The sequence below is a fragment of the Hylobates moloch genome, unplaced genomic scaffold (genome assembly GCF_009828535.3).
Source record: "Hylobates moloch isolate HMO894 unplaced genomic scaffold, HMol_V3 SCAFFOLD_11, whole genome shotgun sequence".
In the NCBI taxonomy this organism is placed as follows: Eukaryota; Metazoa; Chordata; class Mammalia; order Primates; family Hylobatidae; genus Hylobates; species Hylobates moloch.
In genome coordinates, this window is record NW_026652286.1 from 41,911,615 (window position 1) to 41,983,703 (window position 72,089).

At 35.7% G+C, this 72,089-nt stretch overlaps 4 protein-coding genes and 1 pseudogene across 4 annotated transcripts; 2 read left to right on the top strand and 3 right to left on the bottom strand.

The window, feature by feature from the left end:
• Positions 1–3,154: 3,154 nt before the first annotated feature.
• Positions 3,155–4,145, bottom strand: LOC116477331 (olfactory receptor 52E5-like). The gene is given in 2 exon segments (XM_032168048.2): positions 3,155–3,754; positions 3,756–4,145. Coding segments are annotated over 2 exon segments (990 nt in total).
• A 13,715-nt stretch (positions 4,146–17,860) lies between these two features.
• LOC116477332 (olfactory receptor 52E4) lies at positions 17,861–24,314 on the bottom strand. The gene is made up of 2 exons (XM_058446550.1): positions 24,229–24,314; positions 17,861–20,711 (listed from the first exon to the last, which is right to left on the bottom strand). Exon 2 carries the CDS (start codon positions 20,635–20,637, stop codon positions 19,699–19,701), a length of 939 nt encoding a protein of 312 aa, XP_058302533.1. The 5' UTR covers positions 20,638–20,711; positions 24,229–24,314; the 3' UTR covers positions 17,861–19,698.
• Positions 24,315–30,839: 6,525 nt separating this feature from the next.
• Positions 30,840–31,769, bottom strand: LOC116476143 (olfactory receptor 52E8-like; annotated as a pseudogene).
• A 14,707-nt stretch (positions 31,770–46,476) lies between these two features.
• Positions 46,477–47,430, top strand: LOC116477333 (olfactory receptor 52E8). Its single transcript, XM_032168050.2, has one exon. It carries the CDS (start codon positions 46,477–46,479, stop codon positions 47,428–47,430), a length of 954 nt encoding a protein of 317 aa, XP_032023941.1.
• Positions 47,431–63,553: 16,123 nt separating this feature from the next.
• Positions 63,554–64,498, top strand: LOC116477335 (olfactory receptor 52E6-like). Its single transcript, XM_032168051.1, is given in 3 exon segments — positions 63,554–64,212; positions 64,214–64,446; positions 64,449–64,498. Coding segments are annotated over 3 exon segments (936 nt in total). The 5' UTR covers positions 63,554–63,559.
• Positions 64,499–72,089: the final 7,591 nt, after the last annotated feature.

Sequence of the window (72,089 nt, forward strand, 5' to 3'; positions counted from 1 at the left end):
CTATTATTCTAAGTGAAGTAACTCAGGAATGGAAAATCAAACTTCATATACTCTCACTCATATGTGAGAGCTGAGCTATGAGGACACAAAGGCATAAGATTTATACAATGGACTTTGGGGACTTGGATGAAAGGGTGGGAAGAGGGCAAGGGATAAAAGACTACACAATGGGTACAGTGTACACTGCTCGGGTGATGGGTGTAACAAAATCTCAAAAATCACCACTGAAGAACTTATTCATATAACCAAATACCTCCTGTTCCCCCGAAACCTATTGAAATAAAAAAATAAAGAAAAAAACACAAACACAAATATATACATACATATACACATATATAGTCACACACATATATGTGTATATATATTTACATATATATCCCAATACATATATCATCATGACTAGAAGTGGCTGATCATCAAATGTCTTTAGGTATATACCCTAGTCTGGGATCTGTTTTTTCGTGATCCCATAGATAACAGGGTTGAATACAGGTAGAACAACCATATATAGATTGGCCAGAAATATACGAATATAGCAGGGATGCTTTCAGCAAGCAGTGCATCAGAAAAAAAATACTGGGATGTAAAAGATGAGCATGGCAAACATGCGAACCACAGGTATTGAGAGCCTCGAACTGGCCATTCCATGGTGGTAAGTGAAACACTGTGTAGAGTTTCTTTACATAGGAGAAACCAATTGCAATAAGGTCAATAAATCCCACAAAAAGGCAACCATCCCAAACATATTATTGGCTCTGATACTGGCACAGGAAAGATGGGCAATGCCCATGTGCTCACAGTTGGTGTGGGGGATGATATGGACAGCACAGAATGACAACAGCAAGATGAGAAACTCAAAAGGGATGATGAAGATTAAAGATCTAACTATCATGACTTCCTAGGATGGCTACCACATTGTTCTTGAGAATCATGGTATATCTCAGTGGATTGCGAATTACAACATAGTGGTCTATGGCTAGGATTGTCAGTACCCCAGATTCCAGGCCAGTGCATAGATAAATCATAAACATCTCTATATAAACAAGGAAAGCACCAAAAACTATTCCCCTGATGTTGAACTGGAAGATACGATAGAAACAATGGACAGGCTTAGGTTAGTGGAGGTCAACATTTTCATCAGTTGCCCCCGATGAAAATATTCAGCTAGCAAATAAAATGACTGTGTATAAAGACCTATCTTTCAGCAGCCTTGAAATTTTTGAAATAATAAGCAAAGTTGAATCGTTTTAGATTGGTTTGAAGCATGCCAATGTTTCACAGACATGGACTCAGCCAAGATGACCAATATTCAATGCTTACCATAGCATTTGGCATAGCTCAGCCGACCTGCTCCAAGACTTGCAGTATTGATGGCTTTGTACAAATTGAGTTAAAAAAAAAACAAAACTCTAGAGCTTGATAAACTCCCTAGACAACTTTCCTTTCTTGGGAATTCTACGTGCACACTTTCCTTTCTTGGGAATTCAAATATGCTCCCGGCTCCCATGTTACAGCCCCTGGAACATATACTTGGTGATGAATGGGGTTTTCTCTTCTGTATTAGCTTCTATGCTCCTTAGAAATTACAGTTTTCTGTTACCCATTTCCATTCAGATTACTCACTTTCTGGAGCACGTGACATTTAACAAAGTCTCAGAAATGATACAGGAAAACTCTTAAATAGTAGAAGTTCTTAACGTATGATACCAAAATTAAGTGGTCTGGTGGTTTAACATATTTTGGGTAGAGTGAACAAAATTGAACATATTAGAGCCTTTAAATATACAAATGTAAATATTCAGGCTCTAAAATGAGATTTTCATGATTGAAATATTATATAATAATACATTAAATAAACTATAATTGAAAAGTGGTATTTTACTTAGAAGACACTCCACAATGAATTTTTTGTCATCTTTATTCCTTGTTAAATGATCTGTTTAGTTTTTTTTTAAATTCTGTGTCAATTTCAAAATATCTACTTAGAAAATGATTACTTGGTTACTTTTTCTTTATATATTTATACGACATATCACTTCAATTTACTTCCACTTGTCAATTTATACTGTCATTTATATTGTCATTACTTTCGTGCTATTCTCTGTACATTTCTGCTCATTCTACCTTGAGTTTCAATCAGGGCTCCATTTCCAATTAGGAGCCAACTTCACATTTTTGCAGCTCCTAGAATATCCAAAGAAATAAATTGTCCTATTTATCTTCTATACCTTTTTAAGTATGACTTTATATTATTTCAGCAGCCACACTATTACAGTCTGCCCTAAAACCCACTCTAGCAAAGACTGTGGAGGATGAGATTTCCCTGAGTCCTTAAGCCCAAGATAGATCCCTGTTAACTCTTCAGGCTTTATAGTCTCCTGACTGAAAGTCTCTTTCATGAAGGTAAGAGCTGAGAGGTCCATGAAGAGGCCCATGCATTGGGATAATCTGGATCTGGAGAGCTGACCTCAAGCAAGCGATTGTACACTAGAGTGGATTAGTAAATGAAATCTACATACATTAGAAATAACAGTTACACTATAATTACGTTTAGTAAGCACTCATTTTGTTTCCAAATCTTTTAATGTTTTGCAAGCTGCACAGATTTTCACAACATTCACTTTAAGCTTCAATATCCCTGCTCATAAAATGCTATAAATCAGTATGAATTTGGTACTGTGAACTCAAAGAGTCTAAGTGAAATGCTCAGGTCAAAATTTTAGGTAAGGCCATAACCTGTATTTAAATCTAGATCTTATGACTCCTAGTTAATTTCTCTTGCCACTGTATCTTGCCTGGTTTTGATGAAATACCACATCATTTTAATCGTCATGAACTTCAGCTTCGGATATGTAAATACAAAGAATCTTCATGTGGAAAGGCTATTCAAGACAACTACTGGGCAATAACTTTTACAAAACCTTTGTCTCTCTTTAGGCATTTTGTAGTATCATGCGGTTTAAGTGTGAGTACTTTCTGTACTTTTAATGGGTGAAACAGAGAGATTGTTTTGAAATCTTTGAGCTATACCTTCCAACGGACTGTACTGAAATCATGAGACATTGTAGGGGATATAATGCTATTGTCTCATGTGGGGATGCAAGAGGAGTAGTAAAAAAAAAATGTTTCCAGTGTTTATTTTGTTATGATCTCATTATTGTCTAACCGAATTGTTGTGGAAGATCCTCTTGGGGGCAAAATGCCAAAAGCTTTTAGGGTTAAGTATCCTAAGTACCTGCTCTCGTATCTGTTTTGTCTTGACCCCATAGATAACAGGGTTAAGAGCAGGGGGAAAAACCACATACAGATTGGCCAGAAGAATGTGGATGTAATGAGGGATGTTGTGGCCAAAGCGGTGTGTCATGAAGGAAAAGAGGGCTGGCAGGTAGAAAGCCAACATAACACAGACGTGAGAGCCACATGTGCTGAGTGCCTTAAGCCGGGCATCCCAGGATGGAAGATGGAAGACAGCTCGGAGGATTTGGACATAGGAAAATCCAATCATGTAAAGGTCAATGTATCCTACTGAGAAGGCGATAAATCCATATATAACATTAACTCTAATACTGGCACAAGCTAACTTTGTCAAGCCCATGTGTTCACAATAGGTATGAGGGATAATCCCGACACCACAGAAAGGCAATCTCAGGATGAGAAATATGAATGGAGTCACAAACACCAAAGTCCTGACAATGATGACTATGCCCAGAATGGCTATTACCTTGTTGGTAAGGATCATGCTATATCTCAGGGGGGTTGCAGAGGGCAATATAGCGATCTATGGCCATGACTGTCAGTACCACAGACTCCAGGCCAGTGCATATATGAATGGTATGCATCTGTGTGATGCAGGCACCAAATGCAATCTCTCCAAGATTAAACCAGAAAATTCCCAGCATCTTGGGAATGGTTGCTGTAGACAAGCCCAGATCAGTGCAGGCCAACATGGCTAGGAAGTAAAACATGGGATGGTGGAGGCTCTGTTCAGTCTGTATCACAAACAGGATAGTGATGTTCCCTAGAAGGGCTATTAGATACACTGCAAAGAAGGGGAAGCCAATCCATATATGCACATCTTCCAGCCCTGGGACCTCCCCTAGGAGGAAGGTGGAAGGGTGAAACTGTGTATTGTTGGTATGAAGCATATTGGTGGCCATTCCCTACAGACACATTTCTTGCATGAGTGTTCTTGCTTCCAGTGAGAAACCGTAACTTCTTTCATAGCATGGTGTCTATTTCTTGGAGAAACAGAAAATCCATTCTTTAACTCCATAAAACAGCATAAGAGACCTAGAGAGGGAATATGAAATATAGTTAAAAAGACACTCTCACTTTTAAATATTTGCCTCACTTACACAGAAAACCATGCAGAAAGTTTCCAAAATATAGCAATCCTGCACTTCCCGTGTCTTTCGTCCCTTCAGTCTCTAAGAAAAGCTTCCATATGGCATTAAATTAGCATATATTTATTGCTAATTTATTGCTAATTATTGCTAATTTACATCCTGATTATTGTTAATCAGGATGTAAAGAGTAGTCAAGATGAAGTGTGTGTGTGTGTGTGTGTGTGTGTGTGTGTGTGTGTGTGTGTAAAATGTCACTGGACTGAGACCAAGGAGGAAATGATAAGAGGAATGATACATTCTTGCAAAGTAGATCTGAGAAATTAAGAATATTCTATGTGAGAGGAGACTCAGTAAAGGTGGAGGATTGGTTAGTTCGTGTTTGGATTTGAGACAATAAATAAAATTTTAAAATTTAGATACATAGGGTAACTATTGCATAATTCCAGAAAAACAATGCTCCCTCTTAGAACTTCAAAGGCCCTTCACCCACTATGTTATATTATGTTTTCTTTCCTGAATAGAAAACACTGGATGCTCTCAGATACTTTGCACAACCTTTTGTGATTTATGATCTTCTTTTCGGTCTTCTCCATTTTGCATTATATAAATGGACAATCGCTTCATAATACCACCTATATAGTGGCAGTGTAATTGTCTCTATCTTTTTAAAAGATACTGAGGTCAGATACTTGCCTCAGATTGGGGACAGTCTAGTTTGTATTAATGATGTAATAGTTTCCCTGGTATATTGATGGACAGTAATATGTTTAAGTTGACAGCAGGCTAGTTTACTGTCACAATTGAGTGTGTCTGGTGCGCCTTGTAGTTGAGTCTGGGTTGTAACTGGCCCTGTGCAATGGATACAATCTGCAACATAATAGGTCTGTGGGGTGCTTGGGTGTGTGCAAATGAGACTAGAACTTGATTAGAAACTTTGCTGCTACACGGTGCATTCTGTGGTAGGCTCTGGGCCATGGATGGAATACATTCAGTGATTGGGTTAGTCAGATTTGGGCAGTGCCATATCCATATCAGTGCCATGGGTCAAGTTACTTTGATGCTCATTTGAGTGCAATGATTTCTAATATGGTGCTACTAATCTTAAAGAAAAGCTATCCCTGTGACTTGGCTATAATGCAGGCCCAAAGAACTGCTTTGGAAGTATAGTGGTATGTGTATTTGGGTTCGGATATTCCCAGATTCTGTCCAATTTCATGTGTGGAATTGCTTCTCAAGATATGTCATGATTCTGCTGAAGGGAGGGAAGATACTTTATGATATGATCATTTCCTGAGTTGTATTAGTCATCTTTTTCTTCTTATAGGATCTGATTATAGGAAAGTCAGTATCACAAAATCAACATACAAAGATCAGTAGCATTTCTATATACCAGTATTCTTCAAGCTGAGAACCAAATCAAGAACTCAAACCCATTTAATAGCAACACAAAAATAAAATATGTAGAAGTACATTTAACCAAGGAGGTAATAGATCTCTACAAGGAGAACTAAAAAACACCGATGAAAGAAATCACAGATAACACAAACTAACAGAAAGACATTTCACACTCATGGTCTGGAAGAATCCATATCAGTAAAATGACCATACTTCTCAAAGCAATCTACAGATTCAATGAAATTCCTATGAAATTACCAAAGCCATTTTTTCAAACTAGAAAAAAATATTCTAAAATTCATATGGAACCAAAAAAGAGCCAAATAGAGCAATCCTAAGCAAAAAGAACAAAGCCAAAGGCATCACACTACCCTACTTCAAATTACACTCCAAGGCTGCAGTAACCAAAACAGCATGGCATCGCTGTAAAAATGACACAAAAATCAACGGAACAGAATAGAGAACCTAGAAGCAAAGCTACACACCTACAACCAACTGATCTTTGGTAAAGTAAACAAAACCAATCAATTGGGAAAGGATATCTTATTCAGTAAATGTGCTAGGGAAACTGGCTAGCCATACGTAGAAGAATAAAACTGGACCCCTACTTCTTACCATATACAAAAATTAACTCAAGATGGACTAAAGACTTGAATATGAGGCTTTAAGCTATAAAAATCCTACAAGACCTAGGAAAAACTTTTCTGGACATTGGCCCTTGGCAAATAATTTATGATTGAGACTTCAAAAGCAAACGCAATGAAAATGAAAACAAAAATAAACAAATGGGATTTACTTACACTAAAAAATTCTGAACAGCCAAAATAAACGATTCACAGAGTAAACAGACAACCTACAGAATGGGAGAAAATATTTGCAAACTATGCATCTGACAGAAGACTAATATCAAGAACCAATAAGGACTTAAATAATTAAACAAGCAAAAGACAAACAACCCAGTTAAAACGTGGGCAAAAGTTGAGTAGACATTTCTCAAAAAAAGACACACAAGCAGCTAACACGCATATGAAAAAACGTTCATTATCACTAATCATCAGAAAAATGCAAATTAAAACCACAATGAGGACAGATGCTGTGGCTTATGCCTATAATCCTAGCATTTTGGGAGGCCAAGGTGGGAGGATAACTTGAGCCCAGGAGTTCCAGATCAGCCTGGGAAGCATAGGGAGACTTCATCTAAAAAAAAAAAATTAGCTTGGTGTGATGGTGTGCGCCTATGATCACAGCTACTCAGGAGGCTGAGGTGAGAAGATCACTTGAACCTGGGAGGTCAAGACTGCAGTGAGGCGTGATTGCACTACTTCACTCCAGTCTGGGTGACAGAGTGAGACTCTGGCTCAGAAATGAACAAGCAGACAAACAACAACAAAAACAAAAACACAATGAGATACCATCTCACACAAGTCAGAATGGTTATTATTAAAAAGTGAAACAATAACAGATGTTGGTGAGGATATGGAGAAAAGGGAACACTTACACACTATTGGGAATGTAAATTAGCTCAACCTCCATGGAAAACAGTAAGAAAATTTCCCAAGGAACTAAAAATAGCACTATCATTATTTCCAGGAATCCCACTATTGGATATCTACCCAAAGGAAAATGGATTGATCAAAAATACACCTGCACTGATTTGTTTATCACAGCACTATTCACAATAGCAAAGTCATGAAATCAACCTAAGTGTCCATCAGTGGTAGATTGGGTAAATAAAATGTGGGACATATATACCGTAGAATAGTACACAGCCATAACAAAGAATAATGTCCCTTGCAGCAATATGAATGCAGCTGGAAGCCATTATTCTAAGTGTATTCATGCAGAGACAGAGAACCAAATAGCACATGTTCTCACTTATAAGTGGGAGCTAAACAATGGGTACACATGGACATAAAGATGGAAACAATAGACACTAGAGACTACAATAGTGGGGAGGGAGGTCGAGAGGCAAGAGTTGAAAAACTACCTTTTGGGTACAATGTTCACTATTTGGATGATGGGTTAACTAGAAGCCTATGCCCTGGCATTACACAATATGCCCAGGTAACAAACCTGCATGTGTAGCCCCTTGAATGTTTAAAAATAAAAAATTTCTGTTTACAATACAAAAGAGTCAGTATCAATACCTTTCACCCACTAATAACCACAAATTAGCTCTATCTTTCTATTCACCTCTATCCCCTGCCCCAGCATCCCATCTGTCAGAGAGTTCTTTGCATTTTGTCTTTTACTAAAAGGAATAATAACTAAGTTTATGTTAGAGGGAAAAAATGTCTAGCTGACATTATGTGCCAAGTATTTTTTCAGTCCTTTAGAAATGTGATTTTATTCAAAGATTAAAACGAGTCTGGAAATTGGCACTTCTGTCCCCATTTACAGAGGAGGTAAATGAGATTCAGGCCAGGGAATTAAAAACTATATCTTACTCAATAGCTACTGCTATTAGTAACTCTTTATATGTAAGCTGGGGGTAAAACATTAATCACATGATCACCACATCACGTAGGGACTGTTCTGAAAATTAGGAGTTATAGACATGTGCTGTGATTACTTTCCACATGGATTTTAAATAACTGTAATCATCATCATTATTATTACTTTCAATAGGGAGAAGGAGAAATATTTCTCCAGACCCTCTCTTTTTATTGTACTCAGGACTTGCTGCCTTTAAATCCTTATTTCTCATACAATATATTTCATATCTCTATTAATATGTAACATCCTTACAGTTACAAAGATTTGAAAACTTTGAATAATTTTTCATTCAAATTATTTCTTCTTCTCTGATTTTTTTTTTTTTTTTTTTTTTTTTTTGAGGCAGTGTTCCACTCTGTCGCCCAGGTTGCAGTGCAGTGGTGCTATCTCGGCTCACTGCAAGCTCCGCCTCACGGGTTCACGCCATTCTCCTGCCTCAGCCTCCTGAGTAGCTGGGACTACAGGCACCTGCCCCCATGCCCGGCTAATTTTTTTTTTTTTTTTTTTTTTAGTATTCTGATTTTTATACCCTGTTCTTTTTTAAACTCTCCTATTATGTTCTACCTACATTTTAATTTTTCTTTTTTTTTTTTTTGAGACACGCTGGAGTACACTAGCACAATCTCAGCTCACTACAAGCTCCACCACTTGGGTAGAAGCGATTCTCCTGCCTCACCTTCCTGAGTAGCTGGGATTACAGATGCCCACCACCACACTGGGCTAATTTTTGTATTTTTAGTAGAGACAAGGCCAGACTGGTCTTGAACTCCTGACCTCAGGTGATCTGCCCAACTCAGTCTATCGAAGTCCTGGGATTACAGGCGTAAGCTACCATGCCCAGCCTATTTTTATTTTCACTGATACACATATACTAACATTGTTCATCTCAATTATTACCAAACTGACTTACTTGGTTTTTCAGTTATTATGTTTCCTCCAATGTAATGCTTCCACAGGGGTCAACCATGAATGCAAACAAGATGATCATCCCACTAATGGTGGAATACAATGATTAGCTTAAAACATTAAATTTATTCATGGCTATTTACAAAGATTAAAAAATAGAGGTTATGTATCACAATATAATTAATTGTATTAATGAATAAGCTATAGAGAAATAAGCTATAGAGAATTTTGTTTGCAGAAAAATTAAAGTACAGAGCTAAATTATTTAATCTGTCATTGAAATAAGGAAGAATAAGGAATACCTCAATTTGGTAGAATTAAGAGTGCAATGGAGAAAAATCAGCCAAAGGAACAAAATTTATGTTTAATTTTATATTTTCACTGTTTCCTGTGAATATAAATCCAGCTATTCTTTTGCAATATGCAATTTCAAATCCAACGTCTATTATTTTTCACCTTAAGACAGTGCTTGTTACAAGAATTTTATTTTCTAAAATATTAGCTTTGGAGAATTGTATTGTTCACTTAATTTTGGTGTAGGACTTTGAATTTCCTAACATTGTCACGGCCATTTAATTCACCATGGCCTTAGCAATCTTTTCATAATTAAACACAACAATTGAAAAAATGTGTAGTGGTTCAATTGGCAGTGAAGTAAAACATTTCTAGACTCAAAGTCTAAAGCAATCTTTTCTTTACATTGAGTGCACAATTAAAATAATTTTTGAAATCAGATTATCATAAGCATTTTCTGAGAACACAAACTATGGCTCATGGGCCAAATCTGGCCCACCACTTGTTTTTGTAAATTAAATTTTATTGGGACAAAATTATTCTCATTCATTTATGTATTGTCTATGGCTGCTTTTAATCTACAATGGAAGATCTGAGGAGTTGTGACTGAGATCTCATGGTAGGAAAATATTAAAAATATTAACTTTCTCTCTCTTTATAGAAAAAGGGCACCGACCCCTGAGCCATAAGAATAAAATTTCAGTAGTGCTCCATATCCTTATGAAGTCTTTATTTCATAAAATGCAGTGAAGAATCTTAAACATTAATTTTAACCTATCTTTACAGTATTATCATCTCCACACTGCAAACTGCACTTCAAACTTTCTGCATGCTTTCTTCTCTATGTCTTTCTTCATATTTCCTCTTATGAGGAGACTTTCCTGTCTAGCTTTAGTCACCACTATAGTACATAGCCTAGATTTATTAACACACAATCTACATAGCCTGCCTCAATCTGCTTATTTCAAGATTATCCATTCTTTTTTTTTTTTTCTATTTTTCCAAAGGCCAATCTATCTTTCTGTTACGTTAGTTATCACCGGTTATCAGCGGTTTTCAAAATGAGTTCCCTGGACCAATAGCATCAGCATCACCTGCTAACTTGTTATAAATGACATTTCTTGGACACTAACTAAGGCCACCTTAATCAGAAGCTCTTGAGGAGGGGTCCAGTAATCTGTTAAAAAGCCCTCCAGGTGATTCTGATGCTTATTCCAATTTGAGAACCACTGGTGAATATCTACCCCTAGGTTATAATTTCTTTGAAGGCAAAACTAGTGTCATATTTATCTCCATGATAACACAATTTTTTTAATGCCAGGATCCACAAATGGCTACTGAAAGTTGAGTGCAAATAATAATCTTCCCTATTGTTATATATAGTATTTTAGATTGAATTCCTAAAAACATACCTGAGATAGAGAATGGCGGACAGAAAGATTTTTGAGAAAGGCTCTGGGAAAATATGCTTCTAAAGAAGCCAGGAAGGTAGGATTAGATCAAAAGACAAACTTCTTTATCATGTAGTTACATCCGAAGCCTCAGATGATATGATATGAAGCTCTGGAGATGGTACGATCTCTCTAAGTTGTCCCACAAAAAAAAAAAGTAAGCCTTTTTAATTTTTTTTGTATTTCTATATTATCTAGTTGTTGGCAATGGGCCACACTGTGTGATGCGACGTGACCTCAGATGAGGCAGTTCCTTGGATCTGAGGGCAATTCCAGGGAGGGGTGAAAATTTGAGGTCTCAGCATCTGAGATTCCTAATAACTAGTCATAGGTGCATAGGTCTTGAAAAGCAGACCACACAGCTATAACCAGGGAATGATCTGTTAACATCCTTCTCATCTTCATGAAATGTTCTTTTTTTTTATTTTAAAACACTTATCCTTCTCTTTTCCTTTAACTCTCAGAATGCTCTTTGAAGTTTGTTTACTCCTTTTCTTCCTTTATCATTCCTTAAGTAATAGTCTGTTCTTGACTGCAGCTATGAATTTGGGTTTTTCTTACCTACTATCTCTTTCTCTTGCTACTTCCTTAGAAGATGGCCCTATCTACAGAGACTCTGGCCGAGTCACTGGAGCTCCATCATCCCACAGATCACTTTAGTTACTGTCATTGAGGACCCTCTTTCAGCGTAACCAGGAGCTGACTCACCTACCTTTGCCCAGCATCTGAGAAATTGTCTGTGAAGGACCGGATACCCCAGACTGCAACCTGTATGCGACATAGTTCTTACTATTCAGAGCCAAGGAGTTATATGAGAATTCTTGTCCCCTGGCAAGGGCTTCCCTAAAGTGTGGGCTGTGTCACTGGGCCTGGAGAGAAAACAGAAAATTTCCCTATTCCTGAGGATAGGGCTCTAGGTTATCTTGTCAGAGATACCTTCTGCTTGCTGATGATCTGTGCATCCTCCAGTGGGTACACTCCCTGCACAGGTCCCAGGGATCTATTCAGTCAGAGGCATAATGGCCTCAAACCTACATCTTAAATCTGACTGTGGTATCAGGTGATGAGTTACTCTTGACAGAGAGGCAGGAAAAGAGCCCTGTAAGAAGGAACCCAGCATCGCCTTAAAGTCATCTCTGAAATATATGTACATTAATAAATGGCAGAGAGAATTCTAACTTCAGTTTCCAATTCATGAGATATATCTGTTACAAGAATTACATTCCATGATTTTTGTGAGTGTGTAATGCATCTAACACTATACATAATATTAATAGAAATATCAAAATGAATATATATATATATAGAAAGAAAAGCAGTTTAACATACAGATTAAGAACATGATCTTTTGATTCTCTTATTTGTTCTGTGATCTTGTTCAATTACATTTGCCATTCTAAGCCTTGGTTTTCTCAAATGGAAAATGAGAAAAAATTATATCAATGTTGTAACAGTATAATAAGATAATGTATGGAAGGTGCTCAACACTTATTTGTTAGAAATTAATTAATACATTAACACTGGCTATGCATTTTCACAAATCTTTTACAACATTATCTCTGAAGTTAACCCTTTGGAGTTAGGCAACATAAATTTAAATTTTTTTTCTTAGATTCTGTAGCTGGGAAAACATTTCTTAACCTCTATCAGCTTCTTGTTCCTTCTTATAGATTCACAAGGGTGATGAAAATGACAAAACACATTTCACACTTTTTTTTTCAGAGTAAGTGAGATCATGCATTTGACTAGAACAGCAGAGTGTTTGATAATATAACTAAATATTATTAAATGGACATTATTTCTATTCCTTATTTGAAGTAGAATTTTTGGTGTTCAATAACAAATATTCAGTAGAAAAAGTTATGTACCTTTTTAGTTCATTAGATTGTTCATTTAAACGACTGTCATTTATTTGTTCAGGAAATGTATTTATTGGTACACACGGACATAAAGATGGGAACAGTAGACACTGGGGACTACTAAAGGTGGGAGTGAGGCCGAGGACAAGGGTTGAAAAACTACTTATAGGGTAATATGCTTACCACCTGGGTATATTAGTTCATTTTCACATTGCTATAAATAAATATCTGAGACTGGGTCATTTATAAAGAAAAGAGATTTAATTGACTCACAGTTCCACATGGCTGGGAAGGCCTCAGTAGACTTAACAATCATGGTGGAAGGGGAAGAGGCACATCTTACAAGGCAGCAGGTGAGAGAGAAAGAGAATGCACGTACAGGGGGAGCTGTCAAACACTTAAAAAACCATCAGATCTCATGATAACTCACTATCATGAGAACAGCATGGGGGAAACCAACCCTGCAATCCAATCACCTCCCAACAGGTCCCAGCCCTAACATGCCAGGATTATGTGGACAATTCAGGATTAAATTTGGGTGGGAACACAGAGCCTAACCATATCAGTGGGTGATGGGATCATTCATATCTCAAACTTCAGAATCACACAATCTACCCATGTCACAAACCCACACATGTAGCCCCTGAATCTAAGAGTTGAAATTACAAAATAAATAAATAAATAAATAAATAAATAAATAAATAAATAAATAAATAAATAATAAATAAATAAATAAATAAATAAATAAATAAATAAATAAATAAATTTTACAGAAAAAGTATTTATTTTTACCACTAGATGTCAGTAATGCTCATCCGACAAGCCAATGTTCCTTGATTCAACCTTCTTTATTGAGCTCCTGATACGAATTAGACAACATGATAATTAGATGCTCATTAAATACAGGCTAAATCAGCAAGTGCCATTTGAGCATTACGTATATGTGAAAGTCAAATCAACTACATTTCTTGAACATGAGCTATTGTGCTAACTGTAAGTTTTCAAGATATTTTTGTTATATCTCTATTTGTATACCTCTGAGTTCAAAATCATCTCTTCAGGGAGCTTTGATTTCTTTTATAATAAAAGAATGTAAGGGATAAAAAGTTAGTGACTTTTCTTGATTATTTATAATATTTCCTATAAAATTGGATATATCTTACTATGCATTATCATATTGACCTTTTTGAATTACAATATTAATTAAAGCTTTGGAAAGCCCAAAGTTTTCCTTAATACCCATGAATCTTATAAACCATATAGAAGAATACCCCTAGCATATAAAATGTTCTTTCATTTTACTTTTGGCCTTACAGAGAGAATACTCTAAAATTATGAGAAAACTAAGAATATGCCTGGTGATTATTCCATTACTTTTTTATTCTCATTTCAATTCTCAGTGCAAACATACTAGATTATATTTCACAGTATATTAGTCCAAATGATTTTTTATCAGCATTATAACTCTTGGGCTGTCTAAAAGAATACAAAAAATTCAAAATGATTCTAAGAGGATTCTGAGAACAAAAAGGAGAGTATCTAACACTACAAATAAATAAATACTGAAATAAATAGCACACAATAGTAATTGAAAGGAGAATATATAAAAATACTGGCCTTCTCATGTTTGTTGAGAATTTTCCTCCAGCCCCTTGTTTATGTGGGCCAATGTGCTGGAGATCTCCTTTCTGCCTCTCTAGGTCCATTCTATACTCTGTGTCCTAAGAGATTCATGACTATGTACTGTATCGATAGCCTCTTTTGTCCCGTAGAATCTGCTTGGGTTCAGAAAATGGGAAGCACCAGCAGGTGAGGGGGAAGTGAGTGAGGTCGAGATACTTATTCTGGTTCCCACCTGCTCCTTCATTGCAGGTGACCTGCAGGTCACCATGGGCTCTGTGAGTACCTCCAAATAAATTGCAACTTCCATCTGCAATGCTCTCTGGGCCTCCAGATGCCAGGAACTCCTTCTCCTCTTTGGACCCCAGAGTAAACATTCCCACACTTACTATCCTTATAGTCTCTTGTGGAATTTCTAAACTGTGCCTATATATTTGTCTTAGTTTAAGGGGTCAGCTTGAGTTTGCTAACTATGCTTTCTAGAACCTTGACTAATATTGCCAATAGGCAGCCTTAGATTTTCCTGTAGATTCTTCTATTTAAACTTACTTTTATCACATGTAATAATATACAATACATAATATATGATGTTATATATAGATGCTCCTTAACTTACAATGGGGTTATACTGCAATAAACCCACCATAATTTGAAAATATTTTATGGCTGAATAGTACTCCATTGTGTATACGTACCACATTTTCTTTATCCATTCATCTGTTGATGGACACTTAGGCTGCTTCCGAATCTTAGCTATTGTAAGCAGTGCTGCAACAAACACTGGAGTGCTGATCTCTCTTCTATATATTGATTTTCTTCCTTTTGTTTATATACCCAGCAGTGAGATTGCTGGATTATGATGTGGTTATTACACATTTCATGCTTGTATCAAAACATCTCATGTACTCCATAAACATATACACTTACTGTGTATCTATAAAAATTAAAAAAACAAATCCGTTGAAAATATTGTTCAATATTTTGAAGGCATTATGCTTGAGCAGGACAATGGATAATGCAGCATCCAAAGTAATGATGCAATTAGCATGAAATAAATGGAATTTGGCAATGCAAGAGGTAAGAAGATCTAGACTGTCTTCAAAAGACATGACATTGTTAATAATAACAATGGTATTACAGACATTATCACCTTACCAGGGGCTGATCTTTGCTTTATTCCATTGTAAGTCAAGGAAAGTACTGAATTCATATACTCAAACTATTCTAAAGTCAAAAAATTGTCCAATTGAAACATTGTAAATCAAGGATCATCTGTATATTTATCAATATACATGTATATATAAAAACATGTATAAGTATATGTAAAATTTACTGCTCTTATTGTTTATTTTGTCATAGGTAGTTTTATCTTTGGATTCTAATTTCTTAAGACTTTTGAACTACATTCAAATATATCTCAAAGTAGCTAATTTTGTAGTTGTTGGAAAAGAATAATAGATACTTCACAAATGAATATTTTTAAATGGCCCATAAGAACTAAAAATACACTTGACATCATTAGTAGTTATTAGAGAAATAAAAATTAAAACTGCAATGGGATAATGCTTTTTACTCACTAGAGTAGTTAAATTCAACACCAAATGTTGGTGAGAATGTCGAGCAATTGGGATTTTCGTATTTTGTTGGTAGGAATGTAAAATGATGAAATCACTTTGGAAAACTATTGAGAATTTTCTTCAAATTTGGCACCAGAAAAATGGAAAAGTCTGCAGGCATCTGGAATTTTAACAAGTTTTTTGGGGAAACCAGGATAATATAGCAAGGCTCTGACTGATATAGGAGTTATGGATCAATAAACCAATTGAATGGAGCAATGTTGGAATATATTCAAGAAGATATTGTATCTGAATTGAACTTCCTGGAAGTTTATTTTCAGTTACACTGAATTACTTCTGTTCCCAAAGTGCTAGTGGGTAACAAAGTTAGAGATAAACAGCACTAATATTCTCACACTTACTATCCCGTAATAGTCTGTGAGCTAGGCTGGTTTCCATATTCTGTAAAATACCCTGTGATGCATAAAGGGTTCCCAAGGAGAAGGATTGTTTGACAGGGTGAGCAAGGTTTATGGAAAATGGCATTGTCTTCGAATATTCAATACCAGTAGAATATAATTAACTCTGGCATTGATGTCTTTTTTAATGAAAATAAGTAATTCAAGACCAAAGCTGTTGAAACTTTAAATTATTTTGAGCCTTAAAAGAATGTGATTATAGGACTTGAGTCACTAACAGATAGCTGTAACCTAGGAAGTTGTAGTATTTGTTTCCCTGATTATAAATTAGCCTTTTTCCCTTACCTACGTTGTTTTTTAGAATGTTGTAAAAGGCTAACGAGTGCCAGAGAAGACCATTTCCCTCTTTACTTTTGATCTTTGTTATTGATTAACTTCCTTCTTCCTTGTCTTACAAAAAGACCTCATGACTATTACATTGTCAAAGATAAAATGTTAAAAATACTCATTTAAATTGGAAAAAGAAAACAAGCTATAAATAATCAATTTGCTGTAACTCATAAATCAACTTTGTATGGGGAAATCTTTAATTCTGCTAAATTTCTTTGTTTTCTGCCTACGTAAGTAAAACCTTAACTTTTCAGCTTTGGAGCATTGACCTCATTTCTTTGGATTCTGTGTTTCCCAGATGGCCATCCTTAGATTTGTATTTGAATAAACACTTACACCGGATTCTCATCCTATTATTTCAGGTTGGCATTTCTTTTGTCACCATTTTCTCAATTATATTTATCTTTTGTGTTTTTCTTCTTCAGCATGTCAGCACCCTTCTGGTCCCATCTTGTTTGACTTCATGAAAGAAAACTACTGTCCAGAGGAGGGATCCCAGTACAATGACCCTGCTCCCAGCCATGTTTAAGTAAGTGTGGTATTCCAGTTTGATTATGAACCATTTCAGGGCCAGCATTATGGTGCACTCCCATCTACACTGTGGACACTATTATGCTTATATTAAAATTTTCCAACTCCCATCAATATATTTAACCAGAAAGTTGCATTATACATGTCACAGATCCTTTCATATCACTGTGAGAAGAAAAAACTTTGTCTTTATTTAGCATGTTTATATATGGTACAGCTATTGATGGCCTGGATGCTGGTCTGTGCTTACCACTCAGTACTGTGGACTACAGTGATGAAGACTGCTGATTTCAGCTACTCTTTATCACTATACTACTTGTACCTGCATCCAGTTTCTGCGGTCTCCCTCTTCTCATTACCAACACCAAACCCAGGCTACTCGTTCTACCTCCCGTTTTACTTGATCACTTGGGAACCATGATGAAGCCTCTCATGTATAAATAAAATATTTCCTACTTAAATCTCCTGCAAGAGTTAAGAATTTGTAGTCAAAAGGATTTATCTGACTGATCTTCCTTCACTTGTTACATGAAGATGATGCTAAAGATGGGTATATTTTATGCACACAAATACCTGCTTTCTTTAGACCTCAGTATTTTTTATTTGTAAGACAAAGGGAATAGATCAAGTTTCAATGTATTTCCACATTTAAAACTCTATGTTCCCATAAAATTTTAAGTACATGAAGCAAAAGCTTCAAAAAATCAAATTAGAACCCATGCGCACAGACCTAAAGAAAATCTACAAAATACTATAGAATCAGGAATTGTGCTTAGCCAGTGTTAAGACCAAGAACTGTCCAGATTCACAGATAGTGAAGAGGTGATGTCGCTTTTCTTGTCTACTTGGCTATATCTGCCCCCATTTCCTAAAATCGTTATCTGCGTACTGTTGAATATTTTGTATATTGTCATCCAAACTACACAGTGGTTCTAAATTATAGAACATGAGGGAGACGTCTGCTGATTTTGAAGCATGAGTACCCTGATGAGTCACAAATTTCAGTTCAATGTCTCTTTTCTCTATTTTAAAGCAAACCCCATTCCCCAGCCATATCTAGAGTTTGAAAATGGGACTCAATATTGGAGATCTACAGGATTAATAAATTATAATGATATTATTTTGAAGTCGATATCAAGTCTGGCCCTGTGCTTGCCATAGCATGAGCCTAATTGTTTTTCTAAGTTTTATAAAGTCTTGTAAATTTTATACGTTTTATCTGAAGGGAAATTGTCAGATAGAATTGAGAATTAGAATTAGACATGCGATACATACAAGTATTCACATCTAAAATGACTTTGCTTCAAGTGAGAAAACATGTCTCCGTAATACCCACACTGTGGTCTCTCATATCCCTATATTCACAAAGACTTACTTTATTAGAGAACAAATGTAAAAGAAAAGTGTATTAGTCAGGGTTCTCTAGAGGGACTGAACTAATAGGATATATATGTATATATGTGTGTGTGTGTGTGTGTGTGTACACACACAAAGGGGAGTTTATTAAGTATTAACTCACATGATCACAAGGTCCCACAATAGGCTATCTGCAAGCTGAAGATCAAGGAGAGCCATTCTGAGTCCCAAAACTGAGGAACTTGGAGTCCAATGTTCAAGGACAGGAAGCATCCAGCACAGGAGAAGGATGTAGGCTGGGAGGCTAGGCCCGTCTAGTCTTTTCACATTTTTCTGCCTGCTTTATATTCTAGCTGCGTTGGCAGCTGATTAGATGGTGCCCACCCAGATTGAAGGTGGGTCTGCCTTTCCCAGCCCACTGACTCAAATGTTAATCTCTTTTGGCAACACCCTCATAGACACAACCAGGATCAATACTTTGTATCCTTCAATCAAATCAAGTTGACACTCAGTGTTAACCATCACAGAAAGAGAGAGAGCAGGAATCTGAAAGAAGAAAAGGAGCAAAAATGGCAGTAACAGCAAGACAGAGAGCATTAAAATAAACATGGGAGTCAAAGATTTTGGAGAAAAACAACAAAATTTTGGATTCTGTAAAGAATAGAAAGCTATGGAACAGACACTGCTGCTGGATTGCAGCTTATTTTGTTCATCTATAAAATGAGATTTATTTGATCAGTGTCCTTCAGGATCTAAACTTACCTAGAGAGAAGACACATGGAAAAAATGGAGTTACCTATCACCCTTGTTTACAAGCAGTTCTACTCCAAAGCCACCTCAACGTTCAGCATAGATACCTTCTCCATTAATCTCTAGCCTTTGTCCAGGTACATGGAGGGAAGTGGGGGAAACAGGCAGCAAAGGTTAAGTTTGCATTATCTGTCAACACTAAAGCACTTCCAGTCAAAATGAAAAAATCTGACAAGCATGACCAACTGTTACAGAAGATTAAAAAGGGAGCTCAGATGATGATAATTTGGGTTGTATATAGATATATTTATCCAAACTTTATTACAGAATTATTCTTTCTGTACAAATATTTTCACAATTTGCTCTCGGATCTGCCTGGTCCTGACTCCATAAATGACAGGGTTAAGGGCAGGTGGGACAACCACATACAGGTTAGCCAAAAGAATATGGATATAGTGGGGAATGTTTTGACCAAAACGATGTGTCATAAAAGAAAAAAATGCTGGTGTGTAAAAGCACAGCATAACACAGACATGAGAACCACAGGTATTGAAGGCCTTTAGTCGGACATCTTGAGAGGGAAGGCGAAAAACAGCTCGAAGGATAAGCACATAGGAAGAGGCAATTAGGATTACATCCACAATAATATAAGAAATCACCATGAGCCCATAGATTATGTTGATCTTTATGGGTGCACAGGCCAACCGGGCCAGACCCATGTGCTCACAGTATGTGTGAGGTATGATGTTATGCCCACAGAATGGCAGACGCAGAATGAGAAACACAAATGGGGTTACAAGAACTAAATTTCTTCCAACAACCACAGAAGCTAGGATACTGATGGTTTTATTGGTGAGGATCATGGTGTACTGGAGAGGGCTGCAGATGGCAACAAAGCGGTCATAAGCCATGACCACCAACAGAACAGTCTCCATGCCTGTAAACATGTGAATAAGGAACATCTGAAGAAGGCATCCCCCAAAGCTGATCTCTTGAAGGTTGAACCAGAAGATTCCTAGCATTTTGGGGATAGTGGATGTGGACAGACCCAGATCAATCATAGACAACATGGCCAGGAAGTAGAACATGGGCTGATGTAGACTATGTTCCGTTTTGATCACAAAAAGAATGCTCATATTCCCCACAATGGCAATCAGGTACACAATACAGAATGGGAAAGAAATCCAGATATGTAAAGTTTCCAGTCCTGGTATTCCTAGCAGGAGGAAGAAGGGGGGATAGAAGTGGGTGTCATTGATAGAAGGCATTCTCCCAGCAAGAGTCACTGAATTCCTAAGTAAGAAGGATCTCACTTTCTTTAAGGTCCTCTCCTGTCAAGTTCCTGAAGAAACAGAAAGACTCTTATCAGGGTGCTGGAGGTAATGGTATATGTGGTTAATTTACAAACATTCGCGACTCACTTCTTCCCAGAGGATAATTGAGGAAGCCTCTCAACACAGATTGTTGTTCTGAGATCCATCATAGGCAATATTGCTCATGGCTTTATGTTTTGTAATCTTTGAGATATTTGAAAGAACGGGAAAAATTTCATAATGCAATGCATATTTCTATTACGGCATTCCCTTCCATTACTTTCCTAAGTAGCCCTTCTTTACTTTTTGGGAAATCATCATACCACGTGTTCTTTGAAGTGTGGTCTTGAGATATCTGGGGTTTTCTAAGTACCCTTCCAGAAGTTCACAAGCTCAAAACTATTTTTATAATAGAAAATTTTTAGCCATTCTCACTCTCATTCTCTCATAAATACATAGTGAAATTTTCCGGAGGTTATATCAGCTGTTACCATAATAGGTTAAATCAAATTGTAAATGACGTTATGAGATTTCATCTCTATATCTTAATTTAGACAATAAAAATACTTGCAAAGGAAAATGATACCATTTTTACAACTAATTTTTTGAAAAAGTGATTTTAACAAAAAGTATCAAATTATGTTTTTATGTAATCGTTTGTTAATATTTTTTAATATTAAATATTTAAATTTTGCTCTAATGTCTAATAATATAAATATTATGGATATAATTCAGAGAAACTAAAACTCTTTGAGTATCTTAATAATTTCTAGAAGTGACAAAGATTCCTAGTACAAAGGAGAAGTACTACTGTCTACCACTTTCTATGTTTTGTTATAAGCATAAGGATCTTATACAGTGACATCACATAAGTATAGTTAATCAGTCTCTGTTAGAACTTTCCTGGTTCTAACTCAGCTAAACTGATAAGTGCGTTTCTATTATGGATTAATTGCTATTTTTGATGCTTCTAAATCTTCATGAACAATCCATTTTCTCCAAGATCCTGTCATTCTGGTTCCCTGATATCCTTCCAATAAAATGCCTTGTGTGTATCAGCCAAATTATGTTTATCTTCCTTACAATCTATAGCATCAGTTAGTAACACAAAAAAGAATTCCCATGTCCCAAAATTGTGCCTAGCTTCAGATGTAAACAGATCAAATATTTAGCAAATTTTAATATTGAAATTAAAATGTTTTTAAGGACTCTTCATTGCTTCCTTGACAATAACAAGGAAAATTACCTTATTTTAATTTTTTGTCCCTAAAGACACTGTACAACTCTGTAGCAACTAATGTAACCTGGATTGTATAATATTTATGCACGTACTGGCCTCATTTCTACAAAGAGAATAGCTGCAATTAAGAGTTAGGAACCAGGGGTAATCATTGTAATATGCTCAAAACTGCCACATGAATGTTGGTTCCCAGTTGTTCAGCATTTAATTGAATCAGAGTTGGGGTTTGTAATAAGTGTGCTTTTGTTTGTGTGTGAGTGTGTGTGACAGAGAGAGAGAGAGTGAGAGACAGAGAGAAGGTTGGAGAGATAGGAGTAGAGAGAGAAATCATGTTTTATTATGCATGTGGCTGCATACATCAGTTGTCCTGTAACTTTGCCAGGTAGCTATTTTACGGCAGAAGTACACAGACAAAGGAGTTAGTAATTCCCCATTCTATATGAGAAGAACAAGAGCATCTCTTGGTCCCCGAGAAACTGAGAGAAAATTGAAAAAAGAACATAATGTTTGCCAGTATTGACGAAAAGATGCCAGGCTGAAAAATCAGAGGGCAGTAGTTTTTGTGATTTCACCTGGAAGAGTCTGAGGAAATAGCTAGGATGATGTGTTGTGAGATTTACAATCCAGAGTCAGCCCAATCTTAAGGGTGGCTGTGTCTCAACATGATACTTTGCCAGCTGAGAAGAACATTCCCAGGGAGATGGCAAAGGGGATGCTTCTCTGACAGCACAGTTCAAAGCTCCGAGCACATCCACCCTCTCACAGTTTTACCTGAATTCTTGCCTTCTTTCTGTTATAACTATATGCCACAGTAGCAGACAGTGTATGGCCAATAACCTCAAGATCATTTTTTTAGGGCAAATTATTAAGTTTATTCTTCTCTAGATATGCACATTGACAAAGATTCCCTACTGGAGTCCATCTGAAAAGGCAAATTCATAATAATTAGCAATTTCTCTCTTATTGTGCTCACCAAAGTTCACATTTTGAACTTGTGGTTCTTTTTTAATTTGTTGGATTTTTTTTTTTTTTTTGCTCACTGTAGTAGAATATTATAGAGGTCTTCTGTGGACCTTAAAACTATTCAGACACAGCTGGAAAACCTGCTAAACCATTTACTTGCCTGAGACCCTTGGACAGATTCTTTAACCAGATAGATCAGTTTTTTTTTCTCCTGTAAAAATGAGGTGATAAATTATAACTAATGTGGTTTATTTTAATGATAAATAAGACCAATGTTTGTATAGGTGTTAGTGCATAGTGTATCCTCGACAAATTATACTTACTTAGTTTATTAATGTTCCCAAATATTTTGTTTACTTAATGCAAGATAGCTAAAATAATTCACCTGTTAGCAGAAAGAAGTTATTTCCTTGTAAAAAGTCCAAATCATGTCACAGTTTGGCATAAGATTAGATAAAGGAGGGATGGCTCAGAAGAGGCCAAAGTGAAGAAATGGCACAGATTCAGACATTAATATTTATCTCTAGATTTTTATGGATACAAATATGACCCAATACTGCTCATTTAGAAAAGAAACAATTTTCTCCCCTTATTCTTACAGCTTTCCCAAGCTTGGTGAGACCAAAGCAGTTGATGAATGGATAAAGTGGATAAAGACCTTCATTCAGGCTCTTCCATAACTGTGCCATTGACAGTTCAGTCCGGCTGATCTAGTGGGGGTATTGTGCTTACAGTAAAAATGGCTTGGGTATGGTTCCATAAAGTAGTAGGGATATAGGGAACCAAGTTACAACTGGCAACATTAAATTCACTCAGACAATGAGGGAAACAGAGAATAAAACTGTACAGACAAAATATGTTAATACCTATGTAATTTTATTTGAATATTGACATGGGATACCCACCCACCACCTTAAATACACACATATAAATGAAGTCTGCAATAACATCCTTTTGTCTTATTGACAACAAGTATGGCCATGCTACTATCTGACTGTATTTGTGGTGTTTCAGCTGTGAACAGTGTACTCTATGAGTGTGTGTGTATGAGTGTGTGTGTGTGTGTGTGTGTAAGAGAGGGGGGCACAGAGAAAGGGAGGAGAGAGAGAGAGAGATAGAGAGACAGAAATTCTGTGCATTGCTAATTGGTACACCACCGCCCTCACCTATGGATGTCTGTTCCAATCCCATGTGCTCTGTTGTGTTCCTCTGTGAAGAAAATGGTGCAATGGTGCTTAGGATAATTCCTCAGAAAAGTGGAAGAATCTGGCCTCTTCTATCCTCATTTGCCCTCTTCTTCTCTCCTCTGCATCTTCTCACTTCTCCTGCACAAGCATTCTTACCTCTGTAATATTTCTTCTCCCAGCCCTCACTTGGAGCAGAATTGGAGCATGAGCCCAGGTTCTTAAAGACGGTGATTAGGTTCCCCTTGAAGCCTCTGAGCAACAAGCCTGCCTGGTAACGTGGAGAAAACTTTATAGTGAGTGAGAGCATCCCTATGACCAGGCATGTCCCAGAATCCCTGAGCCTAGTCTCCGGAATCCTCTGGGCAGAAACATGGACTTGAGGGTCATTAAGCCTTAGTAAGTCTTTATTCCTGTTTACTGCATCTGCAGAGAAACACCATGCTAGATATAACTCCTTAGCTCAGGGGAGCAGATGTGTTATGAAAGGATGGGAAGGGAACTATCCTGAAGAGAGAGGAATCTTTTTGAGGAATGATGTTAATTCCGCTTCCCTCAGGAGCCATGAAAGCATTGATTTTGGACCATTAAGTCTTCACAGTGTGACCACGAAACTGTTCTCAGCAACTTTTCTGTTTTAATATGTTTGTGTAAATCCTGATGTAGTTTCCCAGCTGTTACAATTGAGGCTTCAAAAGATGAAGGAGAAGACATCTCAAATAGACAAATTAGACTCTGTGGTACAACTCTGTTTATTGGCAGTGTGCATGCCTGCAGATAATGGCAGCAACTTTCTCCCAACCCACCAAGATTCTCCTTCTCAGTCTGTAACTAATGGTGAACAGATAACAGTCTTTGAAAAGAAGCTTGCACGTGTTTCAGCTCTTTTGGCAGAAAGTGAAGAAAATTCTACGCTTTCCTTATAAAACATATTATATTGTCCCTTCCAGCCAGAGCAGAAGGAGTGTTTCCTGAAAGGCTCCCTTCCTGAATGATGATATAGTAGACCCGATGGTACTACCAGTACATGCTGCAGAGCCTGGTTTTCCTGACTATAGTTAGAAATAGACTGAGGGAAAAATGAGTACATTAGACAATTAGTTGGTATTTTTTGCCTTCTAAGTTCAGACTATTTTGAGTTGTTAGCACAGAAAGAGCAATGTTGTCTGTGGTCCAAGAGAGATTCTGGTTTGATCTGCCATGTTCTTGTGTTCATTACTTCTCTTTTAATTAATGAGAAAGTAACTCCCGAGGTTCCTGTTTCTCCCTCATTGTGTCCATCTTCCTTATTGTATCCACATTTATCTTCCCAAATCAAGTCTGACTCTGTCCAATTTCTGCTTAAAATTCCTTCCCATGACCCCTACATTCTCCATTGTATACTGTAGACTTTATGTAATAAAGGGCAAACACCATTGTTGCCAAAGTCCTTCACTCAATACCCAATCAACCTTTTATACTTTCATTATACTACATGACTCCCGAACACACATCCTGTCTTTGATAATCAAAAGTCCTCCATATGAAATAACTTCATCTCATTTCTACTTTGCTTCAGCACTTTCTCAATTGTCCTGTACTTCTTAATGACCTTTCATATGAATCAATCTGATAGAATCTTTGTGTCTTTTATATTTTCACATCAGTGTGTGCCACTATTATAACAGGCAAATTTTATTTTTGTTGGTTGTGTGTTTTCTGTCTTCCATTATTTTATGGATTGATATTAGAGTGATATTTAAGTCCACCTTATCCTTCAGTTCACCTAGTATAATGCTTTTATTGTAGGAGGTGTTCTGGCATTATTGAATTACATTATTTTTAAAACATAAAAATTCTGGTTCTGTTAGGGTCATAATATCATATAATCATATATCTCCTAATTGGTCACTGTACCTACCCCTCTCCTATTCCCAAGATTATTTCACTGTGACTTCTAGAATCAATTTTTTATGAGCAGTGATATTATTTTTGGCCTTAAACCACTTCTGATGTGTTTCTCTTCCTTTTGAAACAGAAACCCAGCTGTTCCCTGAGGACATTACTTCTCCTGAAAACTGTTGAAGGATTAATATATTTTCCCACTATTTTCACTATTTCCTCATGCCAAACAGCCTAAAGGCCTAGAGACTTTTTGTCTTGGACTTTTGACAATTTGACATTATAATGCCTCGGGGAGGACCTTCTTGAGTTGAATTTACTTAGGGGATTTTGTGCTTTTCGATCTGGATATCTATATCTCTCTTCACATTTGGAAAGTTTTCAGCTGTTATTTTATTAAATAGGTTTCCTTTGCCCTTTTCTTTCTCTTCTTCTAGAATTCTCATAATACAAATATTTGTTTACTTAATGGTGTCCCATTAAGGGACACCATTTGAATCTCTCTATTGTAATTTGAAAACTTATTCATTGAGTTCTTCAGCTACAGGATTTCTATTTGATTTTTATGATTTTTATCTTCTGTTGAATTTCTCATTTGTTTCATGAATTGTTTTCCTGATTTTATTGAATTGTCTCTGCTGTATTTTCTTGTATTTTATTGAGTCTTCTCAGCCTCATTATTTTGATTTTTTTCCTTTGGCAATTTGTTGATTTTCTTTTTACTGGAGTCCGTTACTACAGTGTTATGTTCCTTTGGTGGTATCATATGTCTTTACCTTTTCATGTTTCTTGTGTCTCTATATTGATGCCTGTGTATCTGGTGGAACACTTATCTCCAGACTTTCCAGAGTGGTTTTTATAGAGGACAACTATCACCTGCATTTGGGTTTTAGTGTGCCAGTTGGGAAGAGTGTGGTGACTCTGTTTCCAGAAAGGTGTAGTATAGTCTCCGTGCAGCTTCCTGAGCTGAGTTTAATGTCAGCAATAACTGTGGGTGTCTCAGTGGCTTAGACTGTAGAAGTTTGTAGTAGCACAGCAGTAGTCATGGCACAGTTTGTTTATGTCCTTAGTGTCAAGGGCTTTTGGGGTCCTCCTATTTTTAATTTTTCCCACAATGAGGGTACTCAGCTGACAGAATCCCTCAGATTTGACATGACCTATAAGCAGCTGCAGCAGCACTGGGCTCGAAGTACAGTGGTTTGGAGTGGCTGTGGAGCCAGGGTTCTAGGCTCAGGTCTCACAAACGAGCACTCCTCTCCTTCAGTTACTTTCATTAAAATGTAATTATTTATTCATTGTTCTGGCTATCAGTGTGAGGCAACTAAGAGCTGGAACATTTTAGTAGTCCATCTTGCTCACATTGTCAAGATTAACCCCTTGATGAGAGGATATTAACTATCACATTGAAAGGGCAGTGACATAGAGGCAATTATTTTTCAATATATAATTGATTTACATTAACTATTCATTTGATCTTGCTTCATTTATTAAAAAGCTGTTTGTCATAAATTGTACATTTTTACATGTGTATTTTTGTGTTTGGACTATGTTGTTCTGCTTTTTGTCTGTTCTTGTACAAGTATTTCACAGTTTTCATAAGTGATAGTATGAAATAAATTATGGAATATAATAATATAAATCCTAAAATTTTGTTCTTCAGGATTGTCCAGCCAATTTCTTTTAAAATATATATAACACTTTGAAAACAAAAACAAGAGGACAAATAAGCAAACAAATTCATTGAAATGTTTATTGCATTGAATATATAGTTCAATTTTAGAGAATGTTTTTTAAAGTTTATTGATTATTCCAAATCATGAACTAGGTATATCTTTTAATGTATTTATGTATTTAAAAAGTTCCTTTGAAGGATTATTATGCTTTTATTATAGAAGTTTTGCATATCATTTGTTAGAGTTAGGTCAAAGCATTTGATGTTTTGTGATGCCATTTAAAAATATGTAATTTTCAAGATTTTAATTTATCAATTTTTTATTATTGGTATAGAAAAATGTAATTTTTAAATTTTTATTATTATTTTTTATAGAAACAGGGTCTCCCTAAGTTGCCTAGGCTGGTCTCAAAATCCTGGGCTTAAGTAACCCTCCTGCCTCGGCCTCCCAAAGTGTTAGCACGGGTGTGAGCCACCATGCCTGACCAATTTTTTATATTGGCTTTGTATCAAGTATCCTTGATAAATTTATTTGTTAATTCTAATAGTTTTTCCACGAATATTTTAAATTTTATGTATACCTAATCATGCCCTCTGTGAATGATGACAGTTTTATTTTTTACTTTCTAAATTTTTTTGTATTTTCATTTCTATTTCTTGTCTTACACACTACATAGAGCATCTAGTTCCATGGGGACAAGACTGTATCTTTGTCTTGTTTCTGGTCTCAGGTAAATACGTATTACCACAGTATGCATACTCCTTCATTCTGTTGGGAGGGGAGACCCTTTCATGCTTAAAGAGATTTAAAAACTCATTAATAGACATTAAACTTTATCAATTACTCTTTTCTATCTATTGAGCTGTTCACATTACTTTTTCCCCTTTATGTTAATATTTTAATGTTTAAGGAATTTCCAAATGTTAAATCAATCATACATTTTTAGGATAATTCTAACTTGACCTTTATATATTATCCCATTTATACATCACTGTATTCATTTTGTAATATTTTCTGTAGAAACTTTGCATTATAAATATGTTCTTTGTTTTTCTGCATCACTTCTATCTTGATTTATGTTACTTTTCTTGAACAATCCCTTTTAGTATTTCTGTTATAGCAAATCTATTGGTAACAACTTCTCTCTGCTTTTGTTTTTTGCGATGTCTTTTTAATCTTTTAATTTAATATTTTAAATCTCTTTCAGGTAGCAATAAGATTTCTTTTATAAAGATAGTCAAATAGAGGACATATGGCCACTGAGAGAAGCATTGGCATGTGGGTAGTATAAGCAAGTAAAGTGGAGATAGCAGGTATGAGATACAGGGGAGAAACAGGAGATTTAGCCACACATGAGAGAGAGAGAGAGAGAGAACAATTCATATTTATTTTGTTTACTGTGTTTTAAGTGAGCGATTTTGGTAAAGCATTATAATATGTAAGAAGAAAAAGGGAAATTATGCATGAACTTAATAAAATGTATAAAAGAAGGCAGAAACAGAAATAAGATTTCTAAGAAACTAAACATTTTGGATATAAAAATGAATATAAGAACATATAAATGAGCCGGGCATGGTGGCTCAAGCCTGTAATCCCAGCACGTTGGGAGGCTGAGGTGGGAGGATCACAAGGTCAGGAGTTCGAGACCAGCCTGGCCAACACAGTGAAACCCTGTCTTTACTAAAAATACTAAAAATTAGCCAGGTGTGATGGCACGCATCTGTAGTCCCAGCTACTCAGGAGGCTGAGGCGGGAGAATCCCTTGAACCCGGGAGGTGGAAGTTGCAGTGAACTGAGACCATGCCATTGCACTCCAAGCATGGGTGACAGAGTGAGACTCAGTTTCCAAAAAAAAAAAAGTATATATATATATACATGGCCAAAATCGATATAAACAACACATTTATTGTTTTCAAAAATGGCAATATAAAATAAAAAATTGTAATCTAAGGTTCATTTTAAAGAACTGAATGACCTAAGTAGAATATTGTTCAAGCAGAGATAAAGTCAAATTTGATTTTGAATATTACCACCACAATCATTTCACCCAATTCTATGACATTCCTAGTGATTTTTTTTTTTACTAATTTAGCATACAAAATACATACAAACTCATTGGGAAGAGTTAATATCAAAGTAACTATAAAAAAGAATATGTCCACAAATTTTAATAATCATCAATTTAATTTCACATACATAGTTTAATATTCTTTATTCCTTGAGGTAATGAGGTGTCAACTACTCACCTGATAAAATCATTTTATGACTGGGTATTTATTGTAAAATACTGTCTAAATTTCTGTGTCAAGATATTTTTGAGCATAAGTATTTATTTCTGACATAGATATAAGTTTCAAAAGGTGAAATAAAAATAAGGGGAGAATAATAAAGAAAATTTCTACAGCTGAAAAATTATTTAAGGCTTAATATTGATAGTTTCAATAGAGGCCCAGTAGGGACTTAGGTACTACTATTTGGTGGAAATTGTAAATGCAAAAAATAAAAAGAAAATCTTAAACCATTCCACAGAAAAAGTGTTGAGAGAAAGAGAATAAAAGTTCAAGTGAGACAGATAGAGAAAATAGCATAGATTAAAGGGAAACATAATCTGACTGGGATCAGAAATCTCGAATGCAAAAGTGAATGTTAAAAAAATCATGTCCAAGAAAAATAATTTTGCACTTGGAATTCAATGCTCATTCAATCCATTATTCATATCTGAGAGAAAAATGAAGACATTTTCAGAAATTTAATGCAAATTTTAACTGCAACTTTCTCCAAAAGAGAAAAAGAAAATTTTAAAGATGCATGCTAAAAAAACAAAAATTATAGAAATGGTTTAAAACCATTTAATTCACTGAAAAAACTTTCTGTTACTCTTTTTAAAACATTTCATTTTCAGTGAATTAAAGTGATCCTCCTTGAAACTTACTTTTTTATGGCATATTCTGTGTTGGGGTCAATAGATGACATCATTGCAAATACACACTCAGACATGCATAAACACACGTACATCTAACAATTGCTGCCGATATGTTTTTAGACACACACATATACATACATATGTATAAACAAATACACACACACATCTGTGTAATGTATATATGTATAAAATTGATGGTCGATTTTGGCAAAAACAATTTATTAATTTTATCACAAATTTTGTCATTTTAGGACTTACGCTTTTATAACCTGAATGAATTCCCTCCCCTTCAATCAATTTTTAGTAAAGAGACTTTTTACCCACTCCTGGATTTGCTTGGTCTTGATTCCATAAATGACTGGGTTAAGAGCGGGGGAATGACTATATCGAGATTAGCCAGGAGAATATGGATATACTGTGGGATGCCATGACCAAAGCGATGAGTGAGAAAGGAGAGCTGGGCCAAAAAATGCTAAGATGACACAGATATGGGAGCTACAGGTATTAAGAGCCTTCAGGCGGGCATCTTGGGACGGGAGGTGAAAGACTGTGCATAAAATTCTAGCATAGGAGATAATGGTAAGAAACACATCCAGAAACAAGATAAAAATATTCCCAAGACCATAATAGACATTGACACTGATGCTGGCACAATCCAGATGGGCCACTTCCATGTGCTCACAATAAGTATGAGGGATGATTCTACATCCACAGTAAGGCAGCCTCATGAGGAGAAAAATGATGGGAACAATCATACGTAAGCTTCTAAGAACCACAACCATAGCAGTCACACCAATAATTCTGTTGGTGAGGATCATGGTGTACCTGAGGGGGTTGCAAATAGCCACATAGTGATCAAATCCCATGGCAAGAAGTACAATGCTCTCCATGACTGCAAAAAAATGAATTTAAAAAAACTTGAGCAACACAGCACCCAAAGCACAACTCCTGGAGGCTGAACTAGAAGATGCCCAACATCTTGGGGATAGTAGATGTAGAGAGACTCAGGTCATCACTGACAGCATGGGCAGAAAGTAGAACATGGGTTGGTGAAGGTTTTTATCAGTCCAGATGACAAATAGAATAATAAGATTTCCAACAAGAGCAATCAGATACACAACACAGAAGGGAAAGCCTAACCAGCATTGTGCAGCTTCCAATCCTGGAATTCCTAACAACAGGAAGGAAGAGGGGTGGGGTTCAGTGACATTGGGAGAAGACATTCTTCTGCCAACCGCTGGCAGCCATGGCTTTAAAAGTTCTTTTCAGTTCCCATTGGGCAATTCATTGAGACTTAATTGAGATCTAAAACAAATAAATAAACAAATCCTCAAACAAAGGATTGATACTAAGAATACCTTTCTGTAAAGACCTTTGTTTTTCTCTACTTCTTTTCATTTTCCATACATAATTCTAGTGTCACTCCTTACCTGCACTATGAATGTAAGAGGCTGAGCTGCCAAGTAGAAGAAGCTTGAACTATGTCTCTCCTAAAATTTTGAGTTCAGAGTAAATAAATGTACTTATTCCCTTCTTTCTCAAGATATAGACACTATGAGTTGATGAAAATAAAATTCATGATAATAATAACCACAGTAGTAACAGCTATTGATTAGATATCTACTATTTTTCAGTCATTGCATCTACCGCTATTTACATATATTATCTCATTTAGTTCTCACCAAATTTCACGACACAAGTTCTACTGGTATCTGATTTTATGGAACAGCGAAGTTTTGATAAGTAATTTCCCATCATTTACAAAGCTAATAGGTAGGAAATTCAAAATTTGAAACTAGGTTGAAATTCAGATATGTAACATTAATCTGGCTCTATATTTGCAATATTTGCTAACAGGTACAGTGAAAGGAGAAAGAAAAGAAAGTAAGGTATGAGGAAAAATACGAGAATTTAGAAGTGGCAAGACTTCTTCAAAGAAGAATAAATCTGCAGGATTTACACTCTCAGACACTGGGTCTTCTTATAAAGTGATGATAATTTTAAGTGTTTTATTAGAAAAAAATAAACAGAAAAAAACACAATACAACAGAATTGAGTCTAGAAGCAGATCCACACATTTTCTAGGGTCTAGGTATCTAGAAGGAAGGTATCCCTTAGTGGGAATTTAAAGTAAGTTGGTAAGGGAGAATGATTATCTGTGAAGGTTTTCCACCATACAAAGTTCTTTTACAAGAGCCTATTGACCTTGCTAACAGTTTAAAGAAATGTCACATCAAATTAGATTAGCCTGGAGCTCTCTAAACTTCAAAACTTGAGGGTACAGTCCCGAAGACTACCCTCACTTCTGTCATTAACTGCAATTTCCGAGGTTTTCAAAAACCAACCTCAGCTTCAATAATTCACTAGAAGTACTTATAGAACTCACTGAAAGCTATTATGTTCATGATTACAGTTTATTACAGGGAAAGGACACAGATTAAAAATAGACAAATAAAGAGATGCTTAGAGAAGAAACTGAGGTGTCCAAATCTGAAGCATTTGTTGTCCTTTCATGGAGTGAACATGCATTACTCTTGTGGCATTAATGTGTGACAATATGCATGAAGTCATATTGCCAACTAGGGAAACTCTCCCAAGCATTGGTGTTCAGAGTTTTTATTGGGATTTCATTACATAGGTATGATGGCTGGATTGATTGCAAATGTGGTTGAACTCAGTCTCCAGGTTTACTGGTGTCACATGACCCAAAGTCCCCACTCTAAGTCATATTGTTGATCTTTATGACATGACCAGTCCCTACCCTCAGATCTAGTGTGACCAATCCCCACTCTAATAAACAAAGACTCTCTTATTAGGTATTGTGTATATTTCCTTCTAGAAGCCAGGAGCAAAAGACAGACCTCTCTCTGGGCAAAGTCAAATTTTTTAGCACACATCTGCTTATTTAGTTCCAAATATATTATTTGCTACTGCTGTATGTAAGCTTTTTACCTCATGTCTTATATGGGCCTTGGGCTCAGTTATAAATTCAGGTCTCTTAATAATCAAATTTGAGTTCAGTTAAATCCATTTGAAATATGAAGCATGAAGAAAGACCAACAGCTAATCACCATATTGTATCCTTTTCTATAACAGGGTACGTTCATAGTCTTTCTAAGTATAAACAAATTCAAGCTCATTAAACAATTCTTCTTTGCCTTCTATGGAATTTTGTCACTCTCTGTATCGCTCACTATCTCACTATAAGGCATTTTGTGTAGGAAAAAGAAGCAAAAGCACAGAATTTTTAATATTATTGGCACTGTGACATGGAATAGAGTACAGATTCTGTTATTTCTGGCTTTGTAACTACATAAGTTACACTATGTTCGGAGTCTGAGTTTCTTTGGAAATAAGCATAGTACTTTCTACATGATATTATTATGGAGTGGGATAAATGAAGTCACATATGCGTGAAATATTGAAGGTGTCCAGCAAATATTTTTCTCCCCAATATCTTCCCATTTTATTTATCTTACCTCTTGTTAGACTGCTGATATGCACTATTTTATTCTACACCCCCATGCTCCAGGTCTTAACTCAATTTCTGTTAATTCAAATTCCAGTCTTAAGTACACATTACACAAAGTTGCTGATTGGAAACCCTTACCAAGATTTCTTCCTCTGTCTTAAGGAGTCAAGTAACAACTACACATTCAGTTCTTGAAATATATATAAATGGTTTGGAATAGAGCTTCAGTGCACCCTGAAAAATGTTAACAAAATGTCTGTGTGTGTTTGCTGGGGCAGCAGATTTTTAATAAAGTCTCCAAGTGCCACAGTGTCTGAGACACTGAGGTTAAAATGAAGAGTAATTCCCCTTTGTTATTGCACCAGATGAAGAGAAGCTCTAGGGAAATCTCAGTGAACCCTGTGCCCATTACTTGTTCAATTTCCAGTTCTTGTTATTTCAGATAATAGTTGTAACAGGTCTCATTTTATCTTTTTCTCTCCTTCCTAATTTCTTATCTTCCTGTCTCTCATTTTATGAGTTGCTTGGATTATTCCTTTGGGCTCTGTTGGGTGTCCAGTATAACCAACAACTCTTTACTTATATTGGCAAAATTCATACAACATAAAATTTACCATTTTATGTATTTTGAAGTTTACAATCCAGTGGCACTTAGAGCATTTACAATTTTGGCAGCCATCACCACTATCTCGCTCCAGAATATTCATCCCTCCAAAAGTGAACCCTGTACCCATTAAGCAGTCACTCCCCATTCTTTTCTTCTTCCAGCCCCTGAAAACCAGTAATCTACTTTCTATTTCTGTGCATTTTCTTTACTAATTTATTCTGGATATTTCATATAAATGAGATCATGCAATATGTAGGCTTTTGTGTCTGCTTTCTTTCACCTATCATGATTTCAAATTGCATCTGTGTTGCAGCATTTATCAATATGTCATTTCTTTTTATGACTAAATAAAATTCCATTGTATGGATATATCACACGTTTATACATTCATCAAGTGATGGATATTGGGTTGTTTCCATCTTCTGGCTATTGTCAATAGTACTGCTATGAACATTTTTGTTGTTTTTTTTTAAACACCTGTTTTCAATTCTTTGTTTTTTTTTGTCGTCGTTTTTTTGGTTTTTTTTGTTTGTTTGTTTGTTTGTTTTTTGAGATGGAGTCTTCCTCTGTTGCCCAGGCTGGAGTGCAGTGGCACGATCTCTGCTCACTGCAAGCTCCACCCTCCGGGTTCATGCCATTCTCCTGCCTCAGCCTCCCAAGTAGCTGGGACTACAGGCGCCCGCCACCATGCCCGGCTAATTTTTTTTGTATTTTTAGTAGAGACGGGGTTTCATCTTGTTTGCCAGGATGATCTTGATCTCCTGACCTCGTGATCCGCCCACCTCAGCCTCCCAAAGTGCTGGGATTACAGGCGTGAGTCACCACACCCAGCCTCAATTCTTTTGAGTACATTTCAAGAAGTAGAAATCTTGGGTCTTATGGTAATTCTACATTTAACTTTCTCTGAAAGTTCCAAACTATTCCATAGCGAGTACATCAATTTACATTCTTGCCAGCAATGTATGAGTATTTCCATTTATCACATCCTCTCTAACACGTGCCATTTTCCATTTTTGAAATTATTATAGTCATCCTAGTAGATGTCCAATGATGTGTCATCATCTTTTTGATTTTTATTTCCCCAGTGACTGATGATATTGAGCATCTTTGCCTGGGCACATGACCATTTGTATATCTTTAAATAAATGCCTATTGAAGTGGTTTGCCCATTTTAAAATTGTTTTTACAATTTTTTTTGGTCAAATTGTATGAGTCCTTCTTTATATATTCTGTATACTAAACTCTTAACAGATATGTGATTTTCAAGTATTTTCTCCCATTATATGGGTTGTCTTTTCACTCTTTTTATAGTGTTATTTAATTCACAGAAGTTTTTGATCTTAATGCTTCATTCATTAATTTATAGTTCATTGCTCTGTTTTTGTTGCCCTATGTAAGAAATCAAATCTGAAGTCATGACTTACCCTATGTTTTATTCTAAGAGTTTCATTGTTTTAGTTATATTTAAGTTTTTGATTCATTTTAATTTAATTTTTGTATATATAGTGTTATTTAAGGGTGCAACTTTACTTTTTTTTTTTTTTTGAGATGGAGCCTTGCTCTGTCACCAGGCTGGAGTGCAGTGGTGCGATCTCAGCTCACTGTAAGCTCCACCTCCTGCGTTCAAGCAATTCCCCTGCCTCAGCCTCCCAAGTAGCTGGGGTTACAAGCACATGCCACCACACCTGGCTAATTTTTTGTATTTTAGTAGAGACGAGGTTTCACTATGTTGGCCAAGATGGTCTCAATCTCCTGACCTCGTGATCCGCCCTCTTCAGCATCCCAAAGTGCTGGGATTACAGGCATGAGCCACCACACCCGGCCAACTTCCCTCTTTTATCATGTGCATATCCAGCTGTCCTGGCACCATTTTTTAAAAGTTTTATTAAATTTTTAGTTGATAAATAATAATGGTATATATTATGGGGTGAACTGTGATGTTTTGATATATATGTATATTGTAGAATTATCAAATCATGATAATTAGCATATCTGTCACCCAAATATTTATCATTTCTTTGTGGTGACAACATTGAAAATCCTCTCTTTTAGCTATTTTGATATATACAGTAAATTTCAACTCTTATTTCAGATACAGTGGGTATTTGTGCAGGTTTGTTACATGGGACTGTTGCATGATGCTAAGGTTTGGGGTGTGAATTCCATCACTCAGGTAATGAACATAGTACCTGATAGGCAGTTTTTCAACCTACTTCCTCCCTCCACCCTCTAATAGTCCACAGTGTCTTTTGTTCCCGTATTTATGTCCATGTGTTGTTTAGCTTCCATTTATAAGTGAGAACATGCAATAACTGATTTTCGTTTCCTATGTTAACTTGCTTAGAATTATGACCTTTGGCTCCATCTCTGTTGCTGCAAAGAATATGATTTCATTCTTTTTATGGCTGCATAGTATTCCATGGTGTATATATGTACCACTTTTTTTAATCCAATTGACCATTGATGGACACCTGGATTAATTCCATGTCTTTGCTATTGTGAATACCACAGCAATGACAATGAATACATGAGTGCATGTGTTTTTGGGCAGAATTATTTATTTTCCTTTGAGTATATACTCAGTAATGAAATTCCTAGGTCAGATGATAGCTCTCTTTTAAGTTCTTTGAGAAATCTCCAGGTTGCTTTCCGCAGTTGCTGGGCTAATTTACATTCCCACCAACAGTGTATAAGCTTTCCCTTTTTTCTGCAGCCTCAGCAGCACCTGTTTTTTTTGTTTGTTTGTTTATTTGTTTTTTTACATTTTAATAATAGCCATTCTAACTGATATGAGATGGTATCTTGTTGTGGTTTTTATTTGCACTTCTCTCTGTAATGCTGAGCATTTTCCATATGTTTACTGGTTGCTTATATGTCTTCTTTTGAGACATGTCTGTTCATGTCCTTTGCCCATTTTTTAATGGGGTTGTTTTTCGCTTGTTGATTTGTTTATGTACTCTGTGGATTCTGGATATTAGATATTCGTCAGATGCATAGTTTGTGAATATTTTCTCACATTCTGTAGGGTATTTTCTCTGTTGATAGTTTCTTTTACTGTGCAGAATTTTTTTAGTTTATTTAGGTCCCTTTTGTCAATTTTTGATTTTGTTGCAATTGCGTTTGGGGACTTAGCCAAATATTTTTTGCCAAGGTCAATGTTAAGAAGAGTACTTCTATGGTTATCTTTTAGGATTTTTATAGTTTGAGGTCTTACATTTAAATCGACCCGTTTTGAGTTGATTTTTGTATATGGTGAAAGGTACAGATCCATCTTCAATCTTCTGTATATGGATAAACAGTTACACCAACACCATTTATTTAATAGGGGGTCCTTACTCTATTGTTTGTTTTTGTCAGTGTCATGAAGATCATATCACTATATCCATGCAGATTTATTTCTGTGTTTTTTATTCTGTTCTATGAGTGTAAACTATTTTTAGAATAGTTTTCTCTAATTCTGTGAAGAATGATGTTCATAGTTTGATAGAAATAGCATTGAATTGCAAATTTCTTTGGGCAGTATGGCCATTTTATGATATTGATTCTTCCAATTCATGAGCATGGATTGTTTTTCCGTTTATTTGTGTCATCTCTGATTTCTTTCAGCAGTGTTGTGTAGTTCTCTTGTAGAGATCTTTTGCCTCCTTGGTGAGCTGTATTCCTAGGTATTTCATTTTATTTGCAGCTACTGTAAGTGGGATTATGCTCTTGATTTCATTCTCAGCTTAGACGTTGTTGGTGTATAGAAATGCTACTGATTTTTGTACACCGACCCAACCATCTGTTGTCTTTAAATGATCCATCTCACATGTAATGATATCCACAGGCTCAAAGTAAAGAAATGGAGAAAGATGTACCATGAAATGGAAAATGAAAAAGAGCACCGATCGCTATTCTTATATCAGATAAAAGAGACTTTAAACCAATAAAAATTAAGAAGGACAGCACAGGGCATGACATAATGATAAAGGGTACAATATAACAGAAAGCCTTAACTATCCTAGATGTATACATTTTCAACATTGGAGCACTCATATTCATAAAACAGCTTTTTCTTGGCCCATAGAAAGAGTAAAACAACCACACAATAATAGTGGGGCATTTCAACACCCCACTGACAGTCTTAGCCAGATCATTAAGGCAAAAATCTAACAAAAAAACCCTGCACTGAAACTATACACTTGACCAATAGGACATAATAGACATCTACAAAACACCCCACCCAACAACCACAGAATATACATTCTTCTCATCTTCATATGGAATATATTCTAAGATTGGTCACATGCTTAGTCATAAAGTAAGCCTCAATAAATTCAAAAACATTGAAATCATACCAAACACACTTTCATATCACAGTGCAGTTAAAATAGAAATCAATACTAAAAAGTGCTCTCAAAACCACACAAGTGCATGGAAATTCAACAATTTACTCCTGGATAACTCATAGGTGAACATCAAAATTAAGGCAGAAATAAAAAAATTATTTTAAAATAATGAAATAGGGGCACGATTTACCAAAATCTCTGGCATGCAGTCAAAGCAGTGTTAAGAAGATATACACCATGGAATACTATGCAGCCATAAAAAATGATGAGTTCGTGTCCTTTGTAGGGATATGGATGAAACTGGAAAACATCATTCTCAGTAAACTATCGCAAGGACAAAAAACCAAACACCGCATGTTCTCACTCATAGGTGGGAATTGAACAATGAGAACTCATGGACACAGGAAGGGGAACATCACATTCCGGGTACTGTTGTGGGGTGGGGGGTGGGGGGGGCGGGGACAGCATTAGGAGATATACCTAATGCTAAATGACGAGCTAATGGGTGCAGGAAATCAACATGGCACATGGATACATATGTAACAAACCTGCACATTGTGCACATGTACCCTAAAACCTAAAGTATAATAAAAAAAAAAAAGTCAAAAAAAAAAAAAAAGAAAATGTGGCACATATACACCATGGAATACTATGCAGCCATAAAAAAGGATAAGTTCATGTCCTTTGCAGGGACATGGATGAAGCTGGAAACCATCATTCTCAGCAAACTATCACAAGGTCAGAAAATCAAACACCGCATGTTCTCACTCATAGGTGGGAGTTTAACAATGAGAACACATGGACACTAGGCAGGGAACATCACACACCAGGGCCTGTCGGGGGTGGGAGGCTGGGGGAGGGATTAGCAGTAGGAGAAATACCTAATGTAAATGATGGGTTGTTGGGTGCAGCAAACCAACATGGCACATGTATACCTATGTAACAAACCTGCACGTTGTGCACATGTACCTCAGAACTTAAAGTATAATAAAAAAAAAAATTTAAAAAAAAAAAAAAAAAAAGAAGACGGTTTACAACCCTTCACCAAGAGGGTAGAAAGATCTCAAATTAAAAAACTAACTCTGCCACTAAAGAAACTAGAAAAAAAAAGAATAAACCAACCCCAAAGCAAGCAGAAGGAAATAAAGTAACGAAAGACCTTAATGAAATTTAGATGCAAAAATATATACACAATGTTAATGAAATCAATACTGAGTTCTTCAAAGAAATAAATAAGATTGATAGACCCCTAGCTAGATTAACAAACAAAAAGAGCGGCTCTAAATAGGCACAATCAGAAATGGCTAAGGCAATGTTACAACTGATCTCACAGAAATACAAAAGATCCTCAGACATTACTATGAACAGTTCTATTCACACAGATGAGAAAATCTCGAGGAAATGCATAAATTTTGAGAAGTACACAGTCTCTTAAATTGAATCAGGAAGAGATTAAAATCCTGAATAGACAAGTAGCGTCTTCTGAAATTGAATCAGTAATAAAGAAACTACCAATCAAAAAAAGTCCTGGACCAGATGGTCTTACAGCCAAATTCTACTAGACATCCATAGAATAACTGATACCAATTCTACTGAAACTATCAAGGAGAAGGGGCCCCTCTCTAACTCATTCTATGAAGCCAGCATCAGCCTGATACCAAAACGTGGCAGAGACAACAACAACAAGAAACTTCAGGGCTTTATTTCTTATGGACATAAATACAAAAATCCCCAACAAAATATTAGCAAACCAAATTCAGAGGCACTTTGAAAGGTTAATATACCATGATCAGGTAGGCTTTTTTCCCTGAGATACACGGTTTTTTCAACATAGGCAAATCAATAGATGTGATTCACCATATAAACAGAATTAAAAGCAAAACCATAAGATCATCTCAATAGATTCAAAAAAAGCTTTTGATAAAATTACACATCCCCTCATGATAAAAAAACCTCAACAGACTACGCAATGAAGGAACATACCTCAAAATAATAAGAGCTGTCTATGACAAATCCACAGCCAACATCATACTGAATGGGCAAAAGCTCAAACTATTTCCCTTGAGAATCATAACAAGACAATGATGCCTACTCTCACCACTTCTATTAATCATGGTACTGGAATTTCTAGCCAGAGCAATCTGGCAAAAGAAAGAAATAAAAAGCATCCAAATAGAAAAAAAGGTCAAACTATCTCCTTGCTGACAATGTAATTTTATACCTAGAAAATCCTAAAGACTCTATTAAAAGGCTCCTAGAACTAATAAACAACTTTAGTAAAGTTTCAGAGTACAAAATCAAAGTACAGCAATACATTATTACTAACTACAGTCATCATGCTGTGTTAAACTCAGCCAGACTATTTATTTTCTCACTGAATGGTCATGAAATCATGGCCCAAAATCAATAGACCAGAGACATATGGGTTTATTTCTCAACTCTCAATTTGATTCCAGTGATTTTTGTGACTATTGTTATGTGAGCACCATGCTTTTTTGAGTACAATAGCTTTGTAGTAAGTGTTAAAATAAGAAAATGTGAGTCACCTAACTTTGGTTTTAATTTTTAAATTGTTTTGAATATTCAAGAGCCTTTTCTCTTCTATATGTATTTTAGTTTTATCTCTCTTTATTCCGCAAAGAAGACATTGAGATTTTAATAGGAATTGTACATGATATATAGATAACTTTTATGAAAATGACCACCTTAACAGTATTAAATCTCCCAATCCACGAACATAAAATATTTTTACATTTATTTAGATCTTCATTAATTTTCTTCACCAGTGTCCAGCAAAATACAACTGATTAAGTATTGCTCTTGTGTTGTGCAAATTTGCTGCATTTGTTTATCAGTTCTAATAGTTTTTTGTGGATTCTTTATGATTTTCTACATGTAATATGTTTTCTGCAAATAAAGGTAGTTTACTCTTTCCTTTAAAAATTGAATAATTTTTCTATCTTTTTCTTGGCTAATTGCTCTAGCTAGAACTTCTAGTACGATGTTAAATAGTAGTCATAAAAGCAAGCATCCTTGTCTTGTTCATGATCTTAGGGGGAAAGTTTAATTATCCCTTTGGATATTCATCATTGAGTATGATATGAGACATGGGTTTTTCATAAATGCCCTTTATATGAGGAATTTTCTGGGCTTTGTTATTAAAATGTTTATATTCTACAACATGACAAAAATCCCACTATGTTTATGTCTGTGTATATGTGTCTGTATGTGAAAATGACATCTTGAATGTACCAGGTATTTTCTTGTAGTATAACTCACATTCTATATTTTAATATTATTTTACCAGAGATGACAGATTAGGGCCTTCTCAGGTCTTTTCTGGACATTTTCATAATCATTATGAAAATGTACATGTGTATGGTGTGTTTTAGCTTCTCAGGAACATTTCAGAGCATTGAAAAATCCCCTATGATCAACCTATTCCCCAATTTTTCTTTTAAATTTTTTGGATAGCCTTTTGTTAGTTCCCAATGTTATTCCTGCTTCAGAAATCGGTGATGTTAAATAATTTCTGCCAATTGTATTTGACTCATAGCCCAACAGAAATGTTGTTCACAAAGAGTAAGCTTTGAGTGGTGTCAAATAGATATGCACACTGTAGAAGAGATTTCCAGAGAGTTGCCATCAAATGTCCATTGGTGGATGAACTGATAAAGAAAAGTACAATGGAATAGATGACTAGATATTGATTCCATGAAAAGTTCTATCAAGGAGGTTTTAAAATGAGAAAATGAAATATTTTATTAGGACTAGGAAGAGAAATTTGAAGATGAGAGAGAGAGAGTCAGAGAACTGAGAACTGAAGAAGATGGGATTGAAGGATAAAGATAAAAAATCCCAGGTGTTTAAACCCAAGAACTTAGCAATTTAATTTTGAAGTGAGAAATTAAGTGTATTCTGTCAGTATCAGTGAATGAATATAAAATATGGGCAAAACAGGAGAACAGTGATAAACTCTTGCCCTATTGTTTCAGTATAAGGAGGAAGAGATTGAAAAGAGGAATTCTCCAGAGTCTATTAACTGTACTACATCAATGTCTCCAACATACTATGGTACCCATCTCAGGGGAAGTGAGGCCACAAGAACAGTATAAATATCTTCTATTGGCATAATAAATGGTGCACCACAAGAATATGCCAAGGGATGTTTTTTAGAGATTTTGAGACTAAGGTAAGTTATATCATGGTTAGGCTGTGAAAAATATCAAGAGGGATGGAGAAAGAGCTTATGGCAAGCTAGTATGGAGAGATGCAGGAAAGATGAAAGTATGACAACAAGATGAAGAGTGAATACACACTCATACTCATAAATTCCCCTGACTGTATTTTTACCTACACACATATATGACCATGCAAAGTCTCAGATGCAAAAGTAAAGTGTGAAAGCTGATGAGGAAGAAATTGTACCAATATATCCCTTATCTCTTTAGCTATTATTTCTGACTCTGTATATATATGTATACATGTGAACAGCAAAAGAGCAAAGACTAGCTCTCTGTATTTCCTAGAACATACAAGGTATAGCATAAGTGAAGATAGAAGGATGGTTACCAGAAGCTGGAAATGATAGTGGGGGACTGGGGGGAGGTGGGGATGGTTAATGGGTACAAAAAATAGAAAGAATGAATAAGACCTAGTATTTGATAGCATAACAGAGTGACTATAGTCAGTAATAATTATACATTTCAAAATAACTAACCTTGCAATTGGGTTGTTTTTAACTCAAAGGATAAATGCTTGAGGGGATGGATACCCCATTCTCCATGATGTGCTTATTTCACATTGCATGCTTGTATCAAAACATCTCATGTACCCCATAAATATATATATCTATGATATGTACCCACAAAAATTAAAAATAAAGACAAATTTTGAAAATGTTTTAAAATTAATTTATAAATAAATTAATCCAGAAGAAGCATAGCCCTGAGGAATAGACTTTTATGAACATAGACTCAGAGCTAGAGTGATAAAACATCTGAGAAATGGGATAAGGTTACATGATAGCAGGCTGGTCATGAGACTGTGAGATTAGATAAAGATGAGAAAACAGGTGTACATTATGTCTTTTCTTTATGCTCGTCTGTTCCAGGATGTGTGGATATGTAGGGTGTGGCTGAGGTTGGTGCAATAGGGTAGATTAAGAAGATGACACATTGAGGACATAGCTGCTGGATAGCTGGATATAATCCCATGTAGGACCTTAGAGTTAGGGAGTCAAAAGAGGGCCTGAGAACCAGTTTTATTTTTAAATCCAGCAGAGATTGGAAGATATATAAATATGTGTTGAAATAATGGTTAAGTAAACATTTATTGAATAATTAATTGATTGGTTGCTTTGATCAGTGTTTATAAACTTGGAAATGATGTTGTCCTAGGGAGAAGAGAAACATTAATTTCCAAGTCTTCTTTTAAAATCCACAGAGATACATAGGATAAGTTGCTGTCCTTGGAATGTAGCCATATTTTTATTTTTTCATTTCATGCTGTATGGAGCCCCTATACATGACCAAGACATGAGACTTAATACGAATCTCTGGATAAGACCATTAAGAGGATGACTGATTTCATTTTTATATCCTAAATGGCCACTGTGCTTCCTTTTTTCCCACTTTGCCCCTGCTTATTTATATAGAATAAAATTTTCTTTCTTTTTTGTCAGAAGAATTTCTCTGTAAGTCAGCATAAGCCTAGCTTCCTCCATAGAATTTTTCTTGACTCACCTCTACATTTAAAACATCCTGTGCACATTTCTACCATAGCACTTGCAGTACAGTTCTTAAATTTCATGTTTGGAATTTTATCTTCTTTACTATGTGGTGGTTTCCTTAAGGATATATGACCAGTTTTATTCATTTTTGTATTTAAACTTCCTAATTACCACTGATACATAGAGAACCTCTTCAATATTTGACGGGATAAATTGTGAAAGGTATTTCGCTGCCTATTTTGTGTATTCTCAATTAGTGAAAAACAGGAAGTTTATACTCTTATCTCTGATAGTTTCACCCAAGTTTACACACGCACATTCTCTCTCTCTCTCTGAAATAATTCACCAAATTATCAAATTATCTCTCATTTTTGCTATTCTTCATATGCTTCAAATAGGTACTACCAGCAACGCATTTTTGTTGTTACAGGATTAAAGTAGAACTTGCTGACATTCACACACTTTTATCTTTGCTGCTTACGTCTCAATTCTGACTTCCCCCAATGTTCAAGTATTCTTAAATTGTATTCAACGCTTTTTGTGTAGTTGCCAAGGCACATTTAACCAATTCCGCATTATCTGGAAAACTAGTTTTTCCCAAGTAAAGTAAATTGCGCAGTAATGAACTTTTTGCTTCAAAGTTTGAATTTACTATATGTAAATTCTGAATTTAAATTTACTATATGTAAATTCAGAATTTACTATATTGGAGACATCCATAAAGACAAAACGGCTGGGATAGAATTTGAGTAGCAGCTAAACTGTAGGTCATCCAAAGGGCTTCTACTTTCTTCCCATGAATATAAGACTGAGATATATTTGAAAATTTTGTAGCCCAGAATATTTAGTTTCCTTGCCACAGAAAAATCTGGCCTATATATAAACAGTTTCTTTACTGAATGTTTGTGTTTATGCACTCTCCAAATAATAGGGTTATCTAGATTAAAATTATCTCTTCATCCATGTTCCATCATAGCTGCAAAATACTCTTTGTCAAGTATTTTCTTTTCCTTGTTTTTATCCATTTTCCAAATCTGATGGATAAGCTTCTTTTCTCAAACAAAAGCGTGATGGAAACTAAATTATTTATTTCCTAAAATATGACATTAAAATTACCCACTGTTTTGCCTCCTTTTAATCAATGTCTATTTGTGGAGGTTTTAAATTGAGAACTATTATGTAGCAGATCTTTTTCCTGCATATGAGCAAGATAAATTGTTTCTTCTACTCTCAGAAGTATACAGTCTAGTAGTCACAAACTGTATACAGTATATACAGTCTAAATTGTACACAGAAGTATACAGTCTAGTAGTCACGAATACCTGTAAAAATGCATAACAACACAGAAACAGGGTTTTACACACTACATTTTCGATTCCCAAATAGAGGAATAGTTGAGATTACAAATACCTTGATCATGAAGCAAAAATATGTGTAACGTTTCTATAGACACTGACCCTGGAACTTTATTTTTCTCATTTAGTTCTGGCTAAGTTCCAGATTTTGCATTTTTATTTGGCAGATGACATTCTTCTGCCATTTCTTTTTATATTAGTCTTTGATATTAGGTAAAGGGGCAGCAGAACAAGACTGGTTCTATTCCTGGTACCAATGTTGCTCAGGAGAGGCTAGTAGAAATTGTGGAAAGTATTTTACCTTACTCATGAATAGATATAAAGAAAGATTAATATGTTATTCTGAATTTGACTAGAAATCTGAACAAAATAAGAAGTGGAACAAGAATTACTAATAGGAATATTATAATAGTCGCTAGTGTGCCCAGCAGCTTTATATGGCAGGAAGAATGTCTATGTCTAATGACACCCAGTTCCATCCTTCTTCATTCCTACTGCTGGGTATCCCAGGGCTAGAAGATGTGCACATTTGGATTGGATTCCCTTTTTTCTTTGTGTATCTTGTTGCACTCCTGGGAAACACTGCTCTCTTGTTTGTGATCCAGACTGAGCAGAGTCTCCATGAGCCCATGTACTACTTCCTAGCCATGTTGGATTCCATTGACCTGGGCTTGTCTACAGCCACCATCCCCAAAATGTTGGGTATCTTCTGGTTCAATATCAAGGAAATATCTTTTGGAGGCTGCCTTTCTCAGATGTTCTTCATCCATTTCTTCACTGCCATGGAGAGCATTGTGTTGGTGGCCATGGCCTTTGACCGCTACCTTGCCATTTGCAAACCTCTTCGGTACACCATGATCCTCACCAGCAAAATCATCAGCCTCATTGCAGGCATAGCTATCCTGAGGAGCCTGTACATGGTTGTTCCACTGGTGTTTCTCCTTCTGAGGCTGCCCTTCTGTGGGCATCGTATCATCCCTCATACTTATTGTGAGCACATGGGCATTGCCCGTCTGGCGTGTGCCAGCATCAAAGTCAACATTAGGTTTGGCCTTGGCAACATATCTCTCCTGTTACTGGATGTTATCCTTATTATTCTCTCCTATGTCAGGATCCTGTATGCTGTCTTCTGCCTGCCTTCCTGGGAAGCTCGACTCAAAGCTCTCAACACCTGTGGTTCTCATATTGGTATTATCTTAGCCTTTTTTACACCAGCATTTTTTTCATTCTTGACACATCGTTTTGGCCATGATATCCCACAATATATACATATTATATTAGCCAACCTGTACGTGGTTGTTCCACCAGCCCTCAATCCTGTAATCTACGGAGTCAGGACCAGGCAGATTCGAGAGAGAGTGCTGAGGATTTTTCTCAAGACCAATCACTAACCAGTTGGAGGTTGGAGAGTCTGTCACTCTAACCTAATAGAAAGCAGAAAAACAGAAGGGAATGCTGCAGCCAATAACATTATTTATCTGTTAACTGAAGATTTTGACTTTATAATAATGAGAATTTTGCCCTTATTGAACTCTCCTTTTCCAAGTTCTTTTATTTCTGTTTCTGGATCCTCAAGGCAGTTTTATAAAGTATGTATTAGTTTTTCCACTCTTGTGATTAATATACTAATGTTCGGAAAAGTTGAGTGATTTACTCAAACTACATGTTTAATAGGAAGCACTAATTTAAGCCAAATAGACTGCCTTATAGTTTTCTTTAGCATGTTTAACAAATAACAGAATACAGAATAAAATTCTTACTTTAAAAAGATAATAGAATAAGTGGCTTCTAGAATTCTTAAAATAATAATAATAGCTTACTGTAGTAATAATATTAACATACCATAGATGCAGTGTAGATATATGGGTATTGACAGGTATACTACACATGAATATACTCATATCAAGCCTACCATAATCTTATTCAATAGTTACTATAATTTCCCTCATGCACCTAGAGATGCAAGCATAGTCATAAAATTAGGTATTAAAGTAAAGGAAAAAGGAAATAACGCAGCATGAGCACGACATATACATCCGTAAATATTTCATTCATTTGCTTGTTTAATTATTTAAATAATATTTACATGACATATTTATACATACATGAATATATGTGCGTGTGCATATGCATACTTCTACCATGTTTCATGTGTAGGTTTATGAGCTGTAGAAACATTCAAAGACACAGTGTATTGTCTTTAAGTACTTATATACTTTGAGAAAAAAGAAATAATAAGTTGTTCCTAAAGTAGTGTTGAGACATATGTTTTTTTTCTTCAGGAGATTTTGAAATTGTGTGGCGATTAGCAGTTTCATTCATAATGAAATTTATAAATAGTTCAACCATTGTGGAAGTCAGTGTGGCGATTCCTCAGGGATCTTGAACTAGAAATACCATTTGACCCAGCCATCCCATTACTGGGTATATACCCAAAGGACTATAAATCATGCTGCTATAAAGACACATGCACACGTATGTTTATTGCGGCACTATTCACAATAGCAAAGAGTTGGAACCAACCCAAATGTCCAACAACGATAGACTGGATTAAGAAAATGTGGCACATATACACCATGGAATACTATGCAGCCATAAAAAATGATGAGTTCGTGTCCTTTGTAGGGACATGGATGAAACTGGAAAACATCATTCTCAGTAAACTATCGCAAGGACAAAAAACCAAACACCGCATGTTCTCACTCATAGGTGGGAATTGAACAATGAGAACTCATGGACACAGGAAGGGGAACATCACACTCCGGGGACTGTTGTGGGGTGGGGGGAGGGGGGAGGGACAGCATTAGGAGATACACCTAATGCTAAAGGACGAGTTAATGGGTGCAGGAAATCAACATGGCACATGGATACATATGTAACAAACCTGCACATTGTCACATTGTGCACATGTACCCTAAAACCCTAAAGTATAATAAAAAAGAAAAAAAATAAATAAATAAATAAAAAATAAAAAAAAAAAAAAATAATAATCCCTTAAAAAACTTGGAGGAAGATAATTGCAGGAAGAACACCTTGAATATAAGTTCTTTATTGCTGCTCTGCCTGCCATTTATACAGTTAAGATATAGGATTAGGCAGTAGACCACAACAAGTGGCATGTGCAGACTATAAAGCAAATACACTTAAATTTAGCTGTGATTCAATGATCTCCTATAGAAAGCAGCCCTTAGGTCAATCACTGGGTGACCAGATAGGAGCAGAATGTGCTGTGTGGAAATTAAGGGTTTAGGACCAGATTCTACCATTTTCTCATGGGAGATTCCAGAGAGTGATGACATGGAGGATCTCCCTCTCTTGGCTTCAGGCGAGGTTCTATTGTCATATAAATCTTTCCTCCTCAGGGTCACAGCACTGCAACTGGGCAGGTGTTTACTGGTAGAATGTAGGCTGGAAGGCTGTGGAAGTACTTGATGGTTTCTTTCTTGGAGAAGATTCTCCAGCCATGGCAAGACAGTTGAGTGTATTCTAAAGACATCTCAGTAGACAAGGTAGGGCCAGAAAAATTTAGGTGGGGCTCAGGACTGAGGGAGTAGCAGCAACTAGGGAGGAGAGAAGCAATACCAAGGAATATGGGTAGAGAGGAAGTGAGATATTCTGGATGAAATTTAAAAGGATTATAAGAGTGAAATGGTAGATACATATTCTTTTACAATCACATTCAGAGAAATCTCCCAAACAAAATATATATTCTTTTTTGTTGTTTCTGTATCTTTCCTAGGTTTGCTTTGTCTTCCTGTGTCTGGATAAATAGTTTTAATCATTTAAAAATGTGTATGTGTTTGTGTTTATATGTTCATAGAAAGGAAATGATAGAAGGCAATTTAATTTACCAGTATGGATTGAATAATTGGATATATCAGTTTGAATGTATTGATTGAACCAGCACTTTCTAAATAGTGATAGGCAAGACTTTTTCTAGATTTTATTCCAGGGATGCAAGGATGGCTCAAGATACACAAATCAATAAATGTGATTCACCATATAAGGAGAATTAAAAACAAAAAAACATGATCATCTCAATAGATGTAGAGAATATTACATAAAATTCAGCATCCCTCCAAGATAAAAACTTTCAACAAAATAAGCATTGCAGGAACCTTCTTCAAAATAGCAAGATCCATATATAACAAACTCAGCCAATATCATATTGAATGAGTAAAAGTTGAAAACATTCTCCCTACGAACCAGAACAAGACAAGATGCCCACTTTTAGTCTTCCTTTCAACACACTACTGAAAGCACTAGTCAGAGCAAACAGGCAAGAGAAAGAAATAAAAGGCATCAAAATTGGAAAAGAGAAAGTCAAATTCTGTTTGCTAATAATATAATGTTATGTTTACAAAATTTTAATGACTCCTCCAAAATACTCTGAGATTTGATAAATAAATTCAGTAAGGTTTCAGGATAGAAAATTAATGTTCAAAAACCAGGGGCTCCTTGGGAAACCTTTCCACAGTGCCTGAAATAATTTACATTCTCACCAACAGTGTATAAGCATTCCATTTTCTCTGAAGCCTCTCCAGGTTTTTGATTTTTTAATAATAGCCATTTTGACTGGTATGAGATGGTATCTCACTGTAGTTTTGATTTGCTTTCTCTGATGATTGGTGATGCTGAGCATTTTTCGTATGTTTGTTGGTCTCTTTTATGCCTTCTTTTGAGAAGTGTCTGTTTATGTCCTTTGCCAATTTTTTAATGGGATTATTTGTTACTTATTGATTTGTTTAAATTTCCTGTGGAATCTTGATACTAGACTTTCATCAGATGCTTAGTTTTCAGATATTTTCTCCCTTTCTGTAGGTTGTCTGTTTGCTCTGTTGATAGTTTCTTTTGCTGTGCAGAAATTTTTTATTTTAATTAGGTCCCACTTGTCAATTTTTATTTTTGTTGCAATAGCTTTTTGGGACTTACCCAAAAATTCTTTTCCAAGGCCAATGTTGAGAAGAGTATTTTCTAGCTTTTTGTCTAGGACTTTTATGGTTTGAGATCTTACCATGAATCTTTAATTCATCGTGAGTTAATTTTTACATACAGTGAAAGGTAAGGATCTAGTTTTATTCCTCTGCTTATGGAAAGAAATAGAAATTAGGTATCTGGGCACCATTTATTGAATAAGGAGTTCTTTCCCCACTCCTCATTTTGTTGACCCTGTCAAAAATCAGATGGTTGTACATGGCAGCTTTATTTCTGAGTTTTCTAGTTTGTTCCATTGGCCTATGTGTCTGTTTTTATACCAGTGCCATGCTGTGTTGATTACTGTAGCCTCATAGTATAGTTTAAAGTAGTGTGACACCTCCAGTTTTGTTCTTATTGCTTAAGATTGGTTTGTCTATTTGGGTTCGTTTTTGATTCTATATGAATTTTAGAATAGTTTTCTAATTCTATGAGAAATGCCATTTGTATTTTGATAGGAATAATGTTGAATCTATAAATTGCTTTGAGCAGTAGGTCATTTTGATGATATTGATTTTTCCAATCTAGCATGGGAGCATAGGATGTTTTTTCGTTCATTTGTTTTGCTTCTGATTTTCTTCCATGCTGTTTTGTAATTCCTGTTGTAGACATCTTTCACCTCTTTGGTTAACTGTATTCCTAGGTATTTCATTTTGTTTGTGGCTATTGTAATTGGGATTGTATTCTTGATTTGATTCTCAGTCTGAACATTATTTTTATATAGAAATACTACTGATTTTTGTACATGGATTTTATATCCTGGAACCCTGATAAAATGGCTTCTCAGTTCTAGCACCCTTTTGTCAGAGCCTTTAGGGTTTTCTATGTGTAGAATCATATTATCTGCAAAGAGAGACAGTTTTCTTCAAACAGAGCTACCGTTTAACCTGCTGGTCCTACTACTGGATATATACCCAAAGGAGTATAGCTCATTATACCAAAAATACACAAACACTCATATGTTCATCACTGTGCTGTTCACAATAGCAAAGATATAGAATCAACCTAGGTGCCCATCAATGGTGGAGTGGATAAAGAAAATGTGTTACATATAAACTATGGAATACTAAGCAGTAATAAAAAGAATGAAATCATACTAATGAAATCAACATGGATGGAGCTGGAGGCCATTATCCTAAGCAAATTAATGTAGGAACAGAAAACCAAATACTGCATGTTCTCACATGTGAGAGCTGAACACTGAGCAGACATGCTCATGAACATGGGAACGATAGACACAGAGGACTACTAGAGGGAGGAGGGAAGGAGGGGGTCATCAGTTGAAAAACTACCTATTGAGTACTATGCTTACTACCTGGGTTCAATATACCCAGGTAATAATGTGCACTCTGTATCTAAAATAAAATTTATTTTTTTAAAAAGATAGTAAAGATTAGTAGCATTCCTATACACCAATAACATTCAAGCTGAGAACTAAATCACAAAGTCAATTCCATTTACAATAGCTTAAAAAACACCTAGGAGTATATTAAACCAAGGAGATGAAAGATCCTTACAAGAAAAACTACAAAGCACTGATGAAATAAGTTACAGATGACACAAACAAATGGAAAAATAATCCTATGTTCATAGATTAGAAGAATTAATATTGTTAAAATGACTGCACTGCCCAAAGCAATCTAAAGATTCAATGCAATTCCAATCAAAGTATCAACATCTTTTTTTAACAGAATTAGACAAGAAAATCCTGATATTCATATGGAACCAAAAAAGCTCATATAGACAAAGCAATCCTAAACAAAAAGAAGAAAGTTGAAGGCATCACATTACTTGGCTTCAAATTACACTACAAAGCTATAGTAACCAAAACAGCATGATACTGATATAAAAAAAGACACATAGATTAGTGAAAAAGAACAGAGGACCCAGACATAAAGACACATACCTCCAGCCAAATGATCTTTGACAAAGTTGACAAGAACGTACCTTGAAGAAAGGACACTTTCTTCATAAATGGTGCTGGGCAAACTGGATTGCCACATACAGAAGAATGCAATTGGATCACTATCTCTCACCATATATAAAAATTTACTCAAGTTACATTACATACTTAAATTTAAGACCTGAAGTTATAAAAATTCTAGAAGAAAACCTAAGAAAATTTTTCTGGACATTGGCCTAAGCAAAGAATTCATAACTAAGACCTCAAAAGCAAATGCAGTAAAACCAAAAATAGACAAACGGGACTTAATTGCAGTTAAAAAGCTTCTGCAGAGCAAAAGAAATAATCAACAGAGCAGACAACCCTAAGAAAGGGAGAAAATATTTGTGAACTATGCATCTGACAAGGGACTAATATCCAGGATATACATGGAACTCAAACAATCCAATAGCAACAACCCCAAAACCAAGTAACACCACTAAAAGGTGGGCAAAGGACATAACAGATATTTTTTAAAAGAAGACATACAAATAGCCAACAAGCATATAAAAACTGTTTAACATCAGAGAAATGCAAATTAAAACCACAATGAGATACCATGCCACACCAGTCAGAGTAGGTAGTATTTAAAAAGCCAAAAAATAGCTGATGTTGGCAAGCATGCAGAGAAAAGGTAACACTTACACAATGTTGGTGGGAATGTAAATTAGCACAACCTCTGTGGAAAACTGTATGGAGATTTCTCAAAAACTGAAAATAGAACTACTATTTGACTCAGAAATCCCAATACTGGGTATATACCCAAAGGGAAAGAATTTCTTACATTTAAAAGATACTTGCACTTGTATTTTTAACTCAGCACTATGTACAACAGCACAGATATGGAATTGACCTAAGTGTCCATCATTGGATGATTGAATAAAGAAAAAGTGGTATATATATATATATAAACTATGGAATACTATGCAGCCACAAAAAGATATCACATCTTTTGTAGCAACACAGATGAAACTAGAGGTCCTTATTTTAAGTGACTAACTCAGAAACAGCAAGTCAAATGCTGCATATTCTCATTTGTAAGTGGGACATAAATAATGTCTACACATGGCATAGAGTGTGGAATAATAGGCATTGGAGACTTGAAAGGATAGGAGAGTGGAAGGGGGGTAAGGAATGAGAAATTACTTAATGGGTACAATGTACACTATTTGGGTGATAGTTACACTAAAAGCTCAGATTTCACCGTGTAATATATCTATGTATCAAAACTGCATTTTTACCCCCTACATTTACACAAAAATGTATTCTAATTTCTTTTTTCATCGCCTGTTTTAAGTCATCAATTATTTTCCATTGTGCATTTAACTTACAGATAAATAAGTTAGTGGGGTTGGATTTTATTGTTGATTTCAAATGTTATTTATATTTATAATTTGATATGTGTACCTGTCTCTTTTTGTGTGGCTTTAAGAAATGGTCATTTAACAATATTCTAGATGTGTTAAAAGGCAACACGCATTTTCCAATTAGTTTTTAAATGTACATTATTTTTATTTTACTTACTTTTGTGTACTTAGTTTATTTCTAGAAGTGTTGAGTTAAAATCTCTCTATATAAATTTTGATATATCAATTACATTTTTATTTCAATTACCTGTTGTTACAATTATTTTGAAGTTATATTTCAAGGTGGGTAATATTCTTGACTCTCATGTATCCTTCTCTAAGAATTCTTCAAATTCTGTTGTTTTGTAACAAGTGTACTGGTGTAACACCTTTTTTACATTTTTCAATTTGCCCCGTATGTTTTACAAAGTAAATATATTTAACAGTGTTTGTAATTTAAAAACTATTCATAAAAATTTGTCGTACATAGAACAGAAAACACACACATAGCCAGTCAATAATTGTAAATATTTTCTTGTATGTTCACACATATGCAAAAACATAACTTATTAGAATATTTTAAGATAAATTACAGATGTCAAAACAATGCACCATAATACTAAGTATACTTATCCAAAAATATAAATTTTTGCAATATAACCATTAACCTCTGCTGTATGTGTCCCTGTATGTGCATATCTCTTTGTGTGTCTGGGTGAAATTGTGGAAGGAACCACATCACTTTTCTATTCTGTTCTCTAGTCTATTTTACTTTATTCTATTCTACTATATATTATTTTATTATATATGAATTAAGCAAATTTTGTTGAGACCACTTCATATGCAGCACTCTGAACTTTGTATTGTCTCACATTAGGATGTACAGAATGCTCAGTTATTCCCAGAATGATGCTAGGTTGAATTAATGATACAGGAAGTAACAATGAGACTTCTCATTTGTAAAGTTAATTTTACCTGCACCTGCTTCCTTATATGATTATCAGCGTCCTGTGAGTGGCCAAGTTTGTTTCATACGGTTAGACAAAATTTATCTAGAGATAAAATAGAGACAGGAAAGAGAGGATATAGTCTTATAAGGCCTAACTTCATGTAAAAGCACAGTAAGTGCAGAAAACATTCAAAACACAAATATTCAGTTCCATAAATTTCCACAGGGTGATAAAATCTATGATATCACAATCAAAATTTAGAAACAGAATATATTTTAATGTTTAATTTTATGTGTCAAGTTGACTGGGTGTGTCTGTGAGGATATTTTGGATGACATTAACGTTTGAAATGTAGACTGAGTAAAGCTGATTGCCTTACCTACTGTGGTTGGGCCTCATCCAGTCCATCGCAGGCTTGAATAGAGTATGATGTTGAATATTAAAGAATGTTTTCAGCCAAACTGTCTTTGAGCTGCACCATCAGTCTTCTGCTTTTAAGCTCAGACTTGGACTGGAACTTACACCATTGACTCTCCTTGCTCTCAGGCCATTGAACTCGAATTTGCACCATGCATCTACTGATTTATGTGTATTTTATTTGCAGTCTCTACCTGCCAAGTAAATAACCACTATTTAAATTTTCATCACTATCAAATAGTTTTACCTGGTTTTAATTTTATATAAATGGAAACATTACCGAATAGTCACATTTATATCTGGCCTTTAAAAATTTAAACACATTTTTGTATATCATCATTATATGTAGCAGTGGCTTCCTTATTTTCACTGCTGTATGTTATTCTGTCATGTGAATGCACCACAGTTTCTTTCTCTGTTCCACCAACATTACAGTTGTTCCCACTTTGGGCCTTTGATAAACAGCCACTAAAATGGCACCCATTGATTCTTACCTCCTGGTGTGGATGTCCTTGTGTCATCCCCTCTCCTTGGGGGTGGGTTTAATTAGGTATTTCTTTCTAGCAATGTGAATAGGGAGAGGTGAGGAGATGCCACCTCTTGATTTAGATTTTCACAAGACTACGTCTTTTGAGTGTCTTCTTCTTTTTTTTTTTTTTTAATTTTACTTTAAGTTCTGGGATACATGTGCAGAACGTGCAGGTTTGTTACATAGGTATACGTGTGCCATGGTGGTTTGCTGCACCTATCAACCCATCATCTAGGTTTTAAGCCTTGCATGCATTGGGTATTTGTCCTAATGTTCTCCCTCCCCTTGTCCCCCACCCTAAGACAGGCCCCGGTATGTGATGTTCCCTTCTCTGTGTCCATGTGTTCTCATTGTTCAACTCCCACTTATGAATGAGAACACGTGGTGTTTTGTTTTCCCTATGTTAGTTTCCTGAGACTGATGGTTTCCAGCTTCATCCATGTCCCTGCAAAGGATGTGAACTCATTCTTTTTTATGGCTGCATAGTATTCCGTGGTATATATGTGCTACATTTTCTTTTCATCATCACTGGTCATTAGAGAAAAGTGAATTGTGTTTTTATTAGCTCTCTCAGGCTCTTACTCTGAGAAGAACTAAGTGTTAGCTGCTTCCTGGAGATAACCATAAGACAAAAAAAAAAAAAAAAAAACCTATATACCACAAGCCAACAACCAGATAGGTCTGAGGCCTTTCAGTGGCTGTGTGACTGACTTGGAAGTGTATGTCTACAGTGGAGCCATTAGACAACTGCAGCCCTTGTTGCTTCATATCTCTTACTTTTTGATGTATTTATTATTGTGCTTTTTTTTCTTTTTTTTTATTATTATACTTTAGGTTTTAGGGTACATGTGCACAATGTGCAGGTTTGTTACATATGTATCCATGTGCCATGTTGGTGTGCTGCACCCATTAACTCGTCATTTAGCATTAGGTATATCTCCTAATGCTGTCCCTCCCCCCTCCCCCCACCCACAACAGTCCCCGGAGTGTGATGTTCCCCTTCCTGTGTCCATGAGTTCTCATTGATCAGTTCCCACCTACGAGTGAGAACATGTGGTGTTTAGTTTTTTGTCTTTGTGATAGTTTACTGAGAATGATGATTTCCAGCTTCATCCATGTCCCTACAAAGGACATGAACTCATCACTTTTTATGGCTGCATAGTATTCCATGGTGTATATGTGCCACATTTTCTTAATCCAGTCTATCGTTGTTGGACATATGGGTTGGTTCCAAGTCTTTGCTATTGTGAATAGTGCTGCAATAAACATACGTGTGCATGTGTCTTTATAGCAGCATGATTTATAGTCCTTTGGGTATATACCCAGTAATAGGATGGCTGGATCAAATGGTATTTCTAGTTCTAGATCCCTGAGGAATCGCCACACTGACTTCCACAATGGTTGAACTAGTTTACAGTCCCACCAACAGTGTAAAAGTGTTCCTATTTTTTCCTCTCCAGCGTCTGTTGTTTCCTGACTTTTTAATGATGGCCATTCTAACTGCTGTGAGATGGTATCTCACTGTGGTTTTGATTTGCATTTCTCTGATGGCCAGTGATGATGAGCATTTTTTCATAGACCGCCAATACAACTAGAAATAAAGTGGTAATAATTGCTATGTCTATTTTATCTCTCACCCATGAGGGAATATATTTTAAAATCTTTTCAAGTTCGATATTTGCTGTGGCATCTTAGAAGCATAGGCACTGTGCAGATTTTATACTTATAGTTGGTTGGTAAAAGTGTTTTCCTAGGAATTTAAAAATTGATGTCAAGTAGCAAATTTGTTTAAATAAAATTATTCATAACATTAAGGTCACCGCATGTTCTCACTCATAGGTGGGAATTGAACAATGAGACCACATGGACACAGGAAGGGGAACATCACACACTGGAGCCTGTTGTGGGGTGGGGGAGGGGGGAGGGATAGCATTTGGAGATATACCTAATGTTAAATGACGAGTTAATGGGTGCAGCACACCAACATGGCACATGTATACATGTGTAACAAACCTGCATGTTGTGCATATGTACCCTAAAACTTAAAGTATAATAAAAAAAATTAAGGTTATAGTTTGTATTTTGAAATCACTTTATTTTTTTCAAAATTGATATTGCTAAGCCTTTTGAAATTTTAATATTTTGAAAATCAATGCTGTACCTTTTTGAGACTTTTTATTTTATGTTTCTTTCTACCACATTATTTTATTAATTTTTTTACTATTTCTCTTATCTTTGTATTTTATTTGCCATTTCATTCTGATCAGTTAAAGTCAACATTGGATGGATGACTTATTTTCGGCATTTCTTATTTCCAAATGTATGCATTTACAAGCTTCCTCTTTCTTTTACATGCAGCTGTAGTTTCCTAGCAAGCTTTAGGAACCAACACTATCTGAACATGGAATATGTACTTGCACTGTCACCAGTGAGTTATGTGAATACATAAAAGACTTGTCTTTCACAGAAATCTGTTAAGGACACCATGTTTTGAAGGGGTGGAGGATTGATACAGTGATCTGCAAGAGAAGTCATGAAAGAGAATGAAAAAAGTGTCTTGAAAGCGTCTGTTTACGTTGTACTATGACATGGGAGGGCCATTAAGGTACTGAGGGGACAGCACCTAGTAAGAATGTGTTCCAATGAGTTTAGGCTTCTCCTTTTGGATTTATTATTTATTTAGTACGGAAATATTAATTATGCAACCACTACATTACAGACACTACCCTAATGACTTGGCATATAACCATGAAAAACAGGCATAGTCTCTGCCTTCATAGGATGAATATGCTTACAAAATGAGAGAAAAACCAATGAATACAATATAACTTCAAGTAGTTATAAATGTTAGGAACCAAGGTAAAGCAAGCTAAGAAAATAGAGTTGGAAGAATGATCCTTCTAAATTCATTGGCCAGAAAATTCTTCTTTGAGTCCTAGATATGTGAGGAGGGATAAATGAAGTGAGGGAACAAAACTTTAGAAGGTATCAGAGAACAATATTCCAGGTCTTATGAGTAGAAAAGGCAAAATCCCTGGGATAAAAGTGAGCTTAGAATTGAGAAATGGCACAAAGTACATGCCTGGGGTGGAGGGAAGAAAGGAGTGAGTGGCAAGAGATGGGTTTGAGGAGTAATTCCAGGGCAACCGACCTTTGTAAGAAGTTTTTATCAAATACTATGAATACAGAAGGAAAAGGGACAAATGTATTAGTAAAGTTTTATTCCATGAAGTACATTTATCAGGAGGTGGTTTGCATTGTAACATTGCATTTTTTATATGGATTACAGAAAGAGATTGTAGATTAATGCTTCAAGATACATGAGAGTGGAAGTGAGAGGCAAGCACAGAGGGAGAAGAGAGAAAGAGAGCAAGTGAGAGGAGAGAGATAGAGAGACAGAGATTGAGAAGAGAGAGTGAGAAAGAGAGGATTGATTTATAAAGTAATGAAGAGTACAGGATTGGAACTGAGCCAATAAATCAGGCATTCACCAGGGGGTTGAAATTTAGTTTAAAAAGAAGAAATCATACAAGTTCTTTTGGTAAAAAAGTGAATTATTTGAACCAATGAAGAATTTTTTTTCTCTAGTCTGTGTAGGGGGAAAGGGACTGCAAAACAAAACAAATTTGCAGTGCCTTTTAAGTAAGCCGTGCCAATGTGTCATAGATACAGCAGTTCCTATCCCAAAGGAATCAAAGTTTTAGTGAAAATATAAATGGCTTCTCTTTAGCATGTTAAATTGTGCACTCATGCAGTGCCAACTGGTGTTCAAAATAATGCTTCTTAGCGATTTAGAGATCAAGGTAAGTCATACCAAGATTCAGCTGCAAAATGCAAGAGGAGAGATGAGGAAAGGCTTATGTCAAACTTATAAGGAGAGATAGAGGACAGAGTATGGACAGAGAAAGCACAATCATACTCATGACCTCTCAAGACTACACATGCTTTTCTACATTTACATATACCTGTGACCCTGCAAAATTTCACACATGAAACCAACAAGACTGCAAAGCTGATGAGGAAGGTAATGTAGCAATATATCCTATAGCTCTTGTTTCTGAACCTTATGTACAGGAGCTCAAATGTGATAGTAAGAGGGCGAGATTTTTTTCCTGTTTTTATAGGATAGTAATAGGTATGGTAAAGGTAATCAGTAAGTATGTCTTTAATAATTACATTTTTGAAGAAATGAATTGTGAAGCATGGGCCTGAGGAATAGAGTCTTTCAAAAAGAGAATCCAAAGTTAAGGTGACAAAGAAGCTGACAGAGGAAATGAGGTTTGATGCTGGAGTGACGGGCATAAGACTGGGAGATTAAGCAGATATAAAATTAAAACATGCATATTTTCTCTTCCGCTTACCCTCATCTGACATGGGACATGAAATGAGGTGTGTATGAAGACTTCGTGAGGGTTATTGGATTAAGGTGCAGTAAAAATAAGTAAGGTTTCAGAAAATGTCTACCAGATATAATTCTATGAAAACCTTAGTTTTAGAAGGTCAAACAAATGTGCTGGGACCTAGTTTTATTTCTGAACCCAACACAGATTGGAGACTGTACAAATGCGTGTTGGAATAATAGGTCAGTGTGCAGTCATAGACTAAGAGACTAGATGTTTTGAGAAATGTTTGCAGACTTGGAAATGATGTTTTCTCAAATAGAAGTCCCAGTTGTGAAACTCATTTGGGAAAATCCACAAAATACGTGTGATAAATTGATTTTCATAATATATAGCCTTATTTTATCTTTACGAATTTCTGTTGTACCAAGAGTGACTAAGATACCAGATATTTCTTAGGACATAGACGTGCATACACAGAGTTCAGCGGACATTTTACTGTGTCACTGTAAAAAGTAATGCGGAGGACCAAGATTCCAGGATTTTGTCCTGGCTGGACAATATGTTTCTTTTCCTCACTTTGTCCTTGTATTTTCCTCCATAGAAAATTATATATATATAAAATAAAATATAGATAATAAAATATATACTATATACATATATATTATAAAATATATAATATATACATATATAAATATATAATATATACATATATAAATATATAATATATACATATATATTATATATAAAATATATATATTAAGGAATTTTTCTTTAAGTCACAGCCAAAGCCCAACTTCTTCCCTGGAATTTTCATTGCCCCATCTCTACACCTACAACATTTGATGGCTGTTTTTATCATAGCACTTGCAATGCATCTTTCAAATTTCTTCTTTGGAATTGTGTCTCTGTCTACACTGTGGTCTTTTTGAGAGTGTTTGACAGGTATTATTCAAATGAATGCTGGCTGGCAAATATAGGACCTCTTAGATATTTGATGGAATCAATTGTGAAGTGTACCCTTCTACATCCCTCAAGTATTATTCACTAATGGGGAAAGAAAGAATTGTGTCTTTATCTTTGACTGTCCTATTGCAGATCTGAGAACTTTAAAACTATTCTCAACAGCCTCAATAACCATGTATATATTCTCCTTCTTGAGATAATTTCTCTAATTTTCTCCCATTTCTGCTAACCATCATTAGCTTCAAATGGTAGGGTTTTTTTTTAGACACTTGCCTTGTTACAGGTTTAAAGTAGAGCATACTGATCTTATTTGCTTCTAATGGAGACCACTCTACTCTGACTTCTTCAAGCCTCCACGTATTCCCAAATTTGAATCAAAGTGTTCTGTTCAATTGTGTAATTCACAATCACTCCACATTATCTGTACAACTAGTTTTAGAAAAGAATTTGCTCAATAATAAACATCTCTCACATTGATTTTTGAAAAATTTAATTTATTATAAGTGAGTCCAGAATTTTTTCATAGGCAGAAAGAGTGTTACAAAACAAAATCATATAAATGTTTTTATTTCTGTGCCGTGAAAAGCAAAGTTCCATAAAGACGCTAACATACCAGATGGAGAACAGCATTGGTAGGAAATATATTGTAAAATAAAGTTCTTCTCCCTGTCCATGTAAGTCTGAGATAATATTTAAAATTCTCTAGAAGAAAAAACCCACTCTCTAGAGTTTCTTTAATGTATTTTTTTATGGGTTCTATATATGATGTATTTATCTAAATTAATCTTTTATTCCATATTTAGCTTTAAATGCAAAATACTTTTCATTAACTATCTTCCTTTAATTTTCTTTACCCAATTTCCAGAAATGATGGATACAATATTCTTTTTGCAAAAGAAATTTTGATGATCAGGTAGTTGTTTATTTTCTGAAATAGCACATTAAAATTTTTTGCTGTCTGGTTTTCAATTTATTAACTTGATTAACATTTAAAATTGAGAAGTCTTAAGTGGTATATAAAAAATATAGGCTTTTCAAAGACTTGAAACCAACCCAAATGCCTGTGAATGATAGAGTGGATAAAGAAAATGTGGCACACATATACCATGGAATACTATGCACTTATAAAAAAGGATGAGTTCGTGTCCTTTGCAGGGACATGGATGAAGCTGGAAACCATTATTCTCAGCAAACTATCACAAGAACAGAAAACCAAACAATACATGTTCTCACTCATAAGTAGGGGTTGAACAATGAGAACACATGGACACAGGGAGGGGAACAACACACACTGGGGCCTGTCAGGGGTTTAGGGGCTAGGGGAGGGATAGCATTAGGAGAACACCCTAATGTAGATGACGGGCTGATGGGTGCAGCAAGCCACCATGGCACGTGTATACCCATGTAACAAACCTGCACATTCTGTACATGTATCCAAAAACTTAAAGTATAATAATACAAAAACAAATTAAAAATAAAAATTACATGTATATGTAAATATAAGCTTTTTCTCTCTGCTCTAAAAGTAAACCCACCAGTACTCTACAATTCATGTGGAAATGCATAGATACACACAAACACACACTCAGTGCACAAATATAAACTTTATTGTTAGCAGGATCTCTAGTAAGGGATTAAGAGAGATTACAGATGACAAAAATCAGCCTGAAAGTTAAGAAAAATGAGTGTAAAACGATCAGATTCATAGATTCTGAAACCTTATTTTTAAAATTAGTTTCTGCATAGACTCTTCATTATAAATTTCTATCAAGCAGATAGAGATTTCTCCCCACTTTATTCCTCATGTGTAATAATTTCTGGTAGGAAAAGTGGCAATCAGGTGAAGCTGATTTAATTATTGGTTCTGTTTCATGCTCATATGACCCTAGCAGAGTAAGAGGTATTTTACTCTTTTTCAGAAAGGAACCTAAGAAGAGTACAATGCTATTTTTTATTTTACCAGCAATCAGGACAAAGTGAGAAGTGGAGCAAGAATCACTAATGGAAAGTCAATAATTGTCACTAATATGCACAACAGCTTTTTGTGACAGAAAGAATGCCTATAGCTAATGACACCCAGTTCTATACTTCTTCATTCCTACTGCTGGGTATCCCAGGGCTAGAAGATGTGCACATTTGGATTGGATTCCCTTTTTTCTTTGTGTATCTTGTTGCACTCCTGGGAAATGCTGCTCTCTTGTTTGTGATCCAAACTGAGCAGAGTCTCCATGAGCCCATGTACTACTTCCTGGCCATGTTGGATTCCATTGACCTGAGCTTGTCTACAGCCACCATCCCCACAATGCTGGGCATCTTCTGGTTCAATATCAAGGAAATATCTTTTGGAGGCTGCCTTTCTCAGATGTTCTTCATCCATTTCTTCACTGTCATGGAGAGCATCGTGTTGGTGGCCATGGCCTTTGACCACTACCTTGCCATTTGCAAACCTCTTCGGTACACCATGATCCTCACCAGCAAAATCATCAGCCTCATTGCAGGCATAGCTATCCTGAGAAGCTTGTACATGGTCATTCCACTGGTGTTTCTCCTCTTAAGGTTGCCCTTCTGTGGACATCGTATCATCCCTCATACTTACTGTGAGCACATGGGCATTGCTCGTCTGGGCTGTGCCAGCATCAAAGTCAACATTATGTTTGGTCTTGGCAGTATTTCTCTCTTGTTATTGGATGTGCTCCTTATTATTTTCTCCTGTCAGGATCCTCTATGCTGTCTTCTGCCTGCCCTCCTGGAAAGCTCGACTCAAAGCTCTCAACACCTGTGGCTGTCACATTGGTGTTATCTTAGCCTTTTTTACACCAGCATTTTTCTCCTTCTTTACACACCGCTTTGGCCATGATATTCCCCAATATGTCCACATTTTCTTGGCGAATCTATATGTGGTTGTTCCTCCCGCCCTCAATCCTGTAATCTATGGGGTCAGAACCAACATATTAGGGAGACAGTGCTGAGGATTTTCTTCAAGACAGATCACTAACCAGTTGGAGTTTGGAGGGTCTCTCTTAGCATTCATGATGAAGCAGCCACTAGGGAGGAGAGAAGAGACACCAAGGAATTTGGGTAGAGAAAAAGTGAGATACCCTGAATGCAATTTAAAATAATTATGAATGTATTGGTAGATAAATATTATTTCACAGTCACCTTCAGTGAAATGTCCCAACCACAAAATATATCCATTTGTTTGTTTTAATGTTTTTGCTGGGTTTGCTTTGTCTTTTTGTCTCTGGATAAATAGTTGTAATCATTTAGAAAATGTGGTGTGTATATGTGTTTATGTTCATATGTTCATAGAGAGGAACTGGTAGAAGGCAATTAAATTGACCAGTATGGATTGAATCCTTGCCTGTATTAATTGTTTGAACCAGCACTTTCAATTGATAGGCAAGACTTTTTCTCCTGATGCTCTGTTCTTCCAGAAAGTCTCCTTATCCAGTTTGAGAGAGAAAGGCACATAACATATATTAATGCAGAGTGATAAATCAAAGGACAGACTTGTGAATCAGGTAAGGTGTGGTACACTTGGTTTATTTGTGGGATAGTGGAGATTTTCTTGTATTATGACCTTTCTAATGTAATTAGGAGAAAAATAAGTTAGTAACTGACATTTCCTTCTCAGTACTGATTTGAATGAACACCAGTCATTTTTCTATGTTGAGCTTTTGTTTTTGTTTAAATTAAAATGTATCCTAATTTCTGTTTGGGCATTCATTTTAAGCCATTGATTATTTTCTATCGTGTATTTAATCTGCAGATAAATAAGTTAGTGGGGTTAGATTTTATTTTGGATTTCAAGTGATATGTATGCTTATAATTTGGTGCACGTGTGTGTGTGTGTGCATGTGTGTGTATGTGACTTTAAGAAATGGACATTTAACAATAATTCAGGTGTATTTAAAAGCAATATACATTCTCCAATTATTTTTTAAATGCACATTCTCTTTACTTTTACTTACTTTTGTGTTCTCAAACAGCTTGTTTCTATAAGAGTTGCATTAAAGTCTCTACAAATTCTGTTATACCAATTATATTTTTAATTTCAGTGACCATTGTTGCAATTATTTTGAAGTTATATTTTGAGATGGATAAATATTCTTGACTCTTATGTATTTTTTCTCTGTTATAATAATTGTTACTTTGAATTCTATCATTTCATAACATGTCTAATGTGTGTCAACTTTTTATGCATAAAATTTGTTCAGCATATTTAATAGTTTGTGGACACATACTAGTTGTACATATATATGGGGTATTGTGAAATTTTGATACAAAGATACAATGTGTAATGATTATATTAGAAAAATTGGTATATCTGTCACCTCGAGAATTTATAATTTTTTTGTGTTAGGAACATTCTACTTCTACTCTGCTAGTTATTTTGAAATATATAATACATTATTGTTAACTATAGTCACTCAATTATGCTACTGAATGCTACATCTTATTCCTTGTAACTGTATTTTTGTACCTATTAACCAATCCCTCTATCCTACCCTCCCCACTACCCTTTACAGCCTCTGGTAACCATCATTCTACTCTGTCTCCATGAGATCAATTTTTTTTAAGCTCCACATAAGAGTGAGGATGTGTGATATTTGCGTGATTTATTTCACTTAACATAATGTCATCCAGTTCCATCCACGTTGTTTCTTTCTTTTCTTTTCTTTCTTTTTTTTTTTTTTTTTGAGACAGAGTCTCCCTCTGTTGCCCAGGCTGGAGTGCAGCTGTGTGATCTTGGCTCATTATAACCTTTGCCTCCACCTCCTAGGTTCAAGCGATTCTCCCACTTCAACCTCCCAAGTAGCTGGCATTACAGGCACCCGCCAACAAGCCCAGCTAATTTTTCTATTTTTAGTAGAGACGGGATTTTGCCATGTTGGCCTGGCTGGTCTCAAACTCCTGACCTCAGCTGATCGCCCACCTAGGCCTCCCAAAGTGTTGGCATGAGCCACTGCACCTGGCCCATGTTGCTTGAAATAACAGGATGTCATCCTTTTTCATCCTTTTTCATGACAATAATAATCCACTGTGTATAGGTACACATTTCTTCATACATTTCCCAGATATATGAAGTGAATATTGTAAGATCTAAAGGCCTGTGCAGCATGGCTGTGCCTTTCCTAGTGCCTGAAAATCCTATCCAGGAGATCTATATATATATATATATAAAATCACTGAGATTCAGGATAATGTTGAAACCCAATCCAAGGAAGCTAAGAATCACAATAAAATGATACAGAAGCTGACAGATGAAATAGACAGTATAAAAAAGAATGTAACTGATCTGATGGAGCTAAAAAACACACTGCAAAAACTTCAGAATGCAATCACAAGTATTAACAGCAGAATAGACCAAGATGGGGAAAGAATCTCAGACCTTGAAGACTGAATCTCTGAAATAAGACAGTCAGACCAACATAAAGAAAAAAGAGTAAAAAGGAACTCAAGAAATAAGGAATTACATAAAGAGGCCAAAACTATGAGTCATTGGCAACTGTCATCCCTGAAAGACACTGGGAGAAAAGCAAACAACTTGAAAACATATTTTATGATATCATCCATGAAAACTTCAGCAACCTTGCTAGAGAAGACAACATTCAAAGTTAGGAAATGCAGAGAACCCCTGCAAGGTACTACATAAGAAGATCATCCCCAAGACACAAAATCATCAGGTTTTCCAAGGTTTTAGTAAAAGAAAGAATGTTAAAGTCAGCTAGAGAGAAAGGGCAGGTCACCTACAAAGGAAACCCCATCAAGCTAACAAAATACCTTTCAGCAGAAACCTTAGAAGCCAGAAAAGATTGAAAGTCTATATCAACATTCTTAAAGACAAAGATCTCCAACCAAGAATTTCATACCTAGCCAAACTAAGCTTCACAAGTGAAGAAGAAATAAGATTATTTTTAGATAAGCAAATCCTGGGAGAATTTAAAACTACCAGATTTGCCATACAAGAGCTCCTGAAAGGAGTGCTTAATATGGAAACACTCTTACCGTCTAATTCAAAAACGCACTTAAGTACGTAGACCAGTGACACTATAAAGCAACCACATAAAAAAAGTCTGCATAATAACCAGCTAACAACACAGTGACAGAATCTAATCCATACATATCATACTAACTTTTAATGTAAATGGGCTAAATGCCCCAATTAAAAGGCAGAGTGTCAAGCTGGATAAAGAAGCAAGAGCCAAAGCTATGCTGTCTTTAAGAGATTCATCTCACATGAAATGACACTCAGGCTCAATAAATAAATAAATAAATAAAAGGGGAATGGAGAAAAATCAACCAAGCAAATGAAAATTCAATAGAAGCAGGGATTGCAATCCTATTTTCAAACCAAAAGATAAAAAAAGACAAAGACAGGCATTACATAATGGTAAAGGTTAAATTGAACAAGAAGATCTAACCTAAATATATATTCACCCAAATAAACACAATTAGAAATGGCAAAGGAAATATTATTACTGACCCCACAGAAATATGAATAGCCATCAAAGACTACTATGAATACTTCTATGCTCAGAAACTAGAAAATCTGTAAGAAATGGATAAATTTCTGGCCACATACACCCTTCCAAGTCTGAACCACAAATAAATTGAATCCTGAACAAAATGATAATAAGTTCTAAAATTGAATCAGTAATAAATAGCCTACCAAAAAAAATGCTCATGACCAGATGGATTCACTGTTGAATTTTACTAGATGTACAAAGAAGAGCTGGTACCATTCTTACTGAAACTATTGCAAAATATTGAGGAGGGACTCCTTCCCAACTCATCTATGAGGTCAGCGTCATCCTGATACCAGAACTTGGCAGAGACACAACAAAAAAAGAAAACTTCAGGTCAATATCCTTGATGAACATAGATCCCAAAATTCTCAACAAAATACTAGCAAATCGAACCCAGTAGCACATGAAAAAGCTAACACATTATGATCAAGTAGGCTTTATCACTGGGATGCAAAGTTTGTTTAACATCTACAATCAATAAATGCGATTCATTAGACAAACAAAACTAAAGACAAAAACTACATGATTATCTCAACAGATGCAGGAAAAGTGCTTGATAAAATATAACATTCTTTCATGGTAAAAACCCTTAATAAATTAGGTATTGAAAAAACCTACTTCAAAATAATATGAGCCATCTATGACAAATCCACAGCCAACATTATACTGAATGGGTAAAAGCTAGAAGCATTCCCCCTTGAAAACCAGCACAAGACAAGGATGCCTTCTCTCATCACTCCTCTTCAACATAGTATTGAAAGTCCTGGCCAGACCAATCAGGCAAGAGAAATAAATAAAAGGCATCCAGATAGGAAAAGAGGAAGACAAACTACCCCTGCTGGCAGAGGACATGATTCTATTTCTAGAAAACCCCACAGTCTCAGCCCAAAAGCTCCTTCAGCTGATAAACAACTTCAGCAGAGTTTCACAATACAAAATCAACATACAAAAATTACTAGCACTCATATACACCAACAGCATCCAAGCCAAGAGCCAAATAAGAAATGTAATCTCATTCACAATTGTCATAAAAAGAATAAAATACCTAGTAATACAGCTAGCCAAGAAGCGAAAAGATCCCTACAATGAAACTTACAAACACAGCTCAAAGAAATCAGAGATGATACAAACAAATGGAAAAACATTCCATGTTCATGGATAGAAAAAAAGAGAATCTGTGAATAGTGCCACAATAAACGTATGCGTTCGTGTGTCTTTATAGTAGCATGATTTATAATCCTTTGGGTATATACCTAGTAATGGGATCGCTGGGTCAAATGGTATTTCTAGTTCTAGATCCTTGAGGAATTGCCACACTGTCTTCCACAATGGTTGAAGTAATTTATACTCCCACCATACACAATAGCATAGACTTGGAACCAACCTGAATCCCAAATGTCCATCAATGATAGACTGGATTAAGAAAATGTGGCACATATACACCATGGAATACTATGCAGCCATAAAAAATGATGAGTTCATGTCCTTTGCAGGGACATGGATGAAGCTGGAAACCATCATTCTCAGCAAACTATCGCAAGGACAGAAAACCAAATACCACATGTTCTCACTCATAGGTGGGAATTAAACAATGAGAACACATGGACACAGGGAGGGGAACATCACACACAGGGCCCTGTCATGGCATGGGGGGCTGGGGGAGGGATAGCATTAGGAGAAATACCTCATATAAATGACGAGTTGGTGGGTGCAGCAACCAACATGACACATGTATACCTACCTATGTAACAAACCTGCACATTGTGCACATGTGCCCTAGAACTTAAAGTATAATTTAAAAAAAATAGGGAGTAAGGTCAAAAAAAAAGAGAATCTGGGGAACAAAAGTCAGTGATAAAGACTTTATAAACTCCTCTGGGCTTATGTTGTTTTTTTAAAAAATTAGTGGAGATATTATCTTTTTAAAAATAGTTAAAATGTAGTTAAAGAATTGAAAACAATGTATTGGTTATCTTTTATTGAATAACAATCACCCCAGAATTAATCAATTTAAAACAAGAGATGTTATCATCTCACACATTTTCTGAGAGTCAGGAATCCGGTAAAGGTTTAACTAAGGAGGTGTAGCTCAGGGTTTCTTGAGAAGTTACAACTAGTTGTTGGACCTGCCTGAAGTGTCTTTAGACTTAATCAGGGCTGGAGGGTCTTCCTCAAAGCTCATTCAGATGGCTCTTGGGAGGAAGTTTCACTTTATTATCTGGTGAGCCTCTCATTAGATCTGGACATAACACAGCTTCTCCAAAAGTGAGTGAACTGTGGGGCTGGAGGAAAGGGGGAAGAAAGAGAGAAAGAGAGAAGTGAAATATATAGTATCTACTATAATCTAATCTCAGAAGTGACATACCAACAGTTAGTTTAATTTTCTTTTGCTCCAGGTTTATTGAGGTATGATTGACAAATGAAAATTGCATATATTTAACATGTACAATGTAATGTTTAATATATGCATATACTGAAAAATGAGTACCACAGTCAAGCTAATTAATACATCCATCACCTCACATATTTACCTTTGAGTGTATATGTGTGTGTGTTTGTGTTTGAAGAGAACATTTAAGATCTACTCTCAGCAGATTTCAAATATACAATACATTATTCTTAACTATAGTTACCATGCTATACATTAGATCTCTAGAATTTATTCATCTATATCTGAAAGTCTGTACATCCTCAACAACATCTCCCTATTTTCCCCACTGTCCAAGAGGTCCACCTCTTTCTTGTCCCACTCAAAATAATGAGGGGCTTAGCATGGCTGAGTGGCTGGGGAAGGCTGGGAGCAAGGAAGAGAGGCAGCGACACCCAGAAACCAGTGTCCTGTACAGCTCAGGAAACCAGGAAGTCATTCACTACACACTCACTTTCCCTCATGAGAGGAATTGCTTGCCAAAGGGGCTTTCTTGGCATTGAGCTATGCTGCCTTAAAAGGGTATCACTGCTAAAGGGAAAATGTTTCATTTTACTCTCTTCAATGTGCCTACTCTCAGATTTTTTGCTCCAACAATGTGCTAGAACTTTTTCACTGGACTCCCAGACTCACACAAGGGTTCTCTTGCTCATGAGTTATTGTCAAAATCAATGCTGGCAGTCAGATGACAGTAGAAAATTCTAATTCCATCATCTTGCTGACATCACTCCCCAACACTTCTGCCATGTTTTATTGGTCACACAGAGCAGCCCTGGTATGGTTGTGGGAGGGAACTATGCGAGGGTGTGAATATTGAGAAGGAGGGTGTCTTTAGGGCCATCTTGAGACCTGCTATCATAAACTTCTAAAATAGTTTAAAATAAAAAATAGATTAAAATATTATTTTAAAAGATGTACAAGGAAACTTCTGAAGGTCATGAATGTGTTCATTAACTTAATTGTGGTGATGCTTTCATGCCTATAAATGTATCTTAAACTTATCAATTTACATTTAATATACAAAGCTTATTGTACATCAATTCCTCAAAAAAGATGATAAAATAATAAGAGTGCTCCATTACTTTTATTTGGGAAGGAGGACATCTGAAGAATATCTAGAGGAAAGTGGTAATACCAGATGCCATGCTGCTTCAAATCACACTTACAATTCTTAATCCAACGGCAAATGCATCAAGTGCCAACATTATGTCAGTTGCTATTCTAGACAGTAGTGATATAGATATAAGATATAGCTCATATAAACTGACAGTCTGGAACAGGGAAGGAAATATAGAAATAAAACATCTTTCTGAGTTCCCTCGTTTTACTTTTGGCAAGAGAAAATGTGAATCTTACGTTTCCCCAGTGCTTTAGCAACACTTAATTTGGCTTCTTATTATCTTCAGTATAGAATCCAAAATCTTAGTCTGGTATGCAGATCCTATATGATCTGACTCTATCTTCCTTCTTTATCATTCACTAAAACACTATCCACATTCTATATCTTAGAGCAATGAATTGCTTGCATTTTAAAAATGCATTATGTTCTCTCTCACCACTAGAAATTTTCACATACTGTTCCATCTGATTCAAATTACATGAACCTTCTATTTTCCTTCCTCCTATTA

Bases quoted from the DNA above. Each gene is read 5' to 3' on its own strand.
- LOC116477332 (XM_058446550.1), bottom strand. From the start codon at position 20,637: ATGCCTTCTATCAATGACACCCACTTCTATCCCCCCTTCTTCCTCCTG.
- LOC116477333 (XM_032168050.2), top strand. From the start codon at position 46,477: ATGGCAGGAAGAATGTCTATGTCTAATGACACCCAGTTCCATCCTTCT.